The sequence below is a fragment of the Pleurodeles waltl genome, chromosome 9 (genome assembly GCF_031143425.1).
Source record: "Pleurodeles waltl isolate 20211129_DDA chromosome 9, aPleWal1.hap1.20221129, whole genome shotgun sequence".
In the NCBI taxonomy this organism is placed as follows: Eukaryota; Metazoa; Chordata; class Amphibia; order Caudata; family Salamandridae; genus Pleurodeles; species Pleurodeles waltl.
In genome coordinates, this window is record NC_090448.1 from 640,827,033 (window position 1) to 640,899,121 (window position 72,089).

Here is a 72,089-nt window from a genome sequence, read left to right on the forward strand (position 1 = left end):
TCACAATGGCACAGGCCACTACAGAGCTTCACCCTTCTGGAAACACCAGCACAGCACCCACCCAGTGGGCCCATCCCTCTGTCCCCAGCACAGGTCAATCAGCAGTGTGTCCACCACTACAGGGAACCCAGGCTAACCCACCACCCCAACAACACCAGGGACCTGGGGGCAGCGGCAGTGGGCACACGGTTCAGGGGACAGAGGCCCAGGAACACAGGGGAACTGGGAGGGCTGCTGTGCGACAGGGGAGGACAGGCCCAGAGAGCCCACTCTCCAAGAGGCCCTCTCCAACATCATGGGAGCCTACCACCATTCCCACGAGACAATGGCAAAGGTACTGGCCAAGTTTCAGGAGACCCAGCGGCTGCAGGAGGAACAGTATCTGGGCTTCAGGGAGGAACTCAAATCCATCAATTCCACGCTGGGCACCATTGTAGGGGTGCTGAAGGAACTCGTCAACACCAGGAGGGACACTGTGGCACAACAAGGGGCCCCTGACACTAGCCTGGATGATGAACTTCCCACCACCTCCGCCGGCGCTAGTGGACAGGAGGCACCGCCACAGGACCACGACACCAGCACCCCACCCCCTGCAGATGGAGAACCACCCCGCAAGCGGTCCCTGAGATCCAGGACAAAGACAGAGAACAATGCCAAGACCCCCGCCAAGAAATGAGACCACCCCGAATGTCATGCTTCTGTCCCACTTTGTCACCTTGTCCATACTTAAATGGCCCCAGCTCCACTTCCTATGCCCCTTTGGACAATGCACCTGTGAGACTAATAGACTGGACTCTGCCATGGACAATCCCCCACCATCACCCCTGACCATTTTACAACCCCTTCCACTATTTTGCACTTAAATAAACACCCTTAAATCACAAAACAATCTGGAGTCAGTCTGTGCTTTCGAAAATGTGTATAGCAATAAAAGTGGAAAAATGCTATTTCCAATGTAATGTCAACATACCTATGTCACACAGCTCTAGTCCATGCGGAAACAAAGCAGATGTCACTCAGTGGGACCCACATCTGTGAAATCATAAGGGAAAGTGACAACTCAGTGACCATACACTGGGTGAAAATGACAGACAGATGAGAGGTAGTAAAATTAAATCAGATGTAGCAGGCAGTGTTGTCTTCTTACCTGTGTCTCACTGGAAGTATTGCTGGATCACCGTGTTCCTGTTGTCTATGTCCTCTTCTTCTGCTTCCTCGTCTTCACTGTCCACAGGCTCCACAGCTGCCACAACACCTCCATCTGGACCATCCTCCTGCAGAAAAGGCACCTGTCGTCACAAAGCCAAGTTGTGAAGCATACAGCAGGACACGATGATCTGGCACACCTTCTTTGGTGAGTAGAATAGGGAACCACCTGTCATATGGAGGCACCGGAACCTGGCCTTCAGGAGGCCGAAGGTCCACTCTATAATCCTCCTAGTTCGCCCATGGGCCTCATTGTAGCGTTCCTCTGCCCTTGTCCTGGGATTCCTCACAGGGGTCAGTAGCCATGACAGGTTGGGGTAACCAGAGTCACCTGCAAATGGCGAGGGACAACTGTTAGACACACACTAACTCATAGGGACATCCCCAGACCCATACACCTAGTCACACTGTATTGAGTCCATGTCCTCACCTAATAGCCACACACTGTGCCTCTGGAGTTGCCCCATCACATAAGGGATGCTGCTATTTTGCAGAATATAAGCGTCATGCACTGAGCCAGGAAATTTGACATTCACATGGGAGATGTACTGGTCAGCCAAACACACCATCTGCACATTCATCGAATGGTAACTCTTTCGGTTTCTGTACACCTGTTCACTCCTGCGTGGGGGTACCAAGGCCACATGTGTCCCATCAATGGCACCTATGATGTTGGGGATATGTCCCAGGTCACATTTCACTGTAGGGAAATCCTCCATCTGAGGGAAAATGATGTAGCTCTTCATGTGTTTCAGCAGGGCAGACAACACTCTGGACAACACGTTGGAAAACATAGGCTGGGACATCCCTGATGCTATGGCCACTGTTGTTTGAAAAGACCCACTTGCTAGGAAATGGAGTACTGACAGCATCTGCACTTGAGGGGGGATTCCTGTGGGATGGCGGACAGATGACATCAGGTCTGGCTCCAACTGGGCACACAGTTCCAGGATTGTGGTACGATCAAGTCTGTAGGTGATGATCACATGTCGCTCCTCCATTGTCGACATGTCCACCAGCGGTCTGTACACCAGAGGATGCCGCCATCTCCTCACCTGCCCCAGCGGACGTGCTCTATGGAGGAGAACAGCGAGCAGAGAGTCAACCAACTCTGAGCTACGTAAACACAACTTAATCGGAAAATGTTTGCAAATCGACATATGCCTGTATTAGTGTTTAAGCAAGGCCTAGATATGTGTGACGCAGTCCAAAATAATGCCATGTGGGCCCCTGAAATGGCGGCTGCCTGACATGTAAAGTGGGACAAGGGGATATGAGGTAACTGCGCTGGCGTTGTACACAGTCGCGGTAGGCGGTCGAAGACCGCAGCACAATCCTGCATTGGTTAACATTGGACCCTAAGGGTCCCAGGAGCCAATGACGACGTACGCCGGCGGTGACGGTACGCACCGCCGCGGACGTGACTGCCATTTTTGTCTGTTCAATCACTTGATACCTGATCTTCGACAGGAGAGGACCTACACTGCAAGTGCTGCTGTGACCTCAGTCTGGAAGAGACAATGGCTCATGTGTCTGGGGAAAGGGCCTCTGCCTTCAGCACGGAGGAGTTGGAGAAACTAGTGGATGGGGTCCTACCCCAGTACACGCTACTCTACGGTCCTCCAGACAAACAGGTGAGTACACTGTGAGCATGCTGTATGGGAAATGCCTGTTTGGAGTGGTGTGGATGAAAGATAGGGGGGGAGAATGAGGCGTGCATGAAACAACGGTGAGTGCATGTGCGTCATGGCAAGGGTAGGGATGCAGGCCAATGACTGTGACGGTGCGGTCCTTTTCCCCTGTACTATTCCTGTAGGTCAGCGCCCATCAGAAGAAGGATATTTGGCGTGCCATCGCCAAGGAAGTCCAGACCCTGGGGGTCTACCACGGACGGAGCACCCACTGCCGAAAATGATGGGAGGACATTCGCCGCTGGAGCAAGAAGACAGCGACAGCCCAGCTGGGGATGGCCTCCCAACGTGGGAGGGGTGCCCATCGCACCATGATCCCCCTGATGTTCAGGATCCTGGCAGTGGTGTACCCGGAGTTGGATGGGCACTTGAGGGCATCACAGCAGCCACAAGGGGGTGAGTACACTCTCATTCAGCTGATTCTGTGCACATTGTAGGTGTCTGGGTGGTGGAGGTGGGCTGTGGGTGCCCCTAGGCCAGGAAGAGTTTAGTAGGCAAGGTCCCTTCTTAAGGCAGGCCCTGTGGCACCCCACCCCACCTGTGTACAGAGCCAACTACACCTAGTCAGGCTCCTGTGACATCCATGTGTGCAGCAATCGGGCATAGCCTTGTAACCCATGTCCCTGTGATTGATTAGGGAACTCCAAGTGCACGGCGTAGCGCAGGGGGCTTCTGTGCCTGTAGTGTCCACCAACTGTAGCGGTATTGCATGCACTCAACATGTCTTTCTTCTGTCTTCCCCCCCCCCCTTTTTGTGGTCTCCTTGTTCTTGTGTGCATTAGCATCATCAGGCGGAGGAGCAGTGCCACCGGAGCAGGAGGGAGCTGCATCCCACATGGCCCTGGAGGGTGACACAACGGAGTCTGAATTCACCAGTGGGACAGAGGGCGAGGGGAGCTCCACGGCGGGGACAGGAGCTGAGACCAGCGATACAGACTCCTCCTCTGATGGGAGCTCCCTTGCGGTGGTGGGCCCATCTGTGCCCCCCACATCTATAGGTACAGCTGCCACCCCCCCTACCAGCACTGCCCTCCCAGCAGCCCCTCAGCGTTTGCCCTGTGGCCGCTCACCCAGGAGGGTGGGCATCTCCTTCTACCCAGGCACCTCAGGCCCTGCCCGTCACCCCTGCTGCCCTCAGTGAGGAGGCCATTGACCTCCTCAGGTCCCTCACTGTTGGGCAGTCTACTATTTTGAATGCCATCCAGGTTGTAGAGAGGCAGTTGCAACAAACCAATGCATACCTGGAGAGCATTCATTCTGGTCAGGCAGCCCAACAGCGAGCTTTTCAGACTCTGGCCTCAGCACTGATGGCAGCCATTGTCCTTGTCTCTAGCCTCCCCCCTCCAACTTCCTCCACCCAGACCCAAACCCCTGTACCTCAGCCTATCCCAAGCACACCATCAGACCAGCATACACACACCTCAACACACAAGGGAAGCTCAGGCAAACATAGGCACCACACATCCCACAGGCACTCACGCAAGCATCATACACATGCAGACATACCAACAGCCACTGCCTCCACTGTGTCCCCCTCCTCCTCATCTTCCTCCTCCCTCCCTGTCTCGTCTCCACTCACACCTGCACGCACTACATCTTCATCCACTACCTTCATCACCAGCACACCCACCACCACACCCCGCTCACGTGCACTCACCACCCCCACTACCATTCACACATCCCCTGTGTCCTCTACCAGTGTGTCTGTGAGCCCACCTCCCAAGGTACACAAACGCAGCCACACACCCACCCAACAGCCATCCACCTCACGACAGCCTCCAGCCCATGCACCTTCACCCAAAGTCAGCAAACGTACACCTCCTACAACCACTACCTCTTCCTCCACTCCCAAACCCCCTCCATCTACCCGTCCCAGTGTGCCCAAAAAACTTTTCCTGTCCAACCTTGACCTCTTTCCCTCACCTCCCCCACCCCTTCAGTCTCCTAGGGCCCGCCTCTCCAGGTCCCAACCCAGCACCTCAGCCACAACACCTGCGGGAACAGTGGTGCCAGTAGTAACTGGCTTCTGGAGTGCGCCAGGCAGCAGGGCAGCCAGTGTGGCAAGGAGCCAGAGCACGGACAGTCCCCTTCCAAAAGCACAAAAAGTTGGCCAGTGCCCGGCAGGAGAGAGGAAAAAAATTTGCCACCAAAGCCGCTCCCAGGGGTACAGTTGGGAGTGTGGAGACAGCTGCGCCACCATCCAAGGTGGGGAAGGAGCACAGTAAAACCGCCAAGTCTGGGAAAACGTGCACGGCGGACAGGACTCCCACCAGCACCGCTGCCAAGGACACCGCCGCCACCAGCACTGCTGCCAAGAACACTGCCGTCACCAGCACCGCTGCCAAGGACAACGCCGCCACCAGCACTGCTGAACTGGACACCACCGCCACCAGCACCGCTGCCAAGCACACCGCCGCCCCCAGCACCGCTGCCAAGGACACCGCAGCCACCAGCACCTCTGAACAGGACACCGCTGCAACAAGCACCGCTGCCAAGGACACCGCCGCCACCAGCACCACTGAACAGGACACCGCCACCACCAGCACCGCTGAACAGGACACCGCCGCAACAAGCACTGCTGGCCAGTGAGCGCCAAAGATTCCGACGCTACTGAGGCCACCACGAGCAGGATGAAGCACTCTGGGCACAAAGCCCCCTCCAGAACCGGTGGAGAGATCCATCCACTACCTCAGTCCTTGGCAGGATGAAGCACTCTGGGCACAAAGCCCCCTCCAGAACCAGTGGAGACTGTTATCCACTTGAGAGACTGTGGCTTTGCACTCTATAGGATAAAGCAGTGGACAAACCACCCACTGTAGAGACTTGAGAGACTGTGGCTTTGTACTCCCCAGGATAAAGCAGTGGGCAAACCACCCACTGGAGAGACTTGAGAGAATGTGGCTTTGCACTCCCCAGGATAAAGCAGTGGAAAAACCACCCACTGTAGAGACATGAGAGACTGTGGCTTTGCACTCCCCTGGATAAAGCAGTGAGCATGGAACCCCCTCGTGGATCTGGCATTGTGCACTCATCCGGCTGAGGTGCCCCCCCTCCCCCCTGAGGTGCCTGTTTTATTTCTATCTGATGCCCCAGCAGTGTTCTCTCCTTCTTGTTCGGGTATTGAGTGTGGGCCTCGCCCATGCATTTTGGGCCCAGTGGTCAACGGACTATGATGGTGGAATCCCTTGGACTTGTATTCTTGGTGTATATATTTGTTTATAGTGTGAATATCTTTTGCAAAAAATATCTTTATATATGTATTTATGTTTGATTCACGTCTTTGAATGTATTTCAATCATTCAACTCATTTCCTTTTGTCCTTGCATTCTTCCAGGGGGGTTGGGGGGTGTAACTGTAATGTATTATGATGTATTAGTGTGTGTGTTGTCGTGGGGGAGGGTGGGGGTGTTGCATGTTGCGTGTCACTCTTTTTTCCCTCCCCCTCCCCTATGTCATAGGTGCAGTACTCACCGTGGTCGTCGCCGCCGGCGTTCGTGCTCCTGGTAGAGGAGCAGAAAGATAAAGGCTGGAAGAATCTGGAGCTCGGGTTCCATGGCATCCTGGTTCCTCATGGGGTGTTTAGAGGTGAGCGTTTTCCCTTCCAAGTCCTGTTCCCGCCATGTTTTTGTTTGTGGTGAATCAGCACCGGAAAAGGTGGCGGATTGGACTGTTGTAATTCTGTGGGCGGTACATTGTCCTCCGCCTGTCTGTTGGCAGTTACCGCCGCGGTGTTTGTTTGTACCGCCTTGGCGGTTGGAATGTAAAAGTGACTGTCTATGTTGGCGGTTTCCGCCACGGTCGTGATTCCAATTTTTTCCGCCGGCCTGTTCTCGGTTTTACCTCCGCTTTAACACCAACCGCCAGGGTTGTAATGACCACCTATGTCCTTATTTGAAGAAGGTTTGCCGAGTCGTGCTACACACGTTGACAAGAAAATGCAGAAGAAAGGAATCCAAGATGGCCGATGAGAAGTTCAAATTTTAAGTTGTAGTTCTAGTGTTGCACTGTTTTGTTGCTATGACACGCGCACACCGCTAGAGAGCTTCGCACTTCAACTATGACCTGACAGGAATCCAGATGTATTGAGAGAGCGCTTGTTGTGAGGTAAATGTTTTTTGAGGCAAACTTGGCTTCCCACGCTTTTCACGGACTATTCGAGTTAACCACAGATAATATTTAATTGTTTAGAAGCAAATACAGTGACAGAAGGTTTTCACGGTATATTAAAGAGTCTCTGGCTGGAATTGACTCTTATGAACATTCAAAGAATATAAAGATATTATCGACATCCAATTTGATAATCTCGTATCAATATTCAAAACAACCAGCGTTCAAAAAGTTACTGAAGAATGTTTACATGATGATTTGAAAGAGGCATACAGATTCTTATTACCAGAAAAGGTTAATATAAGACAGACAACAGGAAATACAATTTTCACGCATTATACTACCATATTTGACTCTTATCTAAATATATAGCAACTTCTCAAAATCATTTAGGAACGTGCAGACAAACAAACAAAATATATATCAGCACGAAGGTTGAGAAGCAAACTAATCTTCATATAAAACAGAGAACAACTTTTAAGAAACTCATTTTCTATTAATTCCTATTAATCCAATTTCCAACAGTAACAGAAAAAGAGAGAGGCAAATTCCTCAGGGAACTAAGGTTAAGAGAGTGTGGTATGATGGTCAGTGAAATTAATCATTAGTAAATCCTAAAGGATGATGTAGTTAAACAATGTGTCCCTAGTAATTGTAATTGTGATCTTTCAGGTGCTGTTATCCAGTTAAAACAAGAAGTGAGTGGCAGACTGAGTATATGAAGACACACCATCTCTGAGGCAGTCTCTCTAAATCCCATTCTTCTTTCCACCTCCAGGGTGCTCAAAACAGAGACTTTATTTTGTTGCGAGTAGTCTGGGTTGGGACTGAGAAATTATCTTCTGCTCCTGAGGGAATCGAATCAAGGTACTCTGACACAGTGTCTTACCTAATCATCATTGACAGAATGCATGGGCACAGGTGTTGTCATTGCACCTGAAATGTGTGACTAAGGGCCACATGTACGAAGAGAAGGTTTTGCGGTTCACACATTGTGAGACTTAGCAACTCGCAATTTGCACGTAGGATAATCTGATGTACAACACTGTCAATGACACTGTTTGCAAATCACAAATGGGGTAGCAAATGACCTACCTCATGCATTTTAATGAGGTAGGTCTCATTTTGCAAACCCCTTGAAATGGCGGCACTCACAGGGATGCTGGCCTGCTGTGCTCAGCAGACCACAATGTCTGTGGCTGCTTTCAAATAGAGATGTATTTTTATTTTAAAAATGCAGCCTTATTTCATCAAGGGTCAACAGAAAGCATGTCAAAAAACAATATTATAACTTTTATATATTTTTTTAAAGCAGACAGTGGTCCGTGGGACCACTGCCTGCTCTGAAACTAGTTTTGGGCATGCGTTCACAAAGGGGAAGGGATCCCATGGGGACCCCTCCCCTTTTGCGAATGGGTTAGCACCAACTTGAAACTGGTGGTAACTGCAATTATTTAGTGACAGCATTCGTGGTCACCAAACAATCAATCAGCGGACTGTGACTCACTAATAGGAAGGGAACGCCCCTTCCTAAATGCCACTAGCAAACCCTGTTTTGTGATTCGGCAATGTGATTGCAGAATGGCAAAATTGGGTATGTGCATTGGAATAGACATTTTTTCTTGACGTAAACAGACAAATTCTGAAAACTAGGTATTTTGTGACAATTAAAAATAGCTTGGTACATGTGGCCCTAAGTGATAGTCGTACATGACTCAACAAACCTCAGGACTGCATTGTTAATATGTATAGACATGTGGACTACATCTCAGTACTGGGACACTAACACTTTGTTCTGCTTGCATTCAATATGGCCACAAACATTGGAGGCAGCACGTCAAAACATCTGCTACTGTCATTCAGGAGCATTCTAATGTACACATTTGTCAATGTGATACTCACCAACAGGGCCACCGATCACCACACCCAGGTGGTCCAGCAGATCCTGCTCTCTGGCCACCAGGTCAGCCCAGGGATGCGTCAGCTGGTGCTCATTCCTGCTTGTGTGGTATACTCTTTTGAGGTGTTAGAGCACCTTGCCCCACCACAGCCGCCTTGCCTCTGTGTCACAAGCCCACCCATCTCCAGCATCAATGGAAGGAAGTGGCACACCAGCCACACAAAGCCGCCAAGCTCCAACTCCCCCATTTGGTTCAGCCTCACCCTTCCCGACATGTGCATGCACAACAAGGCAAAACTGAAAAAATGTAAAAAAGAAGGAAAATAAATGTAAAAAATAGGAAACTTACAGCCCAAACCTAAGAAACCCAAGTAGCCCAACTAAACTAACCCCCAGACAGACACCCAACAGTACAAATACAAGCTGAAAGATACTAAACTACACAAAAGCACATACACAGGTACAATAAATGGGACACCACAAGATACAAGAAACGCAATCCAGACACCAGCAACACCGAGACACAGACACAGTCAAGAAAAAGCACAGACTGTAAAGTGAAAGTGAAAGTACACCCACTGTACCATGCCTATAAACAGGAATTCCGATTACATCACTTCCTGTCCCCTTTGCGGCCCGTTTTCCGTCATGCATGTATTTTTTTGACGCATACGATGTTTGCGTGAATATTTTCTACACATAACCTACATGTGTGGCAAAATACCACGCATTACCAGTAGACTTCAATTTCAATGTATATCAGCATGCGTGTGGTGCGCAGGTTGAATTAACGCTAAAGGCCCATGTATGGTTAGTTACCATTTGCATTATTTTTTGACGCATTGCATCAAACTTTTTGACTCAAACTGTGATTGTGAGATTTTCAAATATTTAACATGCATGCACCCTGTATCAACATGAAGATAGGATGGTATGGCCTGCAGTATGTGGTATAGTTGGCCACATATGGTAGAGCATGCAACTGTGTGCTTTGGGTGTAAATGATCTGTAACAACAATATTTGTATTTCTGAAGGAACGGCATGCAATACATTGGACGTAATGCTCATGTATCAATGTGTTCCAAATGGGTATCTACATCTGATGGCAATCAGTGATCTACAACAGACATGATATCTGTTTGTAATATGTGTTGACTCATGCGATGTGTGTAGTTGATTGACTTTGGGAACATTACATTTCACACAACAAACAAAACTCAGGGATGATTGAGGATGGCTGATTAGTGCTATGTCGGATATGTTACCCCCTCATATGTCATTAATGTTTGGTTACGACTTCATGGTGTCTTGTGTGTGAAAACTACACATATGTCGGACATGTGTACATGTTTGGTACATACTGTGCTTTAGACACTGTGCCTTAATTCCACCCATAAAATGTTTGGTACACGTCAGTTTGACTCATAAGAATTACCTATGTTACTTATGTTGCTGTGGTGGACTTGTCGCCCTAGCTGCATGTGTTCACATATTTTCAGATGTGCATTCCAAAGAAGTGTCCGGTTCAAGTGTGAGGCCATGTGTGCCCTGTGTCAGGATTGGGCTCCATGGTGTTAGGGTTTCGGGCAGGTCTAGTCAGGACTCAATTAGGGGCACCTCTTGAGTTCACAGAGTATCTTGCACGAAAGTAGTGTACCAAAGCAGAAGAGCAGCTAAAGGCATACAAGGGGAAAGGCTAGCCATGGTAAGGCAGAGAAAACAGAAATATGAAGGCAGAGTAACCTTAGTGTGAATAAATATGGAACGGGCCAGTAATGGACAAACACGCAGGGCTTATCACTAGGATTGTACACAGGGTAGGGCTCAGAACTTTCTACAGCAACATGGAGCGTCAGTGCCTCTGTGCAGATTAATCTTACAGATAGTCACCATGCAAGCCCCATAGCAAGGAGGCAGCAGAAGCGCTTCTGTGTCTGGACCCTTAGGGCACAAACAAGGATTGTATTTACATACAAGAGACTAGCCCTTGTGGGTCTGGCTGGAGACACATAGGCAATTCCTGGAATACAGCCATAGCACACTATCACTGTTAGGCACTAATGACTACATGCAACACTAGACAAAGGATGGGGGCTGGATTTGCCTCCTGGAAATCAGGTGCCAACCCAAATACTAAGGAAAACACTTCTAGACAGGCGAGGACTGATAGAACACTTACCAGACACAATAACCCAAGAGGAAACAGAAAGCGAGGGAACCAACTAGGAGGCAAAGCCAGGCACAGGGAACAGGCTCAGGTTGATGCAAGGGCTGGAACAGGTCTGGGAAACAAAACGCAGTCTCTGGCAGAAACAAACATGAACAAGGCCGAGAAACAGGGACCAGACTCTGACTAGAACAAGCAGGAGCAGGACTGGGTAAACAGAGAGCAGTTTCAGGCTGAATCAGGACTATAACACAATCCAACAAGGGGTCTGGAGCACAAAGGAATCATACTGCAATGCACGACAAGGAGCTTCAGGGAATGGCAGTTTATAAGCAGTTACAGGCAGCAGCAAGGCCAGGGCAGAGTCACATGGCTGGGCTGCACAAGAGAGATCACAACTGTGTGCAGCTTCAGTCTCTCACAAGTCCTGGAGAAGAGAATCCAGTATAAAGGGACAGCCGGACTTTTCTAATAGGAAGCAATGGACTGAAGATTACAGGTCTTACCGAATACCAGGCAGTGCATTATGGGACCGGAAGTTCATGCAAACTAATGTAGTTCTTCTATAGCATGCCAAATGGAAAAGGGAAGCAAACAGGAGTCAGAAAGGGACTCTGGGTGAGTGTTAATTATGATGACCAGGGTACAGATAGTCTGTTTACAGCACCCCCTAGAGATGGGAGGGCAGAGACGTAACACATGGCAGTGGCAGGACCTATTTCCAGGGATGGACTGTGCAGGGCATGTGTTGTGAACATTGTTTGTCATACCTGGGACACTCATGCTATCCATTTTCAGAAATGATGCCCCCACTTGTCACACAAGCTCCTTGCAGAAATTGCAAATGTCACACTTACTAATGTCAGGGGTCTGTTCATGCATTCCTGTTTCCACTGATATTTCACATCGACTGCCTCAAGCATGGGGCGCTTATTTACATTATGGTTGGAGACGTCATAGTTGTGTGTCATGTGCTACAGTAGACCATGTTGGCACTGTGGATGTGTGTCATATGCTGTGGCCCATTGATTTTATCCTTCATATGTGAAATTCAAAAGATGAGTATTTGTTTATGTGTGTGTGATGTTTGCTGCACAATCATACGCATCACATGTGATGTTGCATCAGAAGTAGTCAGATTTGTCTTTGCAACATGTTCCCTGAGGTAATACTCACATTCCTAAGGAACATGTGATGGAGAAAGAAGAAACCAGAGCAGGAGTGTGTGATCAAGTAAGGTGTTTATTTACATATCTTAACAAGGTGTGTAGAGTGACTATTGGTTGAAAAAGAATTGTGCAATTAGCTGTCTGCGGCGCATTCCTGCAGCTGTGTTTTGCTGTTCCCCCTCATTTTCCCTGACACCATCGTCCTCCTCCTCAGGCAGTTCTTGCTCTGGCTTATATAGAGGGATGTTCCTCTTCACACAAATATTGTGCAGGATAGCACAGGTAAGTATGTTTTTGCAAACAATGTGTGGGGCATATAGGAGGCTGCCTCCTGTGATGTCCAGGCACCTGAATCTGGACTTCAGGATGCCAAAGGTCCTTTCAACAATGGTGTGTGTCCTTCGATGTACCTCATAATAGGCACGCTCTGCTGCTGTGCTTGGGTTGGGGAATTGGGTCATGATCTATGGTGGGATCCCATAGCCCTGATCAGCTGCAAAAAATAATAGGAGTGAGTATTTTGTTAGTGCTTGCAACAGGAATGTCATGTAGCACGGCAGTTGATATCTTGTGTCATCTGTGACTCATATGTGTTTGTGGTATTGTGTGAGATCATGGGCTTCTGCTAGGTTTTTTCTGCAGTGGGTTGTTTGGCTCACTGACTTGGGATCTATGATTTTGTTTCCAAACCTCTGGTCAGAATGTATGTACCATGCGTTGTGTAGTGTTCAACATGTTTTAATGTGCTTTCACTGGAGGGGACATGATACTTCCACGCACACAATAGATTCCGATGTGGTGGTAACATGGTTGCACTATATGGCCTTGACATCCCATCCAATTAGACATATGTCATTGCAGATGAAATGCAACAGTGAGGCCCTTTGATTTGGCTAGGTGACAATGCACAACACTTCTCCATAAGTTGGCAGCACTGAGGTGTTCAGTATTGACAATGCACAATTGTCCTATGTGTGCCTTGGTTCTAGGCAAACCTTTGTCGTTCCCTCTGCCAGTGGCTCATGTGCAAACGTGCACCTACACTACCAAACTTGCTCCAGGTAACCTGGCTAACTGCCTTGTGGGGGTGGATGTATTTGTGCAGGAAGGGCCATCTCCCTGTACATATGTTATTCTGATGGACAATTGGCTCTTTCAGTGTGTGCAGCAGTGTGCAGTTTGCATTAGTGGCACATCCATATGTGTTCATAGCACAGCCCACCTCCTTACTGCTACCTGGCAATGGCTCCCCAGGAGTGATGTATGATGGTGGGACTGCCTCAGTATTTCTGTGTCACCTACATGTGAGTCAGCATCATCATGCTATGTGTCTTATGGTGATAGACCTGCAGCAACACACATTGCACACCTCTTCCACGCTACATACTGCTTGGGAGGGTGTTGGATTGACTATGTGGGCTAATGTAATTGTAAATGATTCATCTTCCAAGTTGTACTTCCAGTGCAGGCCATGTCATTGTCACTGTGTGCTTTGACATTAGTCCCTTGTTGCTCTAGAGTGGCAGCTAATGTTTGTGGCAGCCGTCATTTGTCCATAGGTGTGTATCCCATTATGCCAGGGTGTACAACATAACTACCTGTGTCACACCTCAGTGTCATCCTGCCCACGTGTCAATGTAGTGGTGTATGTTTTGTGTGCCCTACAGGGTTGTTGTGCTGTGTGTATATTGCTAAGTTTATGGTTTACCGACAAGAAGGCCATTGCCATATTGTCTGTCTTGGAAGTGCTCATTGATCGTGCTGTTATGGAGTATGAAGGAATCATGGACACTCCGAGGATACTTGGCCAAGATGTTGGTGAACAATTCCTGGTGGTCAACTATGGTCTGCACATTGATGGAATGTGTGTGCTTTCTGTTCCGGAATAGATGCTCTGTTACTGCATTTTGTACGATCCGGACATAGGTACAGTCAATTGCACCGAACACATGTGGGAAGCCATGGATTTGGTAGAAGCCCTGTTTTATCTCCTGCTGCTTCTGCTGGGTGTTGAGGAAGCTGATGTGGCGGGTGTGACGGAGATTATGGCATCTAAGACGTTGGACAGGAAGGCCGAGAATGAGGGCTGTGATACCCCAGCGACCTGGGCAACCGTTGTCTGGAAGAAGCCACTTGCCAACATATGCAGGACAGCTAGCAACTTGGTCACCGGTGGTATATTGTGTGGTGTCTGCAGGCTAGCTGTTATTTGTGGGTCAATTTGGCGCAGCAGCTGTTGTATGGCTTCCCAGTTGAGTTGATACCTCCGGATGATGTCCTGTTCCCTGAGACCATAGAGGGTTGTACTGTTCCTGAAGACCCTCTCCTACCATCTGCGTTGCCTTTGTGGGCCACATTGGGGTGGTGGTGGCTGCTGCTGTTGGTCCTGTGCTCGGCATCGTCATGCAAGCTGCATCAGTAGCACCTCCATGTTCTCCTGTTGGGCTGTGATGTTGCTTGTGTGTGTTTTCCTTAAGTAGTGGTGTGTTTGTCTCATTTTAACGCCTTCCCTGACCCAGGTGTTAAATTTTGATGCAAATCGGGTTTACCCTCATTTTCGGGTCCATCTCCCACCCGTGCTTCCTTTTTGCACTGTTGGATTAATATGGCGCTAAGGTGTTTGAGTCATTTTTTGGACGGGAATGCTTACCTTGCATTTCATTGACGCCAGGCGGTTACACGCATCCTTAAAATGACGCAAACTCCATATTTTGGACGTTAGACGGGTCTAGCAGCAAAATATAAATATGGAGTTACGTTTGTGCTGGATTTACGTAAACAAATATGGCGCAAATCCAGCGCAAACAGAGTATAAATATGGGCCTTAGTTTTGGTCTGTCGTCGCCTGCAGATCTTTTTAAAGACATCATTCGACGTATCATACCGCCTGAAAGCATTCAATTATGGCGATTATATATTTTTAGGAGCTACACAGGAGCACAATAGAGCTCTCACACAAGTATGCCATTTACTCAGTAAAGCAGGACTGACTTTGAATGCAGACAAGCATGAGCAAAACAAGATAAAACTAAAATTATTTGGCCATATCTTTTCTGATGGGGGATCCTGCAAAAGTAGAAGACCTGTCAAATTCTGATTCCCCCCAAGATGATTCAATGGTTTCTTGGCATGGTCAGTTACAGTTCAAGGTACATAAAAGACTGCTATTGCTAGTGCTCCATTATTAGAGTTAACAAAGAAAAATGCTTCCTTTCAATGGTCACAAGAATGTTAGCAAAGTTTGAAGGGAATCAAGCACACCATTAAAAATGCTCCTAAAATGGCATACTTCAATTCAAAGCTTCATACAGAGGTGGTACTCAACGCTAGCCCGTTCTGGTTAGGCACTATCCTTGCACAGCACAATGGATGCCCAAATGCTCAATGGCATATTGTGGCCGATGGCAGTAGAAATGTGTCCCAAGAAGAACGTGCTTAGACACAACCTGAGAAAGAAAGTTCAGCTGTGGTATGGGCTTGTGAACCTTTCCATGTATTCCTTTAAAGAAAACGTTGAATGCTGGTAACTGACCATCAAGCTTTGCTAATCCTCTCTGGCAGTCTAAAAGCCAAGATGCTTTCTTGCATTGAATGATGAGGACTCCAACTGCAATAATACCATTATACAATGTGCATTGTCCAGGAAAGGAGCAGAATCCTGCTGACTACTTTATCAGAGTGCCTATACAAGGTTACAGTACTCCATTCAAGATGGCTGAAGCTTACATTAATTTCATTGTCATGTCAAGTACATCAGCTGCAATTTTGTTCACCCAGATTATAACTGCCACAAGCCATGATGGTGATCTGCTGAAGTTAAAAGGCAAAATTAGGCATCAATCATGGAACCTACGCAATCAACCTCTCACCAGTGATGGTGAATATCAAAAATACAAAAGTGTCAAGGATGAGTTCTTCATAACTCAGGAAGGAGTTATACTGTGAGGGTCGAGAATCCTGATTCTGGAGAGTCTGTGACAGAAAGTAATTGAAGTGGCTCACGAAGGACATTGTGGTAATATTGCCACAAAGCGAGCTCTCCAAGACCAAGGGGGATATTTATAGTCCCCTAGCACCACCTTGCGCCACATTAACGTCACTATTTACGATTTTAATGTGGCTCAACGAGGCCTAAATCTCAGCGTTGTATTTACAGGGTGGCGCAATGCATGCATTGCGCCCCCCTGCAACCCTTTGCGCTACATTATGCCTGGGCCAGCCATAATGTATGCAAAGGTGGCGTTCCTCCATTAGGGGAGCCGCAAAAATGGCGTAAGGAAATCCTTGCTCCATTTTTTTACGACACTTTTCACCTTCTCAATAGCAGGCGTTAAAAGGGGACTTCCATTCCTTAAAATGGAGCACTTGGTACTATGCAGGAGTAGCGCCAATATTGTGGCACTACTACTGCAGTGTACATCAATAGCGTTATGTGAAATGACGTTATTGCCCCTTACCATGCACCATGGTGTGCCATATTTTAAATACGGTGCACACATGGTGGCGGTAGGGGGGTGCTAAGGGGCGCAGGGAAAGTGGCGCTGCACTTGGTGCAGTGCCACTTTCCATAAATCTGCCCCCAAGTTTGGTTTCCATACTTATATGAAAGAATTGAAAAGGAACTCAAGGCCTGTCATATATGCAACTGCATTTCTACCAATGTTACTCAACATATTCTGCACATGTCAGAACTCCCTAAACATGCATGGGAGAGAATAGACATCGACCTCTTTGATCCACTTGATAATGAACTTCATCTAATGGTGATTGCAGATGATTACTCACGTTTCCCGTTGGTTGAAGATCTCTCATCTACAACTCATGACAAGTGATTGGAAAACTTGATGGCATCTTTGCGACATGTGGCATTCCAGCCATTGTGGAGTATGACAATGATCCAGCCTTTAACAATAAAGAATTTAAAGAATTCCTCGAGCATATGAACATACAGCACCATGAGATTACGCCTTTGTGGCCATAAGCTAATGGACTTATTGAGCAATTTTTGAGTATGTTAAAGAAAGCAGTGCAGCGTGGAACTCTTGGGAAGCTCAATTTGAAAACAGTATTCAATTTTACTTTACGACCTTATCATTCAACACTCCACTTGACCACAGGCAAAAGTCCTGTGACTTTGATGTTAGGGACAGCAGTGACAACCAAGTTACCTCAATGGACCAACAAGAGAGACCAAAGGGAGAACATGATTCTTACAAGGGACTTGGTTAAGAAGTATAAAATGAAAGCTTTTGCTGACAAAAGGTGACATGAAACGGACATCTAGTTTAGAAAAGGAGATTTGGTGATCACCCAAGTAATGTGCAAACGAAAATCTGATGCTACCTATGATGCTGAACCTTTCCAAGTAGTGTTTACCAAGGGACACATGGTGACTGCCCAGCGCCCTGGGAAGTCTGTTACCACAGACTCTTCTCATTGTAGGTCTGTGATTCATCAGTCTTCAGCTCATAATGGTGAAAGAAACACTGACCATAAAAATTATGTGACTGCTGCTGCCTCTTACCATCCTTGGGAATCTCTGACATTGAAGATGACAGCTTCCAGCTTCCAGCTTCCAGCTTCCAGTAACCAGATCGGGTTGTATGATCAAAGTGGCAAGAAGAGATCTAGTTTTACATATTTCTATATATATGTGTGTGTGTGTGTATGTCTACTGATTTTATAAAAAATTTAATTTTACAGAAGGGGAGATGTAGTGTCTTATGCTTTTTGTAACAGAACCTTTTTGACTCCGAACGGACTCCGTAGAAGTGTGACATAATCAGTAGAATAGAATGTAATGAAAGCTTGGTTTAGAATGTTGGAGTTGCAGGTGCACGCAGAGGAATCAAGACGTGATTTACAGCTCCATGTGTGGCATAGTGACTGGTGGATACCCAGGCTGGGGAGGAAGTTACACCTCTCTTGCTGGTTAAACAGCAGGTGTTGTCCCATTTTCTGCCACTACCAACTTGTTCACTGCCAGTATCTGCCACCCACGAGGAAACTAAAGACATCTAGTAAATTCTTCTGCATGTCTTCTACCTGCTCTGTCTTTTCCAATGTTTTTGGTTAAATACATAAAGAGGAGGAGAGTCAGGAGGGGTACTGGCCCTAACCCTTCCTCTCAAATGGGTGACTTGGAACTTTAGACTCTCATCCCTCCCACCGGATACTCATGATCGTATTTGTAAGATTCCTTGTACTAATTTAGGAAGAATGGCCAATATTCTGCATCTACTTTATTCTTGGCTTCTGTTAGTATTTTTCTTGAATTTTTCAAGTGTTCCAGATCAAAGGGTACCTTCCTCCAGAAAGGATTTCTTCCTATCGTTGTTAGTGAGTCCAACCCACTGTTTTTTTTCCATTTTCATGTGTTTTTCCACATTGGTTATACATTGTAAGGGCACGAGTCCTTTGTTTCTGGGGACTGGTCTTGTTTTGATTTATTTTCCCCAACCCGGTCACCATTTCTTCATTCAAAATCAAGAAAACATCGAGGTTCTGCTAGCCTTGTGATGCAGTTTTTCCCATGGAAGAGGTGGAGTAAAAGGAAAAAAGTGTGGGTGAAATTTATGATTCTTTTGTAACTATTTTTGCAGCAGGAAGTAGGGGAGTTACTTTCACACTTGCACGCTCGCTGACCCTCTTGCTTTCGAAATTCTACACTCACAGCCCAGGGAGTCTCAGAGAAGTACTGGTGCGGCTGCATCATCTCTCCTCTTTCATTTACACATTAATCCAGTAGTGTCTAGGTACTAGGCACGTCTGCCTATTTGACCTTTTCCACACCAATCTCTGCATGGTGGATTTCATTTGTACCTTTCCTCATACCCCTGACCCCCCACACTTACCCAAACCAGTTTACCTTGTCGTCACAACATCACCTACCCAGACGACAATCTCAAATTCCATCAGAAATAAACTACAGATGATCAAACTTCACACAATTCATAAGGATTTAAATATGCTAACGCAGTCTGACCTGATTGACGGATTGAGCACTTGGCTATTCATCCAGGACCCTTGAACAGTATCTTCCAGTCCCTGGTTTCCGACTTTAGCCAAGGAGAGTCGCTTCCTGTCCTAAGCACCAATCTGCAGAACAAATATGCTATCATGTCTACTTTAAGCATGAACAGTTTTATTAAAAAACAAAATTCAATGGTCTGTGATTCACACTATTGGGTGACAAGAGGTCCTCCTGCACATAATGTGCATACACATGAATGCACAAAGAATAAACTTACAGGTTTTTCCCACCCATAAGCGTCAATTTAAATAATGTGGCTGAAACGAAAACAATAGCAACATTGCAGGTACCGATAGAAACTGTGGACAAAGCCTATTCTATCTTCAAGACGATACAAAAATATAAACTTTCTGGCACTGAGCAACCTATGTAAGAATTCTTGCTTACTACTGTCAGGCATGAAAGTGAGGTTTTATACATCAGAAAGGGCACAGCTTAGTATCTATTAAGCAAAGACATATTTCATACCAGACGGATGATTACAATCATGAGGTCATCATCCCCATAATATGATCACTCCAGCACTGAACTCCACCATGATGCCATGGAGGTGGAGTTAGCCCCAGGCACTTTAGGTTGAAGCCCTTCTGTGCCTGGGCTACATATCAGCCAGGAACCTGTGTCATGTCGAATTAACCTTAAACATCTTGTCACAGTGTGGAGTGGGGTCAGTAAGTCTCATTGAGCTGCCTTCCAACTCTGTGATGAGTTTGGGAAGATTGGGATTAGAGGCTGCAAGCAAGAAGCCACACAACGAGTCTGCACAGTGTATCAACTGTGCTGCCCCACTGCACAATCCGGCTCTAAGCTCCTGTGCTCACTAATTAGTGCATTTGCGATTCTGAATGGAGTGCATACAAGAGACAAACGTACACCTGGATCCTGCAGGCACAGTACAGGAAGAGGATCACAGTATAGGAAGAGGAACCTAGTAGGTCACAATCAGCAAAAGAGTTCTGTGTGGAACTATCTAATCACAGATACAAATCTTGACATGGGGCTGGATGACTTTTATAACACCTGCCATGGTACACAGCGTGATCGGAGGAGCCAAGGATATTAGGTGTATCCTCATTAAATTTGTTATGTGCATAAAGAAGTAGAAATTGAGAGACAGGGAGAGATTACCAAAAACGCCTAAATGCTATAGGTTTTATATAATACAGAGACAGACACAGACTGACAAACCTGCTTTCCCATTGATACTAATTTGTTTGCTTTAAATTATACATTGGTAGGATATTTTACCTTACTGTGCAGCTCAGCTCTAAAGGAACGGTTAGATGAGCATTGTAATCACTCTGAGATAGAAGCATATTCCAGGAGTACGAGGGAGGGATCTTCTTGCCAATCTCTGAAGGGCTGGCTAACTTTTAAATGCTCAAAGGTGAATCAGAAGAGTTGTAGTGAATTGTGCACAGGACCCATAAGTTCCTCCCACTTTAGGTATATAAAGGTCTAATAAAATTACTGTTCGTGCAAACAGACCACATTTAAGGCTTCCGCTACAGGGATTCATGCTCATCCAGGAAGTCTGAGCTTAAAACTGGTAATGCAGCTAAGGTAGTTAATAAATGTAGTACAGAAATCAATATAGAATATATTGGTTGCAAGATTGAATCCTCATATAATTGATTAGAAAATTCATTTTCAAGTTGCAGAGCACAGCACATCACTTGTAAGTCACATATTCTTAATGGGTTTGTTGTAGAAATCTTGGTGTAAGAAGCAGATCATATGCTCCAATCGTCAAGGACTAAACAAGACACTCTTCAGGGCTTGCCCAAGATATCGGTGACTCCTTCCAGTAGTCACCATTCCTTCACTCGATCAAATGACGATAAATGACGATAAAGTGTTGGGCACTGCTCTAAAGAAATAGCAGTTCTTGGAAGAAAGAGCCTGATAGCATAAAAAAGCCTACTATGAACAGAAATTAGAATCTCTTGTGGAAGGGGGTTCAAGGAACAGGGAGAAAACTAAAAGGGTTTCTAAGAGCGTGGAACTGTGGAGGAACTGTGGAGGAACACAGATTGTGTTGCCATGCAATGTGTGTCACAAAATAGCCCCCTTTTAGAGGATAGAAGCAAGAAGAGGAAGCTGTGTTGTGTTAGCATGAGGTAATCCTTAAGAAACCTTGAGATTGTCCTTATTGGATTGGGACAGGGAGTGACTTCATCTGACCTCAGAAAATGATTCCATCAAAAACATTCTAGTAACTTCATGCTCCCTTTTGCTAGGAGTTGGTGCATCTCAAGCGTTTGGCCAGAGATTGACAAAATATTGTCGTCCAACCAGAGGCGAGTACCGCACAGTGGCTGGCTGGAAACATCAGCTGCAGTCTGCCACTGCCTGCAGAGAACAACACCTCTCTGCCTCATTACTCAGAGATGGATTGCAAACTGGTATGGTGGTCTCACTGCTTGCTGCAGCACAACACTATAGACCTCTTTCCTTGGAGCCCCTGGTTTTCCTGGAAAACTCTTGTACAATTCAGGAAGTAGGATGGATACTCAAGAAAGACGAAGGAACCTAGGATCTTTTACTGGTAGGGTGGCCTTTCTAGTTAACCAGATATTGTATCTGTTTTCAGAAATAACGTGAATCATAAATCTCTCTGACTTCCTACTCAGGGTCCATCTACTTCAACTGGAGGAGGAGTATTGATGAAACAAATCCAGAATATATGGTCTCAGTTGAGATACATGAAAGATTGGATGCACTTTCCATGAGGCAGGTAACTTTTACAGAAAAGCAACAGGAATGATCTGTTTAATGATACAAAAGAACAAACAATTGTGGGTTCAAATGTGTGAGTAGATTTCTAGTAGTAGGAACTTAAAACATAAGACTTTGTTCTCCACTTGGAAGGGAAGTGATGGTCTGCGGTGTAAATCTGCTCTTCTCTTACTTAATGCTTTGTTTAAACTGAAGTATATTTTCCTTTACCAATTTCACGATTTTAGAAGTTGTTTGATAACTGTGAGAAAACAGGGCTGATTGCAGAAGCCCCCTAACTTTTTGCCCCCATTTTCCACTTTTTGCTGGTGTTTTCCTGACTCTGATGGTGCCCTGGGTACTGCTAACCAGTCCCAGGGCCTGTGCTCTGTGTAAAATGGATATGCAAATTAGGCTAATTATAATTGGCTATAATTGCCTAAGTTAACATACCTATAAATCCCTAGTTTATGGTAGGGAATGTAGGTTTAGGGACCACAGCATAAGTAGTGCACCCATAGGTGCACTGCTGAGGTGCCCAGTGTCATTTTAAAGGCAGGCCTGCCTTGCTGGCTGCTTTTAAATTAAAGTTATATGCAAATTCGACTTTGGAATTAAAAGTAGTTCCAAAGTCTTAAACTACCTTATTTTTACATATAAGTCACCCCTAAGGTGTGCCCTATGTGCCCCTAGGGCTGGGTGCCATGTAACTATAAGCTGGGACTTTATAAAAGTAGTTTTATAAGCCCTGGTGAGGTAAAAACAGCCACATTTGTTTTTCCCTCATTGTAGTAAATGGCCTTCATAGGCCAGAATGGGGAGACTTTATTTTAATTTTTAAAGTCTCCTTAAATGATGCATACCAAGAGTTTGGTATCAAATTAATTGTTGTGATAAATCCCACACCTTCCAGTTGTGGGATTTAATATAACGTGTTCATGTAAAGAGTTTTAAACTTTACCTGAAAAGTTTCCAATTTCAGCCCTGCATTGTTTTTGCTGCTGTGCTCTGATTGGCCAGCCTCTAGCAGCTTGGCCAAGCTGCCTTGATGAGGTGTAAAGTTGCCTGGCTTCACACAAAGGAATGTGCCTGTGGGAGGGAATCTCCCCTCAGCAGATGGTGAGGCAGGAAGGGAGAGGGCTGCCAAACTGGTCTTCAAAGGCAGAGAAGGACATTTGGAGCAACCAGGAACACCCCCACATCCTGCAACCCCAGACAACTAGGTGCCCCCTTGATTAGATTAGGAGAGGGCAGGAGAGAGGTGTGTTTATGATTTTTAGCCACACCAGTGGGTGGGCTCAGCCAGATGTAACCTCCAAAAATCAGATTCAGCCATGATGGATTTTTAGAGAATGTTGCTTCCTGGGATTGATTTTTGCCACACCTCCCAGGAAGTGGTCATCACAGGGGGAAGGACCCTGCACCTGATTGGAGAACCAGGACCCCCCTGCTTTTCTCCCAGGAGCAAGGATAAAACTGGCAGACCTGCACCCACACCTCAGTTCCCTACCACATCCAACAAGGAAGAACAACAGAAGAAGAAGGACTGCCCTGCTGGACCCCTGGCCTGCACCTGGAACCTGCACTCAGAAGGACTGCACCAGCTGCACACTTGGGCTTCACCACAAGAAGGACTTTGCCTGGCTTCAACTGGTTCAAGGAGGGACTCCCTGTTTGCTACAGGTGAAAAATTGCTAACCAGAGTCCCCTGCACCAACTCCTGAAGAAAGCGACCAGCTGACCACTGTCCAGTGGCCAAAAAAGAGTTTGCGCCAGGTGCATTCTGGGAGTTGTAGTCCGTAACCCCCAAGTACCATCTCAGAACTTCTGGACCCTTGGGGTGAGCTGTGGACCTCAAAAGAACCTTAAAAGGACATCTGGGAGAAGCCCCAGAAGTTTGGACAACTTTTGAAAAAAAGCATCATAGAAGGACTGACCCGCCGCGGTAACTCTAGTCGGCTTGCCTCAACTGCGACCCAGCCTGATTTGCTGGTTCGTCCAGGTAAAGAAAAATCTCAGAAAAAGAGACTAAGGGGGTTATTACAACTTTGGAGGAGGTGTTAATCCGTCCCAAAAGTGACTGTAAAGTGACGGATATACCACCAGCCGTATTACGAGTCCATTATATCCTATGGAACTCGTAATACGGCTGCTGGTATATCCATCACTTTACCGTCACTTTTGGGACGGATTAACACCTCCTCCAAAGTTGTAATAACCCCCTAAGTCCGAAGGTAAAAAGTTGACCGGGACCTCCCAGCCAGCGTATCCGAGGAGGGCTCCATGGACGTCGGATCAAGATCCAGGTTTACCCCGGTCGAAGGATTTGCACCTCGAAAAAATGACTACGTCCGAATGTAAAAATCTCCACCGAGGATTCCAGCATCGCGTATCCGGAGAAGGGCTCCAGGAGGTCGGATTGGACTGGCAGGTTCGTCCCGCTGAAGAAAATCTTCGAAAAAAAGACTAAGGGGGTCATTCTGACCCTGGCGGTCAGTGGTAAAGCGGCGCCCAACCCGCCAACAGGCTGGCGGTCCAAAAAATTGAATTCTGACCCTGGCGGAAACCGCCAACACAGGCCGCTGCTTTAACACTCCGACCGCCACGGCGGCACAAACAAACAGCGCGGCGGTCACCGCCAACAGCCAGGCGGCAGACAATGTACCACCCACCCTATCACAACTCACCAATCCGCCACCTTTTCCGGAGCGGGAGCCCCGCCGATAAAAACACAGCGGAAACAGACATTTCCAATGGAAAACGCTCACCTCGACACACTCCACGCGGAATCGGGACAGCATGGAACCGGAACTCCACATCCTCCCAGCCATTGCCTTCCTGCTCTTCTTCCAGGATCACGAACGTCGCCGCAGACGACAACGGTGAGTACTGCACCTACGACACAGGGGAGGGGGGAGGAGGAAAGGTTACGGGCACACACATACGCCACACACCCACCCCCACCCTCACCCCCACCGAAATACCTACACACCAATGCAGATTAAAAAGTCAGAGTGACACCCCCAAACCCCCAAAACAAAAATGCAAAGACAAAAGGCAATGATTGTAAAAATAGAACTATATTATAGCAATAAGGTGCCTGGGGCGAAGGAGATGGCCGCCTTCCTGGCCGTGCGGGCACGGGCCGAAGGCCGAGGGGCTGCTGGGAGGGCGGAGCTGGTGCGCTGGGTGGCGGCTGTACCTGTAGTATCGGTGGGCACGGATGTTGCCGCCACCGCAAGGGAGCTCCCATCCGAGGACGTGTCGGTGTCACTGACGTCTGCACGGGTCCCCGTGGTGGAGCCCCCCTCGCCCTCCGTCTCACTGGTCATGTCGGAGTCCGTTGCATGGCCCTCCGGGGCCATGTGAGATGCAGCTCCCTCTTGCGCCGATGCCACTTCTCCTCTGCCTGATGATGCTAATGCACACATTCACAGAAAAACAAAGAAAATGGGGGTGGGGGGGGTGGAGAAATAAAGACAAGTTGAGTGCATGCATTGGGGACACCGTTGGCGGTGAGGACAGACACAGAAGCCCCCTGCACTACGCTGCGCACTTGGGGTACACTACTCATTCACTGGGACATGCCCTACAAGCCTATGGGCGACAACTGCCCACACAGAATACACAGGTCCATGAATAGCGTTACTAGGCACCCTACAGAGGTGGGGGGCGGGGGCACAGGACCATACCTCACGGAGGGGCCTAGCCTACAGAAATCGCCCTGGCCTAGGGATACCCACAGCCCTCCTCCCCCACCCAGGCACCTCTACTGCGTGCAAATATAGCTGAATGTGCTGGTACTCACCCCCTTGTGTCTGCTGTGATGTCCTCAAGCGCCCATCTAGATCGGGGTAGGCCACCGCCAGGATCCGGGACATCAGGGGGGTCAAGGTACGACTGGCACCCCTCCTAGGTTGGGAGGCCATCCCCAGCAGAGCCTCGGCGGTCTTCCTGCTCCCGCGGCGGATGTCATCCCACCTCTTGCGGCAGTGGGTGCCCCGTCTGTTGTGGACCCCCAGGGCCCGGACGTCCTTGGCGATGGCACGCCAAATATCGATCTTCTGATGGGCGCTGACCTATGTGACATGTACAGGGGGGGAAAAGAAACATCATCACTTTTCTGCATGCTCGATGTGAGTGGCCCCCCCTCCCCAAACTTGCCATGTGGCACATGCTCTCATCTGTCGTGCCATGCATTCGTAATTCGCTCCCCTCCCCTCCATCGTACATCCACCCCACTCATCACAGGCATTGCCCACTATGCATTGGCCCCCGTGTACTCACCTGTTGGTCTGGAGGACCGTAGAGTAGCGCATACTGGGGGAGGACCCCGTCCACGAGCTTCTCCAACTCTTCGGAACTGAAGGCGGGGGCCCTTTCCCCAGTCGCAGCAGCCATTGTCACTTCCAGACCGAGGTCACAGCAGCACTTGCAGTATAGGTCCTCTCCTGTGGATGCTCAGGTCTCGTGTGATTAAGCAGAGAGAAAATGGCGGTCACGCCTGCGGCGGTGCGTACCGCGGCAGTGCGTACCGCGACCGCCGGCGCACATCGTCATTGGCTCCTGAAACCCATAGGGTTCAATGTTAACCAATGCTGCTTTGCGCCACGGTCTTCGACCGCCTACCGCTACGGCGTGCCACGCCAGCGCAATGACCTCACTTCACATTGTCACACTTCACAGGTCAGGCAGCCGCCATTTCAAGGGCCCACATGGCTTAATTCCTACTGCGTCACACATGGCTAGGCCTTGCATCGACACTCATACAAGCCATTCAATCCAGAGAGATTCGTGTACTGTGCAGGCTGTGGGAACTTACCTGTGGGTTGATTGACTCTGTGCTCCATGTTGTCCTTCCTAGGCACCGTCCGCTGGGACTTGCGAGGAGACGGAGGAATGTTCCCGTGTACAGACCGCTGGTGGACCTGTCGACAATGGAAGAACGACATGTCATACTCACCTACAGACTCAACAGTGCCACTATACAGGAACTGTGTGCCCAGCTGGAGCCAGACCTGATGTCACCCATCCGCCAACTCACAGGGATTCCGCCTCTAGTGCAGGTGCTGTCAGTACTCCATTTTTTGGCTAGTGGATCATTTCAAACTACAGTGGCCATTTCATCTGGGATGTCTCAGCCTATGTTTTCAAGGGTATTGTCCAGAGTGTTGTCTGCCCTGATGAAATACATGCGGAGCTACATCATTTTCCCTGAGGTGGGTGACTTGCCTACAGTGAAGGGTGATTTCTATGCCCTTGGACACATTCCCAATATCATTGGTGCCATTGATGGTACCCATGTGGCTTTGGTCCCCCCAAAAGACAATGAACAGGTGTACAGGAACCGAAAAAGTTATCATTCGATGAATGTCCAGGTGGTCTGTTTGGCTGACCAGTACATCTCCCATTTAAATGCCAAGTTCCCAGGGTCAGTGCATGACGCATACGTCATGTGAACTAGCAGCATCCCTTATGTGATGGAACAGCTACAGAGACAGCGTGTGTGGCTAATTGGTGACTCTGGTTCCCCAACCTGCCTTGGCTATTGACCCCAGTGAGGAATCCCAGGACAAGGGCAGAGGAACGGTACAATGAGGCCCATGGGTGTACTAGGAGGGTGATCGAGCGGACCTTCGGCCTCCTGAAGGCCAGGTTTAGGTGCCTGCATATGACAGGTGGATCCCTAATGTACTCACCAAAGAAGGTGTGTCATATCATCGTGGCCTGCTGCATGCTTCACAACCTGGCTTTGCGACGCCAGGTGCCTTTCCTGCAGGAGGATGGTCCAGATGGTGGTGTTGTGGCCGCTGTGGAGCCTGCGGAGAGTGAAGAGGAGGAAGACGAAGAGGACGACACAGACAACAGGGACAGAGTGATACTGCAGTATTTCCAGTAACACACAGGTAAGAATCTACTCCTGCATTTTATTATATCTGTAACAGTACTGGCTCTCTACTGTCTGACCTTTCACCCCAATGTATGGTAACTTAGTTGTGAATTTGCCTTCCTATTTCAGTAATCTGGTCCCCACGGAGTGCCCTCTGGTTTATTTCCCCATGGACTACCGCTGTGTGACACTGGTATGTTGTCATCACAATGTAATTGGACATTTTTGGTTGGTTATATCGAATACATTTGGTTAAAAAAAAAAAAATAGCAGACTCCAGATGGCTTTTGTGCAATAATTGTGTTTATTGAAGTGCAAAAATTGGTGTATAGTTCAAAAAGGGTGATGGGTGATGGTGGAGGCATGTCCATGGCAGAGTCCAGACTCTCGTTCGCACAGGTGCATTGTCCATATGCCTGTGGAAGGTGGAGCAGGGGCAGTTCAAGGTTGGACAGGGTGAACAAGTGGGACAGTGGGATGACATCCGGGGGGATCCGTGCATGGCGGGGGTCTTGACATCCTACTCTGTCTTCTTCCTAGATCTCAGGCCTTTCTTGCGGGTGGTTCATGTTCTGCAGGGGGTGGGGTCCGGGTGGCCCGTTGCTGTTGTGTCGGGGCCTCCTGACCACTAGCGCCGGCGGAGGTGGTGGGCTGTTCTTCCTCCATGCTAGTGGCAGGGGCCCTTTGGGGGGCCACATGGTCCCGCAATGTGGTGACAATCTGGTTGAGTGCCACCACGATTGTACCCATTGCGGAACTGATGCTGCGCAGTTCTTCCCGGAACCCCATGAACCGGCCCTCCTGCATGGCCTGGATCTCCTGGAACCTGGCCAGGACCGTCGCCATCATCTCTTGGGAGTGGTGGTACGCTCCCATGATGGTGGTGAGGGCCTCTTGGACAGTGGGTTCCCTAGGCCTGTCCTCCCTCTGTCGCACAGCAGCCCTCCCAGTTCCCCTTTGTTCCTGGGCCTCTGTCCCCTGGACGGTGTGCCCACTACCACTGCCCCCAGGTCCCTGTTGTTGTTGGGGTGGTGGGTTGCCCTGGGTGCCCTGTAGTGGTAGACACACCGCTGCTTGACCTGTCCTGGAGACAGAGGCATGGGCCCGCTGGGTGGGTGCTGTGCTGGGGTTTCCAGAGGGGGGTAGGTCTGCTGTGGCCTGTGGCTGCCTGAGGGGAACCGACTGTCTAGAGGTCCCCGATGGTCCGGGCTGGTCATCAGGTTCTAGGTCGACAGAGCTGCTGTCATCACTGGGGGCCTGTTCTGGGGGTGGGATGGACATTTCTGGACCCTCCGGGCCGGTGTGTTGGCGTTCGGGCCCTGCAGGGGTAAAAGAGTATGGTTATTGCTTCTGTGTGTGCCATGGCGTGCGATTTGTGGGTGCCCTTGTCCCCCAGTGCTGGCATTCCCTTGTGGGAGGAGATGTGAGGGTGGTTTGGGGGGGATGGGTATGTGCAGTGGTCATGCTTAGGTGATGGGTGTCCATGGTTTGTGTTGGCATTCAGGGGTTGGTGTTGGTTTGGGTGGGTTTGTGCTGGTGAGACATTAGCAGGGAGGATATGTGCTGGGGGGTTGGGGGTGAGGGTGGGGGTGTGGGTTGGCATGCTGGTGGTTGGGGGGGGTGAAGTAGTTGAGATTAGACTTACCAGAGTCCATTCCTCCGCCTACTCCAGCGAGGCCCTCAGGATGCAGGATGTTCAAGACCTCTTGCTCCCATGCTGTGAATTCGGGTGGAGTGGGTGGGGGTCCGCCGCCAGTCTTCTGCACAGCGATGTTGTGTCTTGACACCATCGTCCGCACCTTCCCCCGTAGGTCGTTCCAGCGCTTTCGGATGTCTTCCTGATTTCTGGGATGCTGTCCCACAGGGTTGACCCTGTCGACGATCCTTTGCCATAGCTCCGCCTTCCTGGCTATTGTGGTGTGCTGCACCTGTGTGCCGAAGAGCTGGGGCTCTACCCAAATTATTTCCTCCACCATGACCCTGAGTTCTTGGTCCGAAAACCTGGGGTGTCTTTGGGGTGCCATGGGGTGGTGTGGATGAGGTGTGGGGTGGTGTTTGTGGTGATGAGTGTAGTGGTGTGTGGTGTTTTGTGCGTAGATGTAGTGTGGGGGATGATGTTGGGTTCCTGTGTGTGTTGTGGTTTGCGTTCCCTGTGCTCTCTCTCTGTGTATTGCGCCTTGTCTCTGAATTTCGATTTGTGGGGGTTTGTGGGTGACGTGGGTGTGTGTTTTATATCGTATTGATTGTGTGGGAGTGGTGTTTGTATGTGTATCAGGTGTGTGTATTTGTAATTGTCCAATGTGGCAGTGTTTTGTAGATGTGTGTGTATTTTGAGTGCAGCGGTGTGTACCGCCAATGGGATACCGCGGTTGAAAGACCTCCGCGTGGATTCATGGGTCGTAATGGCATGGGCGTATTTCTGTTGGCGTGACGGTGGAGGTTTGGTCATCTCCAGTTTATCGCTGACCGCTGATGTGGCGGCCTTCAGTGGAGGTCGGGTTTTTGGCGGTTTGGCAGTTGTGGGTCAGAATGACCCTGGCGGGTTACCGCGGCCGCGGCGGTGTTATGGCGGTCTTCTGACCAGCGGTAACTGCCTTTTACCGCCAGGGTCAGAATGACCCCCTAAGTGGGAAGGGAAATTTTTAACCGAGGCCTCCCGCAGCCTGTAGCCGAGCAGGGCTCCATCGCGGTTGGCCTTCAACTTTGACTTTGCCCCGGTCGAGGTGCAACCAGATGACCCGATTGGCGCTTTTTGTTCCTAGGCGCTAAAAAGATAATAATTCTTTCAAAAATCATATCTCCGGTTCCCCTTATCCGATTTTATTCGTTTTGGTGTCATTTTAAAGATAAAAATATAATCTATTTTTATAAATTGATTTTGGATTTTTTAAACTGTTTCCTGTGTTTTATTTAATTACTGTTTTGTGATATTTGAATGCTTTACACTCTGTCTCCTAAGTTAAGCCTTGACGCTCGTTGCCAAGCTACCAAGGGTTGAGCTGGGGTTAATTTACTGAGACCTAACTGGACCTTAGTGGAGGTTAGTGGCCTATTGCTAAGTGTAGGTACCTACCTGCCCTTACCAATGGTCCATTTTCCAACAATAACGCTTGAGGTTTCTGGAACTATTGGTGACAAATGAAGTTTTTGAGGAAGCTATTGAGTATGACACTCTGAGTGAGTGGCGTTATAAGCAAATTAATCAAAAGGCAAGAATTCTAACCAATTACTTTGGGTGGCATTGGAGAACATCATACTCTAGGTTCTGATTGACCCTTTGGTTGTTCATAAGCCTCTAAAGGCACTATTGACCCTCTATCTAATATTATCACATTTGATCATCCACCTATACAAAAAAGGCCATAAATAAATTTCATAGCCATTTCAGGAGCAGATGGAATGGACTAAAAGGTTGAGAAATTTAGGCCCTGATTTATACTTTTTGACGCAAACCTGCGCTAATGCAGGTTTGCGTCAAAAAGTATACCGCCGGCTAGCGCTATTCCTGGATGCCATATTTAAGCTATGACACTAGCCAGTGGCGAGGCCCAGTTAGCGTCAAAATTATTGACGGTAACCGGATGGGGGAGGCGTAGGGGAAACTGGAGGTTGTGCATGAAAGAGTGGCGCTAGTCAGGTCAGAGTAGAACAAAGTACTCTAACCTGATTATCGTTATTATTTCCATGCATAACCCCCATGGACATGACTCCTGTCTAAGTAAAGACTGAAGTCATCCCCCCCAGCCCAACGCCCATGCGCAGGGGACTTAAGTCTCTAACCTGATTAGAGCCATTATTCCCACGCACAACCCCCATGGACATGACTCCTGTCTAAGTAAAGACTGAAGTCATGCCCCCCAGCCCAATGAACTTAAGTCCCCTAGGCATGGCCATTTGGCACAGTGCCATGTAGGGGGGCCCAAGTTAGGCCCCCCTATGGCACTTTGCAAAAAAAAAAAAATGCTTACCTAGACTTACCTGATATGGGTCCCCCCATCCTTAGGTGTCCTCCAGATGAGGGTGAGAGTGGGTGGGGGTGTCCCTGGGGGCAGGGAAGGATACCTGTGGGCTGTTTCTATGGTCTCTGACCATGGAAAAAGGCCCACAGGTCCCCTAACGTCTGCCCTGACCCAGGCGTTAAATAATGGTGCTAAGATTATTTAAGGCCCTCCTCCTTCTCCCGCGTGTTATTTTTACACAGAAGGATAAATAAGGTGTTAGGGCCTTTGAGCCTCAAGCACAAGTAACGGAGGGTCTTTTGGCCCTGATTTATACTTTTTCACGCAAAACTGTGCTAACGAAGTTTTGCGTGAAAGAGTATGCCACTGGCTAGTACCGTCCCAAGATGCCAGCCAGGCGTCATATTTATGGCTTGACGGTAGCCAGCGATAAGGCCCAGCTAGCATCATAAAACACATCTTTGGACCAAGCCATATGCAAATCAGTGTTGACCCTGTTTCTCATGGGAACAGTCCAGCCCAAACTGCCAAGCCAGGTCCTCCCTGGACGAGAAACAAGCATTCTAGGACCGGTTCAGGGTATCACCCTTCATCAGCTAGGTTAGCTTAAACCCAGTGGCTCAGTGAGCACGGGGCCTACGCCTGGGCATACCCTTCTCACTTGGGGTGACAAAAGCAAAAAGAACCAGACTAGCGTCATCCTTTGACGCACAACCCCCATGGGCATGACTCCTGTCTTTACATGACTCCTGTCTTGTTAAAAAGACAGGAGTCATGCCCACCACTCCAATGGCCATGCCCAGGGGTCATATGGGCCCAGTGCCATGTGGGGGGGGCAAGTTAGGCCCCCCATGGCACTTCTTAAACAAATATATATACTTACCTGTACTTACCTTACTCGCCAGAGGATGGGATCCCCTCATCCTCTGGCGTCCCTCTGGTGTGGGTGACGGTGTCCCTGGGGCTAGGGCAGGGCACCTGTGGGCCCATTCCATGGTCTCTGACCATGGAAATAGGCCCACATGTCCCCTAATGCCTGACCTGACCCAGGCGTTATTTAAGGCCCCCTTCTCCCGCGCTTGATTTTAGCACGGGGGATAGATATGGCCCTAAGGCCATATAATCATTTTTTGCCCGGGAACGCCTACCTTGCATCTCATTGACGCCATGTAGTTTCCCGCAGGCAAAAAATGACTTTAACTCCAAAACTTTGCTGGTAAATGGGTCTAGCGCCAAGATTTAAATTTGGAGTTTGGTTTGCGACGAATTTGCATTAACAAAATGACGCAATTGCGGTGCAAATGGGGTATAAATACTCCCCTTAGAGTCTAAGGGTCATATGTATGAAGCACCGCATTAGCAATTGCCAAATAGTGATTTTTATAAAATCGCTATTTGGAAATTACTAAATACCATGTAACATAGGATTCGCGAAATGCTTTGTGAATACCTACAATTTGCAATAACAAATAGCGATTATCAAACAGTGATTCGGTAAAATAGCAAATCGCTATTTGGTAATCGCAGATTGTGATTTCTGCATTCTGGAGCAGCTTGATGACCTCACAATCAGGAAGTGGGCCAGTACATGCTGTTTTCATACGTCTGAGCCACAGGAGGAGGCAGACTCTGTGAGCTGAGCACTAGGGATCCAATATGGAGTGTCACCCAGGACCAAAACACACCATGGCCGCTGAGGGGATGCAAAGGATGCTGCAGGCAGAAAAAGGAAACTTAAGTTCATTGAGCAGGAACTAGAGGTGCTCACCGAAGAGGTAGCAATGAGCCATGACAAGCTCTTTGGGAAAACTCACTCCATCTCCCAGAGAGTGAGAAGTGAAAAATATGGACTGACATCTAGGCAAAGATCAGCATGGTGGGTGTGGTGAAGCACTCCATTGAGGAGATATGCAAGCACTGATACGATTTATGTACATGTGCGATGGAGAGTGTAGCAACCAGGCTTATGGAGGTAAGGAGCACTGGTGAAGGACCATCCATCCAGGCCCTATCCACCCCTTGGAGGACATGGTGGAGGCAACTCTTCAGCCTCAAACGATCGCTGGGGTCACTGACATAGACACCTCAGCCACACCAGGCACCAGCAAAAGTAAGGACAACAATTATTTGAATTACCATCTGTGCAGGCAAAATTGTCCCCTTGAGGAAATCAAGGATAACACTCACTGATAAAAATAGTCCATGACACACATTCCATTCAACCCAACAATGTCTTATGGGAGTGGTAGTCCATACTCAAACAGTGAACCAAGATCAAACGTTGCAGCATTGTGCATCCCCACACAGATAGATAAGACAAATGACAAGCAGAAACACTATGTCAGGGAAACTATTTACTTCAAAATTAAACTTTGAACAAAGACATGCAAAAGTAATTTGTAATTGAAATACTGCTCATTTATGTTGCAGATGTCCCTGCACCATATGCAGCAGAAACCGAAACTGGGGGGAAAGAGGAAAGCCAGCCACGATCTGAGGTCGAAAACATTGTGTCCATTTCACCCACAACACCTGCACAACCCAGACACAGGGCAACAGTGGACCCACTTCCTGACTTCAACCTGGAGTCGGAAGACCTGACAGAAGACGTGCATACACCACCTTCAGAGGATAGAAACACCCACAGATGTCAGTCCCTTTTCCAGCACCAATACACCCCCCTCAGGAGACGTAGAGCAGATGTCAGACAGAGCTCAGAGGAAGGCGAGGGACCATCTGTGTTTGGAGGTCTGGTGTATCAATGTTGAAGGTGCAGCGCCTACAATGTAAGCACATGAAATCAATGAGTCACATGTGCCAGCTAAATGCAACAATGTTGGAAGGACAGAAAGCAATACCAGACAACCTAAGTGAGATGATGAATGCCATTAAGGAACCCTGCACAGTAATGCAGCAGCATCATGTCGCTCACTGTAGGCACCATCACCAACTGATGGAAGATTGGATGGGTTTAGCAGATCTGTCCATCGCCTCACAAATGCAACTGCTTTACTGTCACAACATGCAGTGGGCACGCAAGTGGAGATGAGACATTGCAGTGAAGACGTGGCACAGGGATTGGTGTTGGTTACCAATGCATTGGAGAACATACAGATAGCTCGAATCACTGGTAAAAGCGACATAGGTGGTGGGGACAGTGAGGAGCTCTCTAGCCTCATTAGTGTGACTGCCCCTGTGATGGAGTATGAGCTTCTCACTTCCAGACACAGTGCGGTCTCAGAAGCCTCAACAAGAGATGCCGCTGAGCCCACGTCACGTTCCTGTGGAGTGCATGGATGCAAAAAGTAATGGGGACATGTTCTAGGGCTTGTTGTTTTGTGACATTGCATTACTTATATCATGTTTATAGTGAAGCATTTGATTTAAGAACAGACAGTTCTTTTGGGCTCCCTATGTTGTATGCCTACATATTTGACCTGAAGTTAAGACAATTAATGTGATACCTGCAGCAATAAGTAACAATATGTGGCCTCTCCATTTCTTACATCAAAAATAATTGTGCTTAATTTCTGCATGTCTTTGTCTGCCTTCTGCTGCTCTTGATCCATCTGCTGGATAATGGGGTGGTAATGGGTCGTCATCCTCATGAGACTCTGTATCTGACAGTTCCAGGGGTATGCCTCCCAATGTTGTGATGTTTTGCAACAAAGCACATGTAGCCACAATCTTGCAGCAGGTCTCAGGACTGTATTGTAGTGCCCAGCTGCTTTTGTGCAGGTACCAAAAGCGACTATTCAGCAGGCCAAAGGTCCTCTCAATCATACTTTGTGTCCTCCTATGTGCAGCATTGTAACACAGTTCACTTGGTGTAGCTGGATTGAGGTATGGTGTGAGGATGAAGGACCGCACTGCATATGCAGTCTCCTACAATGACAGGAGTGAATACTGAGTCATAGTCATCTCTAACCTCATCTGTACACTATGCTACATTGTTCTGTGATTATTTACAAAGTAGGTATCCTTCTCCAAACTCTCCATCAATTAGCCGTGTGTTGATTCCAGTATGCCCGAATATATAGGCGTCATGTGTTCTACCATGAATCTGGCCACTAGGGGGCATATTTAAGAAAAGTGGTGCTGCACACATTGCAGCACTTTTCTTGTGTCCCTTGCGTCAGATTTTTTTACACTAGTAAGGTGCTTTGCAGGATTAGCGTCAACAATTCTGTCGCTAATCCTGCAAAGCACCCAGAGGTTTCGTGTAACCAATGGAAGCCTCCTTTTAACACCTGCTCTGAGCAGGCGTTAAAAGTGCAGAAAAAATGGTGCAAAAAAATCTCTTAGATTTCCTTGCTCCATTGTTTTGGACCCTCTAACGAGGGTATGCCCCCTCTGCATACATTATGCCTGGCACAGGCATAATGTAGTGCAAAGGGTTACAAAGTGGCGCAATGCATGCATTGCTTCACTTTGTGAATATGGTGCAGCGTTTTTGGCCTTCTAATACCACAATAGCGTCATACAAATGACACTAATGTGGCATTAGAATGGCACTAGGGGCTCTTAAATATGCCCCTAAATCTGTGATGATGTGTGAGGCATTGAAGATGATCTTTTTGTTCATGGAATAGCTACATTTCCAATTTCTGTATAGATTTTCATTGGCTGATGGTGGATAGATTGCAACATGTGTCCCGTCAAGGCAGCCAATGACATGTGGGAATTGGGCTACCTGCTAGAATTTAAATTTTGTGCGCTGCAAGTCCTGTGGGGTGTTGGGGAATTTGATGTGCTCATTTATTTTGGTTAACATTACATTCAGAAATGCATGGAAGAAGCAGGAGAGCGCTCTTTGGGGCACACCTCCACCTGCTACTATTACCCCATGATGGCTTCCTGAGACTAAGAGGTGCAGGGAACATAACACCTGCACAAGAGTGGGTATTGCTTTGGTTCTGTGTGTCACTGCAATTGTCGTTGCAAATCTGCAATAAGGTCTAATACCATGGTAGAATTTAACCTATACTTGTCATAAATCTCCTCCTCTATTTGGTCAAACAATGTTTTGCGCTCTCGGAAAATGTGCTTCTGTCTCCTCCTCCCTCTCCATAAACCTACCAGAATCTTCATCTTTCTCGCCATGATGTTGAGTGTAGCCATTGTTGAAAAGAGCTGATGCACTCTGGGCCTCTTTATATATGTTGCACCTGATTACCACCTGATTGAGTTGGTGGTAAATTGCACATGCGAAACCCCTGTTTTGCGACAACTCGTAATTTGCAGATGGTTCATACATTGTATTTGGGATTACATATTTGCTAATCGCAAATTGCGATTCACAAGATCGAGTCGCAATTTTAGGGATTTCCTCAAATTGGCCTATGAGTGCCTTTCATACATTGTGAAAGGCGGTTTTGCATTGGCAAATGGCCTATTTTTGCGATTCGCACCGTTTGCGAATGCAAAATCTTTTGATACATCTGGCCCTTAATCTGTTAAATTCTTGAATAAAAGGCATCTGCTACAATGTTTCAGCATCCTTAAATACACGTCAGTAAGAAGTCAATTTGTGGAAAAAAATAAGCACAACAAGCCTATAGGTGATACTTGATTTGCATATTTTGAAGAGATTGGAGATTCCGGTAGTCAGTTTTTATTTCAGAAGGTTCACTGGTTCCCATCTAAAGATGTCTCTCTTCCTCACAAATGTTTCACTCTTATGACTATTTTTTAACCTTGGCCTCCACCTCTCATCTGGTCCAATAAATTGTTTACCCGTTGTAGGCTTTGAGAGCCAATTTTTATCACCTTTTTTGATCTCCTTTCTTGCTTACTCACTTTTGGGGTCACGGCATCATCATTTAAAAGATCTCTGGCAAAGAGCCCCCCCATTCGGGGTGGTACCCGTCAGACATTACAGTGCCGGTCTGACGAGGAGCAACTCCGATGATGAAGCATGACATCCTTCTGGATGTGTGAGGTTTCTTGCTCCTAAATTTTAGGACCCCCGCCACAGTATCCTTTCTCTCCTTCTATTTGGAACAGTGTATCTCATATTTTGACATATCTACCGGGAGGATATACACTGGACCATAACTCCTCCCTATCCCTCTATTTATTGGTCTCTTCCTCACAAGTCTTCTTCATGGCTAAAAAGTTTCTAGGACTGAATTATTTTTTCACAGGGATTAAGGAGAAGCGAGAAACAGAATACCAGATGTTCTAGATTGGCATCAAAAAGAAAGTTCCTATTACCCTTTTCAAAGTAACAGTTTCTACTATGACATTTCAAGTAGGATTGGGGTGTTCAAGTTTTGGGGCTTGAATTCTTGAAAGGCACTTTACGGTTACAGACTAAAAAAAATACTTGGGAAGACTCTACAAGGTTTTTAGAGATAAAACTACTCCAATGTGCAATATCTTTCACACATGGTTAATAGAAAATTGCTAGGCCCAGAAAACAGGGGTCTCTTTTGGGTAGCTAGCAAGGGCTATCCAGGAAAGCAGAGACTTTCCTTGCATTCTTAGGTAATCCTTTTGCCAAGATTAAATATCCCAGATTATACTCATTATCTTCTTTATTAAAATTCACACTCTCAGGGTTCAATGTGAGTAGATTTTGTTGCAATCTGAAAAGTACAAAAGAGACATACTCTTGATCGTCCAAGTAAATTACCACAAATTGGTGAAGGATGTCCTAAAATACTGAATGGACCTTCGGAACACAGCAGGAGCATTAGAAAGGTTGTAGGGCATAACTTAGCAGTTTAAGTGGCCACAGGGTGTTTGAGAGGCTGTCTTCCACTCGTCTTCTTTACACCATAACAGATGATATGTCCCTGGGAGCTTGTCTGGCATCTTCTAGGAAATCTTTAACCAGGGAAATATCTTAAGTCTCTTGACATCTTTGGCACGAAAAACAATGAATAGAAGTCAATTTTGCAATGAAACCTTTCTGTCGATTTTCTTCAATATATCGTATTACCTATTTTATTTTGTTCATATAAAGAAAACCCTTTGCCTTATGATAGAGTTCCTGGTGTAGATGGACTAGAACAGTCAACTTCCTGTGAGGAGGAAGCATCAACTCAATTGGTTTAATGAAGACATCAATTAACTGCTTGGTGTGGTCTGGTATTAAAGAAAGGCAAGTAACAGTAGAGGGATATTTTTTGGAACTTGTAGGCTGTTCAAGTAGACACTAATATCCTTCAGCAAACAACAGTAGAACTTGGAAGACAGGAAGACTGCAAGAGGAGGCTAGTGAAAATAAAGGTTATGCCTTATCAAACAAGGTAACTCCTGGAGACTAACAAAATTACGAGAGGAAATCAAATGATAAGGTTTTGTTATGCAATTCTATTGCCATACACAAGGGAAAAGTTATGTTGGTGACCAATCCAGATGATGAAAGTGAGCCTTTTACTGTCTGGACTTGTTCGGGAACAACTTTCCCCAGCACGGGTATATTCAATTTATTGGCCCAAGCTTCATTCATATGGAATCCAGAGGCTCCACAATATAGGAGTTCAAACTTTTAGTTCAAGACCTCAAGATTTTACAAATGAATATCTTGGAGTTGGCTTCCCTGGTATTAGTTGACTCAGCAATCATTTTCCAACGCAAGATAATGGCACTGGTTGTACCAAACTGCATTGGCTCATCCTGATGATCAGTAGAAGTCTCCGGCAGACTTCAGATAATTTAGGTATTCTGGTACGAGGGTTCTGACTGACTGTAAATGACCTTGCCTTTCATTTCTCCACCCTTCTTTCTAAAAAACAATGCTCAATTAGAAGGACTGACTCAATCAGTTGCTCAAAGGTTTGTTTTAGGTAATTTAAAATAATAAGAGTCAGCTTTTGTTGTATCATGCCCAGAAAAGTATTTGAATTTATCACTGTAATACTTCGGACTCCCCACCCGTGGTGTTGAACAATGTTCCCATTGTGTGTAGTTAAAAAGAGGCCTATATCTAGTTGCACGGTGCAGATAGTGATGTCCCCAATTATTATAGCAGAACATTTCACCATAATTCATTGTAAAATCATATACATCATCACTTCCAAAAGCGGAGTAGTCCTTCATTTCAGTTAGCATGGAATCCACTGTTTGGACATCCCAATCATCAGAGACAACATTAGGTGTAATAACATCAGACATAGAAATTTTGAACACGTATGGTATTTGAATTATCTCTGTAGGCCCGTATATATCGAATGGAACTTTGTCCCAAACAATCCCATCAGAAATTGGAATAGCTGTAATATTGACAGGGGACAAATCACGTCGGACCTTATGTGATGAATGATGCGGTGTTAAAATTACATCAACAGGCTCCACTGAGGAGCGATCAGCAAGATAGTGACCATTAATTAGTAAAAAGAAAACAGTCACAAAACCAATCCATAAAAACAATGCAATAAATGTCAAACAGAACCAGAGATAGTTCCATGGACTTATCAAATAGTTCTTTTTAAGCCATTGATAGAACTTGCTACCTCTGGAAAGTTTGTCAGTCTCAGCTGAGGATGAATCTGAAGAAAAATCATCAATGTCCACAAAATAGCCAGAGGAAGTCTCCGCAAACACAGGACTCATCGAATTCCCATCCACTGTTCTTGGAGGTTCATGATAGATGACGTTACCAGTCGTGGAAGTGTTTGTGTAAAATACAGCCAAATCATGTAGCGGTGTGTTCTCCGAAGGTGTTACAGGAACCAACAAAAGTTCATTTTCTGCCCTCCCCATGGTCGAGGAAGTGTCTGGAACAGCAGCTGACATAGTTGTATAGTCAGTAGTAGCGATGGTCATCCTACTATGTAGAGGGATGTCCTGTTGGGTAGTGAGAGGGGATCGGGAACCACCCAAGGGACCTCCTGGTCTACTGTGAAGAATCGGCCACATGGTGTAATTTGATGTCATCAATGGAGATGAATCTGTTTGATTTGGAACCAGACAATGGCGGAAGGATGACAGTCCTGGTGCCTTTTATCCCCAAGACCGGTACAGGTGCTCTGTATGCTGGACCAAATTCTTTTCTCACAGCGATCTTCTCACGAACCAGATCCCCAACGTTAGGAATCCAGCCAGTCGAAGTTTTCGCCAAATCCCTTATTCCCAAGGTGGCAGCGCTTGCAGATGATTTATCATCACGGAATTGTTGAAGCTCCTGTAAAACAGCGAGACGTTCTTTTATGTCAAATGGTGTTTCTACTGCCACCATACCAGGGGCATCAAGATCGGGAACATACATAGTTGTCCCAAAGAGAACCTCATATGGAGACTTGCCCCTCAAGGACCGTCTTGGCAGATTATTCAGTGCTCTCTGGACCCCATATAGGTGATGTAACCAACCACGGCCTGAACCTAATACTCGAGCTGTTAAGGACTGCTTTAGATCACGATTCCGCCTCTCCACAACCGAATTTCCCTCGGGATGGTATGGTGAGGAGTAATGGAGTTCAACACCCATCGTCCTCATGGTGTCCCTGAAAGCCTTAGAGGCAAATGCAGGGCCCTGGTCCGAATGGAATGCTGCAACCGCATATGTACCGATAAAGATCAGCAAATCTTTTATAACAGTCCGGGCGTCAGCCGACCGCTGTGGCCATACCCACAGGAATCTAGAACAGGAATCTACAGCCACTAAAATGTATTTGTATGCACCATCAGGTTGCAAAGGACCACAATGGTCCAGGTACACACAATGGAGTGGTTTGTCTGACACTAAGAGAGATGTCTGCGGAGGGCGTCTGATAGTCGAGCCCTTAATCTGCTAACAAATGTCACAGCAAAGGACATACTGTGTAGTCCATCTGCATAGACCAGGCCACCAGTACCGTTGTTGTAGAATGGTGATAGTGGCCTGTATACCAGCATGTGCAGAAGCGACACCCTCATGTGCAGCTGTAATCAATTCCAATCTCTGATCTTCATTTGGGATTACTCGATCACCAACATCTGGAATTGTTGCAAAAGCAACATTCTGTGCACTGATATGATATGTATAGTTCGTAGTGTATCCTTTCGGAAGGGGCTTGCCTGCAGCCGAGGCTTTAACGGCAAGCAGTATTTCATTATCCAACCTCGTCCGAGAACGAGTCCCTGCAGCCACAGAAGCCGTAGCCACTGAAGCTTTGGCTGCTTCGTCAGCCAATGTATTACCGGCAACATGTATTCCTACACGTTGGTGCCCCAATGTATGAACTACATGGACACATGGCAGCTTATCCTTAAGATCAGTCACCCTTCCCCACAATATTTTGTGTTTAATGGTGTTCCCTTTAGAATCTCTAAACCCGTTCAGTATCCAATGATTGAGGTATTCATTGTATGACTGGACGCAGTAATACGAATCACAGACAATCAAAGTCTGTGTTCCTGGCTCTGAATGTTCGAGCGCTAGAAGAAGAGCCTTAAGCTTGGCCAACTGGGCTGTGCAGTCCCCTAAGGTCTGAGTGTACGTGTTATGAGAATGAAAAACTCCGTCTTCCATTACCCCGCACACGGCTGCGCAAGCTGCCGAGTATTGATGTTTAGTACCCACAGCCGGTTGTGCCGATCCATCAGTGTAAATTATGGTATCATAACTGTCTATTGGCACTATGTGTAAGGGAGCGGGGTACTCCTGTTCATACTGGAGAAACTCTTGTGTCTGAAGTCTTGGGTCAAACACATAATCAACATCAGTGGCGCTCAGAGATGTTGCCCATTGAATCCAGCGTGGATGCAATGCCTTAGCGTTAGGAACGCTCGCTTTAGTGACAGCCTCTAAGGCCGGAACCGGGGAGACAACAACAATGCGTTTCCCCTGGGCAAGCGGTCTCTCCTTTATGACGGCAATCTGAACTTCCGTCAGAATTTTTTCAGTAGGAGCAAAACGTTTCTCTGCATTGGAGTACAAATGTGATTTGTGTGCTATTGGCACCGTGTCACCCTCATTAAAGGTGACATAGGTAAATCCTAGGGCACCAGCTATTATTCTGATGACCAAATTTGTTTAGTTGTCCCGTGTGTACAAGTGTCTAGCTTCTAGCATGTCTCATTGTATGTCCCTTAGGATGTGTGTGTGTTCAATTGTCCATCGCCTGCCAGAATAATTGGGCTGAATTAAGTCATATAGTGGTTTTACGCATTCAGCATAATCTGGAATATATGTTCTGCCAAAATTAAAGAAACCCAGTAATGACTGTAATTTCTTAAGCGTGTTCGGAGGCTGTAGCTGAGCACACTTCTCTAGGAAGTGTGGGGCCAAGCTCTTCCCCTCGTTTGATAGTTCATATCTTAGGAACAATACACTAAGAAAGGCTATCTTGCTTTTCTTAAAATTAAATTTATATCCGAAGGCGGCAAATCCCAAAATTATCCGATCGACCCTGGCAAGATGAATGTCAAGGGTGTCATCAGTGAGATAGATATCATCCACATATGATAATGCCTCGGAATCAAGCTCCATTAATATTGATGTGACACGGGCCGAAAACAGTCCTGGGCTGTTTTTATAGCCTTGTGGTAAACGACAAAAGCGTTTCTGAGAACCATAGGAAAACGCACTTAGGTCTCTACTTTCATGTGCTAAATTCTGGCAGAAAAAACCATTAGATATATCCAATGTAGTTTGGTATTTTTTACGCACTATATTATTAATTAGTGCATGACTATTCAAGTGCCTATAATCAACCACTATTCTATATGAATGATCAGGTTTCGCAACGGGAAATAGCGGATTATTCATTGCCGATGTACAGGGCTCAATTACTCCCTGGTACTCAAGTTGTGACAGTATCTCCGTCACTGGAGCTTTTGCCTCATGTTTAACAGGGTATTGTGGCTGCGGGTGTGGTGTAGACCGAACGGGAATAACATGGCAAGGAGAGTCCTTGTCCCATCCTACATGATTACGGTATAATGCAGGTGCCTGTGCTAAAGCCCATTCAGCAGCATAGGCTTGTTTGTCTGCCTCCGGAACAAGATCGGAGAAAGAAGGCAAAATGACATCTTCCCCATGTGGGAGCATGCGGACATGTTCAGGTGGCCAGTCTCTCTTGGCCAACAGGATATCACTAGTAAGTTCATCCCAGAATATTACACTAATAATGCGTTCCACGTCTCCCTCTATCTGAATTGTTAAATCAAAAACCCGATCGGGTGGAAGTACGCGGCCATCCGCCGTTTCAACTGCGATGTAATCGCTAGTTGCTGTCGCATCCAGATGATCTTTCAGATTCTGCCGACATATTGTGACCTCTGCCGCGCTGTCCAACAGAGTCACTGCCCACTTCTTGTTCCTCAACAGTGTTCTCAATACTACTGGCATTTTTAATGGTCAGTGCTGCCACTTTCTTCTTTTTAAATTGTGGCTTTTGCTGAGGAGTCTTTTCTTCTTTTTTAATGGTAGACTGTGGCGAGTCTTTCTTTTCTTTCACGTATTCCGGACGTCGATCTTGACGGCCCCCTCTCTCGCTACGTCTATCCGGTGCGTCCTGAAAGGAACGAGAAGGACGTGAATCAGTATATCTGTCTGGAATTCTAATGTTATCCCTATTTCTGAGATTATATCTCCTTTCGGAGTACTCCGGATGAGGAGAATCAGCTCTTTTGTTTCTCCTATCCTTGAAATCTTTTTGTTTTTCCCAGCGCTTCTTAGAGCCCTCTTGTGCCTGCTTCGTACCTTCCTTATGGGTGGTACTTGGTATGTCCAATTTTTTAGGTTTGGCTCCCAGCCCATCCCGTCCTATACTAGTATAGGTATCAGAGATTATTTTGGGTAGCTGTCTCTCTTGTTCCTGGTGTGGAGTTTCCCAGAGACGCTGGCGTATCGCCAGTGCTACTGCTTCCCCTTTAATATTACTCAATATTATCGAGGAGACGGCGTCAAAATTACGCATCAATTTCATCCCTAGATCTAGGGCTGGTGCAGCCCCATGCTCATTTTGTATTTGTTTCAATACTTCCGGCAAATTGGCCAGTGTAGGGGTACCATGCGTGGTAGTATAAACGGCAGCGAAGACTGTACCCCAAGTGGCACATTCATCAACCGAGGGAACCATCCCGAATGGCAAGCACATAGTGAGCAATCTATGTTTCTCCTGTGGCCCCGTACGGGGGAACACAGCTTCCAGCTGATTTGTTTTCTGAGCAATCCAGAACGGTATTTTTTCTCGATCCGAGGGCACTTTACCCATAATGGTATGCACCGTTTGTGGATTTATCCCAGTAGCCAATTGATATCCACCAGCTACTGGCGGTGCTGGACGCGCTGGTGTAGTGTTCAATGTTCGCATTACGAACTGGACCAATCGTCTATATAATGCCACTAATTCATTATATAATATCCTTAAATCTACAAGCGGCATAGTCTGTATGCCTGGGTGAGGTGTATATGTGGCAAACATGGGCCACGTAGGCCCTTCATTACTTAAAGGACCTAGCCTCACCCGCCGCAGTATATGTGGTAGGGCGCCTTCAAACCAGTTTTGATGCTCCTGATATGTGAGCGATATTTCATGATACTGGTATGCTTCGTACCTTACGGTTACGTCCGCAATGTCATAAGTGTGAAATGTGTGCGTTCGTTGGTCAGCCTCAGGAAAGGCAACCCAACAATAAAACTTTTCCGTTTGGTATGCTTCAGTTGCTTCTATAATCAAAGTAACTTCCCCGCCCTCTTCTGTAAGGCCATGCGCTAATAAATGTTGTGTAAGTGCATGTCTAGCATTTGCAGGAATGTCTATGGTATTAGCCATAGTTGTTTAGAGAAACGGAACACCAAAATAGGGGAAGTTTTTCCTTTTGTGAGTTCGAGCTCGAACAACCTACAGCCTAAGCAGGTGTTACCTGTTTGGCTGAGGAGGATTCTCCCAAAGACCACAGACGTCTCCGTATAATGGTACTGAGTGTACCTGTTGTCTGTGAGACAGTGATAGTGAGGGTATCCGTAAATTAGTGCCTAAACACCATCGTTGGTGGCGCCATGTCGTAGTTTGGACTCTTGCTCTGAGCAAGACTGCTGGTCTCAGGATGACAGTACTTTAGTTCGTAGGTGACTAAGGGGGTCATTCTAACCCTGGCGGTAAAAACCGCCAGGGCGAATGACCGCGGTAGCACCGCCAACAGGCTGGCGGTGCACCGCTGGGCATTCTGACCGCGGCGGTTCAGCCACGGCCAGAAACGGAAAGTCGGCGGTGTACCGCCGACTTTCCGCTGCCCTTGAGAATCCTCCATGGCGGCGGAGCGCGCTCCTCCGCCATGGGGATTCTGACACCCCCTACCGCCATCCTGTTCCTGGCGGGTCTCCCGCCAGGAACAGGATGGCGGTAGGGGGTGCCGCGGGGCCCCTGGGGGCCCCTGCAGTGCCCATGCCAATGGCATGGGCACTGCAGGGGCCCCCATAAGAGGGCCCCAAAAAGAATTTCAGTGTCTGCCTAGCAGACACTGAAATTCGCGACGGGTGCTACTGCACCCGTCGCACTCCAGCAACTCCGCCGGCTCCATTCGGAGCCGGCTTCATCGTTGCTGGGTCTTTCCCGCTGTGCTGGCGGGCGGCCTTTTGGCGGTCGCCCGCCAGCACAGCGGGAAAGCCAGAATGGCCGCCACGGTCTTGTGACCGCGGTGCGGTCATTTGGCGGTAACCGCATGGCGGGCGGTGACCGCCGCCCGCCGCGGTTAGAATCACCGCCTAAGTCTCTTCCTACAACTATTTGTAACTGTTGTCCAAACCTTACCGGCTTACTAGCAGTACCTCACCGAAAACACAATAGTAAAAGGTGATTTGTAGCAGTCGCTTACGCATGGACTCAAAATACAATATCTCAGGGTTGTCGTGGTTAAACGGAGATTACCCTTTTCTCACAGATTTATAATGTCTCATACAAACAAAGGCAATAACACAGATGCAGTAAAGTTATAATAGTTTTTATTCAACATAACTGCAATTTGTGATAAGTTGCATGAACTGCAATGATTTGGATAATGAATATACCAAGCAACAGTATTGTAAAGAGGAGAGTCATTGTTATAAAGACCCCCACCATTATGCAATATAAGATAAAAAATATATGTATATGTAAAAGATGGAATAAGCCCTAATACCCTAAGGAGAGTAGGTCTAACCTCCTACCTAAGAAGGAAGAGCTGGGTTCGTTAAACCTAATCTGCCAAAACCGTGTCCAAGAGAGGAGCCCCCAACCCTCGTTACCTTGGAATGAGGTCTCCATCTCAGACTCCGCAGGGACACGAAGACTGGATCAGTGTCAAGATGACTGCAGCATCGGTATCAGCGATGGTGTCGATGCCCTCTGGTCGGAATCCCTCTGATTATCTGTCTAAAAGTGTGTTGTATTTATACAGATCTACAAGGTCCCCTGACATAAGTGTTATTCATAACAATAGATAACAGGCATGCTTGGGACTGCAATTAATATCAACAATCCCTCGAAAGTATAGAGAGGGAAAATCCCTAAGTGTGAATGCCTACTGTATGTTTGTCTTTCGTGCTTGATCTTGACGCCTTGGCGCAATGACACTGATAATAGAACCCATAACAAGTGGCCTAACTATAAACAAGGCCGCCATTTTAAAGGAAAATAAATAATTAAATGGACTATGACAGAGCAAGCTAAGTAGGTTAAAAGTCACTGGGTGACGGGGGCACAAGTTTACAAGCCTACGGCTAAGCTAACTCCTGTTATCCCGCTAAAACAAACTAGGATTCACTACACAACCTAACCAATAACGGGCAGTATGGCAAGAGTGGGGAAAAAATTCTAATTATGTTTATCCATTGCTCGCAGTGCCACTGATTTCAGATTGCTCAATTTTAATACATTTAATCAATAACACATTTACCATTAAATCAGCTGGGTCCAGAGACTGGATGATAGCCTGTCGACAGGAGTTAATTCCCAGTTCGTTTCTTTTACTCCGAAGCAGAAATCTATGCTCCTTTGGTAAAGCTGGGCACAGACAAACCACATGATCAATAGTTTTGTCCACATTGCTACAGCCTCTACATGTCACGCCTTCCCCAGGAGATAACTGCCATTGGGGTAGATGTTTAAAAAAAAAACAATCACCCATCCTTAAGGCCATAAAGGGCTCTTTCAACCGAAACCCATAAGAACAGGAAGAAAGCTAGAAGGCGTACCTGCCTTAAAAGATTTAATTACTGACCAGGCATGCTTCTTTTGAGCAGGAGGGAGCGATTTGAGTGATATGAATACAGTTGACTGAACCTTTTTACATCTAGTTTGAACAAGCAATGGGGGGATTACTTGCCCAAAGATCATCAGCACCCAGTCGCCATTTGCATTCAACCAAAAATTGGAAGTAAGATCCCTTTGATTTTGACTCACTGAGTTCTTGCCACAAGACTGCCTCCAAACAACCATCCGTGACCCGACGCAGCTTATGACAGAGCTTCAAAAATTCCCTGGCACCAACTGCCACCAGATCCGGAAGCCCAAATTCCAACTGTACCTGCGCGGGTGAAGCAAGGCGTGGGACATGAAAGACTCTCTTGTAAATTTTATTGACCAGCCTATTTAATAGGCAAGAGCCTTTGCCCGATTAAATTTCTTGACCGTAGGCCAGTAAAGGGATAATCTTTGCTCTCATAACTTCCATTAGGGGAAGAAGGGTCGGCCCCTTTAAAACTTTGGATAAAGGCCACCTGCAATGCCCCAGCTTTGAGTTCAATCTCCTTCTGATGTTTAACAAAACTGCCCCTGGAATTGAAGTGCATCCCTAAATATTTATAATACTGGGTGGAAACGAGTTTACAGTTTTTATAATACCAACTAGAGCCCGAATGTTTTTTCCTTCCAAAGAAGACCACTTTGGTTTTAAGCAGATTAACTTCCAGTTGATTCACGGAAGTATAAGATGCAAGTTGGTTAAGCAGCCGTTGAAGGCCAGTCTTAGTGTAACTGAATAATGCAAGATCATCAGCGTAAAGCAGATGGCTGAGCCTTAGGCCACCAATCGTAGGGGGATGAGAATTAACAGCATTAAGAGACGTTGACATGTCTGCGATGAACAGATTAAAAAGAAGGGGAGAAAGCACACATCCCTGTTTCACACCACGAGTGGTAGAGATTTTTCTAGAAAGAGAGCGCCCATTAGAGAGCTTAATACGGACCCAGGTATTTGTATGTAGTTCTTTAATAGCACCCAGGAGCACTGGAGGGATGCCCCAGTTTTGTAGTTTAGCCCACAGGGCACTCCGGGGGATTCGGTCGAATGCCGCCTTGAAATCAACAAAAACAACAATTCAACGTCAAGCCTGACAGAATCGCCCTGTCGATCAGAATAGAAAGTGCTAATAAATTTGTCGAAGTGTCTGAGCCAGCAGAAACCCCTGTTTGGACAATAGGAATTAAAGCCTTTGATTCAGCCCAGGCACAAAGATCTTGCAACAAAAGACTAGCATAGAACTTGGCCTCTATGTCAAGCAGGGCTATTATGCTAAAATTGGCGGGGTCTGACCTTGAACCACTTTTATATAGAGGATGAAGGATGGCACCACTCCAGGACTCAGGAATTATTGAAGTCAGTAGGCAGTGCTCAAACAGATGGGCAAGATGATTGGGGATCCTGTTTGAACAGTGCCTGTGGAAGACCGTTGGGACCGGGGGCTCCAGATTGCTTAGCCCTCGAGATGATGTGAGGGAGACATAGTTTAAAGAACTTCTTCACTCCCTGTGAGGGAGTTGAAGACCCAATAAGCAAGGGACATGTCTTTGACAAAGCAGGAGTAGGACTGTAAGCCCCTCAACCAACAGTTTCCCATCCTGCTCGCTTGCGTAAAAGTGGGTAGTCAAGTAACACGTCCAAACTCCTTCTGAAATATTGTCAGTGCCAGTGCCCCTTAGATTGCTATTTAGATTGTTGATAAGGGACAAAAATTTCATAGAATTTGGATCTTTACTTGCACTTAAAGGTTTAACCCAAAACTGATTAAGATAGGTCTGATGGTCATCATAAACAGCCTTCCTGTAATCCTTCCTCAGTTGTTTGTATTTAATAAATAGACACTCAGAATCATGGCTTTACCTATTTGCTAGTCTGTTGCACGCTTTCTTTAGGTTCCTGGTTTACCTAAAGATGACAAAAGACTAGGGTGGAACGCAATTACGCGCAGGTTGATGAAACCTTGACCATAGAAGGCAAGAAAGTTTAACCCATAACTTAATTGGGGACACAAAACCCAATCTCTCAGAGTCAAAGAAGTTCATACATTCAGTCAATACTATGCCGCCAACAGAAGAATTCCATTTTATGCACTTTAGTGACTCGGAGCAGACACCACCACCCACCGCCCGCATAACATCATGAATGAAAATGTAGATTTGATGGATACAATTTGTGGACAATGGTCACTCTCGCTCCAGGAAGAAATCAAAAACTTTTCGATGAAGGGAAACAGTTCCATATTGCAAATGGTATAGTCTAGATAGGAGTGGGATCAACCATCTGATCTTGTCCACCGGAGGGGGGGGCATTGTCGCGTAAATGGCCGTTCAGAACTTTAAAGCCCATGCTGTTGAGGTGCATTACTGTGTACTCTCCAAACGGGCAATGCAGACAATCCTAAGGCCTCAATTGTTCGGGAATTAACCAGCGATTACAGAGATCGGGACTGTCAAGAGCCTCCATTGTATCCTGAAACAGCTTTGTATTAAAGTCACCAGTTATGAGATAATTGACACATGGATATTCCCTGAATAAATCGCCCACAATCTGCATCAATCGAGACAACCTGCTCCTTTTTTCCTTTGTTCCAGGAGCAATGTAAATGTCAATTTCTATGAGAGTTTGCTGCGCAGTCTCGTTCCTGATGACAATCCTGTGGATCCAGTTATCATCCCAGACCAGTGTCAGAATGCTCCCATTTAGCTTGACAATGACATAGGTAGCCAATCCTCCCTTGGCACGGCCATAAATGCTCATTCTATGGGCAGGTTTCCATATTTCTGAATACCCTGGCAGCGGACAGATGTTCTCAGCCCAAGTTTCCTGAAGGGTGATTACATCATAACTGTTCAAAAATGATAAGAGATCAGCTGAAGCGCACTTGTGCACAACCCCGTTGATGTTCCATGAGCATAGGGACAGACATCCACGTGTTGACACAGGACTACCCAACCGTAGGGGTCAAAAGGGACGCCCATGCAAAAGGATAGAGGGCAGCCAATCCCAATTGGATGCCCCCTGGAAACCAGAACCGGTACAAGGGGTGCCACTGAAAGTAGAAGTGCCACCTAGAGCAATTTTTAAAATTTAAAAGGGCTTCAGTGCTGTGGGAGCTATTGAACATTGGGATTCTGATAGTAACGCAGGATGACCAGACTCCTTATAGGGAATAATCGTAATACCCCACGAGTGAAATAGGTCTCTCTTAGAAAAAATAGACTGAGCTAGTGAGGCAGAAAATAGCGAACCAGAGTGGATTCCCTTAATTCCAGAAATTCAATAGACGCAATATCCTTAGAACTGATGTTATTAAGATCCGAGATGGCATTAAAAAGTCTTATAATGTTCCAGATATTTAGTATGTCATGAGGGCCCCTGAAGTGATATTCTGGGATGAACACAAGTTTGAAGGTTATGCACTCCGGTGGGGTCGTTGAGGGACGCAGGGGGAATGAAGGATGTAACTGTTCCGCTGCATTGAATGAGCCCACAGAGTACCACGAGGTTAGAAAATCGGCAGGAACGGACCGGAAGCTTGATGGCAAAATTACAGGAAGCATCTTTTGTTGTCAGAGGGCAGCTTGAGGGAATTGGGAGAACCAGGAACCAGAACATCACCATCAGTATTTACATAAACAGTTTTAGATTCAAACAGTGTGGCGGCGGAGTGGACAGGCACTCCACCACCCCAGTGTGGAGCTACCGAGTCCAACACACTGCCTGAGTTACCTTCCTCAGCCAAGATCAGAGGGTTCTTGGAGAAGAGTTCAGTTTCCTGCACAGTAATACCAACCGAAGGGTCCTTAGCAAATTCATTTGGTGGGGGGAGAAGGCCAGCCAGTGAGGTCAACAAGGGATTGGGCGGTGAAGTCGCCCTGGGGACCACCTGCAACTCTAAGAGCTGCTGCACCTCAGGATGAATCGAGTGTTGAGCATCAGTTGGAGATCCTTGACGAGGTTGACTGCGCCTTTTGTTCCATTATTTGTAGAATCTTTTTTTATCCCTCTTGCTCAGCGGATGTTGGGCCGCGGAATCAGCTCCTAAAGGTGTTGGATGTGTTAAAAAAGGTTGTGTAGGGATGTAGGGGGAATGGGAAAAGGCAGGCACCGTGGACTCAAGTTTAAGTGGAGGAGAGGTCTTGGGAACACAATTGGCCAAAATGACATCTCCGAAACTCCAGTGGCAACCAGCCGAGAGGGGTTGATAGAGGTTGCACTCTTGACTGGAAAGAAGTAATTGTCCAATGTTTTTGGTTTAATAAGTTCCTGAGCCTAATCAGAGTGGGAGTTTGAATTCAGCAAGGGCACTGGGGGCTCAGAAGCTGAGGATAGCCTCTTGATTTCACATAGAAACAAACTTTAAAAAGTGGGCACGGATGAAAGACTTTCAATAATTGGAGAGCAGCACAAAGTTAGAACTTATCTGGGCTCTAGTGATTAGCTGGTAAGGTTTTCTATTTTTCGGTCAATACCAGCTACATAGGAGGCCAGTGTATTCAGCAAATAGACTTAGACGTCCAGCTTATCAGAGTAATAGTTCAGAGCCAGCACAGTGGATTGGAGACTTTGAAAACGCTGTGGCCAGGTTACTGTGATCATAGAGGAAGGCAAAGGGTTGGATTCCCTGTCACCAAGGAATCAGATTGAAGACAGGAAAGGTCAAGGAGCGATTGGTCGTTGAGTTCGCCCTTGATAAACTCAGTTTGAGAGCTGGAATCACCAGCCCCGCTGGAAGACCTTGTTGGTAACATCAGATAAATACGGCTGGTTGGACTGCGGGTCCATTGTGCTGCCGGGGGACTGGATAGCGGGGAAATGCTGCAATCCTGTGGGGCATCATGGCAGCTCGCAGTCAGCCCATCCTGCCGGTGGAGAGCAGCTGAAGAGGCAGCTAGAGAAGTCACCCACTCTCCAACATTGAAGGAATGGTCACTGGAAATAATAATTGGTGAAAGTTTGTGTTTTGACAAGGGCACGGCCGGCTGGCCCTCATAGGATGGAGAATGTCTCACTTCATCCTGAGATGCTGGCTGGGAAAGGGCAGATAAAGGTGGATGATGAACTAGTGCCGCTGTTGTCAAATAACCACAAGCCATGGGTGGAGCATCAGTGACTGCAGAGTCCGTGGGGACACCCCAGCCTGGAGCCGGCTCGATCTCCCCACCGTTTGCCAAAAGTTCCAGTTTGGGTTTTTTCTTAAAGTAGCCCGAAGAGAAGACTCACAGAGTTTCGGGGAGCATGGATACAGCGTATGAACAACGGAGAGTTGAGACTTCAAAGTTGCTGAATTGGGCAGATGAGCAGCCAATGGGGAGGAGGCCGCTGTAATTACAGTAGGCGAAAGAGGATGGATCCGCTTTTCGGGGGCCGATGGTGAATGCAGGGTAACTGCCCACGTCGTCCCTGCGGTGGCATTTCTTACACTTTTGAGGATTGGGGTGTTCCTAGCTTACCTAACCAGACCTCATTGTGAGACAAGCTCCAAAAGTCCTTCCTCCAAATCTGGGGAAGCTCAGGGCAGGAAGTAATGTAACTCAGCGTAAGTAATTTCTTAAGAGGACGCTTTGCTGCTCTTATTATGGGATATCTGTGCTCCACTTGAAATCTTGCAGGCTTGAAATGAAGAAAAGGAGAAGTGCACCTACTCACAGACTCACTCAGAGATCATGTACTCACTCACAGACTCAGAGACTCACACATTCACTCACACACCTACTTAGACACTCATGCACCCACTCAAGATCCACTGAGACCTTCACGCACCTACTCAAAACCCGTCTCAGACATTCAAGCACTGGCTTACAGACCCACTCAGGAATACGCACCCACTCACAGACCCATTCAGAGACTCACACACCCACTCACAGACACTCTCACACCCACTTTCACACCCAGTGATTGTCTCTCGCACCTACTCTCACACCCAGACACTTCCACACCCACACAGAACCTCTCACACCCACTCTCACACCCACTCAAACTAACAAACACCCTCTCACACCTATTTTCACACCCTGAAAGACAGGCCCTGCTGCCAACATCCCCTCGCACACGGCCGAAGGCCGTGCATGCTCGGTGAGGGGCTGCGTGGTTATAGGGGGTTGGCTGCAGGGCCAGGCCTGTAGCCAGACCCTGCGGCCAACCTCCATCCCGCATGGCCAAAGGCTGTGCGTGGCTGTGGTTGGATTAATATATAGTATTTAAAATTACATCACGTTAAAAAAAACAGCAAAATTCACTGAAAAAAAACAAAGGTTTCAGGGACGTTATAGTTAGAAAACAATATAAAAAAAACATAGAAATTCAATTAATAAAAGAGAGGTTTCAGGGACATCATAGTTAGGTTCTGAATTTACCCAAAACCATAAAAAATCTGCAGTTATAGTTAGAGTTATTTCAAGTAATTATAACCCGCACCCTAAGGTAACTATAACTCGCGCCCTCGCAATGCACTGCTAATTACTCCAGATATTACAGCACTCATGACAACTTTTATAATATCAATAAAATGTCAATGAAACAGCAGTCAATTTATTGAAGGAAAAACTGTGCATGGCAAGGGCACGAATCATAGCTACCTTAGGGAGCGATTTACAGTTATTTCAAATAACTCTATAACTGCTGAATTTCTATGGTTTTGTGCAAGTAAATTTAGAACCTAACTAACATGTCCCTGTAACCCTTTAACTATATATATATATATATACCTACTGGCAGTCACCAGTAGGTAGTCATAGTTAGAACATAGGCCCTCATTACAACATTGGCGGTAAAAGGCGCTTACCGCCATGCAGAAGACCGCCAATACACCGCCGCGGCCGCGGTAGACCGCCACAGCTATTATGAAACACATCACGGAATCCGCCGAAATTCAGACACCCACACAATACCGCCACACCAAAGGTCAGTGATAAACTGGCGGAAACAAATCCTCCACCTCCAAGCCAACAGAAACACACCCATGCCATTACAACCCACGAATCCACGCGGGGGTCTTACAACCGCGGTATTCCATTGGCGGTACACACCGCCGCGCTCAAAATACACACACATTTATAATACACCGCCACATTGGACAATTACAAATACACACACCTGATACACATACACACACCACTCCCACACATCCAATACAATATAAAACACACACCCACATCACCCACAAACCCCTACAACCTGAATTTCTGAGAGAAGGCGAGAGAGAGAGAGCAGAGAATAGACAACCCCATCACACAGAGGCACACAACACCATCACCCACACAACATCCAAGCACAAAACACCACATACCACTACACTCACCACACTCATCACCACATACACCACCCCACACATCACCCACACCACCCCATGGCACGCCAAAGACACCCCCGCTTCTCCGAGGAAAAGCTCAGGGTCATGGTGGAGGAAATCCTCCGGGTAGAGCCACAGCTATTTGGCTCACAGGTACAGCACACATCAATAGCCAAGAAGATAGAGCTATGGCAAAGAATAGTGGACAGGGTCAACGCAGTGGGACAGCACCCAAGAAATAGGGAGGACATCAGGAAGAGGTGGAACGACCTACGGGGGAAGGTGCGTTCAACGGTCTCCAGGCACCACATCGCGGTGCAGCGGACTGGCAGCGGACCCCCAACTCCTCCCCCACAACTAACAACATGGGAGGAGCAAGTCTTGACCATCTTGCATCCTGAGGGCCTCGGAGGAGTCGTTGGAGGAACGGACACTGGTAAGTCAAATCTTAACTATCACATCCCCCACCCTACCTGCATGCTATCACGCACCCCCACCCTCACACCCTCCCCTATCACCCAAACTCCTCACTAATCTACCCATGACACCAACCACCCATCCCAACCCCAAGACCTGCATGACACAACTAAGCATGGACACCCATCACTGAAGCATGCCCACTGCACATACCCAGAACACCCCCCCAACCATCAGCACACAAGCCCCCACACAGGAATGCCTGCACTGGGGTTCACGCACACCCAACCATTGCACACCATGAAACACACACATGCAATAATCATGTTCTTATACCCCCGCAGGAACCCGAAGGAACGTCACCACACCAGAGGGTCCAGACAACACCACTCCACCCCCAGAAGAGGCCTACAGTGACGATAGCAGCTCTACCCTCCTGGATCTTGATGACCAGCCCGGACCATCGTGGGCCTCAGGACATTCGGTTCCCCTTGCCCAGCCAGAGCCCAACACCGAACTTCCACCCTCTGGTAACACCAGCACAGCACAGACCCTGCGTCTGCAGCAGGAGCAGTATTTGGGGTTCAGGGAGGAGCTCAGGACCATCGGCTCCGCCTTGGGCACCATCTTAGGGGTGCTGACGGACATTCAAAAGACCTTGAGGGACACTGTGGCACTCCAAGGGGCCCCTGACACTAGCCACGACGATGAACTGCCCACCACCTCCGCCTGCGCTAGTGGACAGGACGCCCCGCCACAGGAGCACCACACCAGCACCCCATCCCCTGCAGATGGACAACCACCACGCAAGCGGTCTCTGAGATCCAGGAACAGGACAGAGCAAGATGGCAAGACCCCCGCCAGGAAATAAGACCACCCTGATTGTCCCCCCACTGTCCCACTTTGTTACCCTGTCCAAATCGGAACTGCCCCAGCTCCACTTCCAATGGCCAGATGTGCAATGTACCTGTGAGACTAATAGACTGGACTCTGCCATGGACATTCCTCCACCATCACCCATCCCCATCCATTACAACCCCCCTTCATTTTTTAGCACTTAATAAACACCCTTGAAACACTAAAAAAACTGGAGTCAGTCTATGATTTGGAACTTTGTATTATCAATTACAGTGTCATAATGGGTTACCCATTGGAAGGCTAACATACCAATGTCACACATCACAAGCCCTTCAAGGATGCAAGCAGTTGACATGTAGGTTACCACATTTGTGAAACTGAAATGGAAGGGGACAACTCAGTTAACAAATAGTGAGTGAAATGTCAGTACAGGTTAGAGGTAGACGTGTGAAAGTTAATGTAATGTTAAACCTGAAAAGGTACTCACCTGTGTTTCACTGGAAATATTGCTGTATGACTGACTCCCTGTTGTCGTTTTCTTCTTCCTCAGCTTCATCCTCATCACTGTCCACAGGCTCCATAGGCTCCACAGCTGCTACAACACCGTCATCTGGATCAGGGGGTATTCCAGTCGGATGGCAGATTGGTGACATCAGGTCTCGCTCCAACTGGGTACATAGTTCCTGGATTGTGGCACAGTCAAACCTGTAGGTGACGATTAAATGTCTCTCTTCCATTGTCAACAGGTACACCAGCGGTCGATACACCGGAGGATTCCGCCATCTTCTCATATGTCCCAGCTGACGGTGCTTTAGAAGGACAACAGCGAAGAAACAGTCACTATTCCTCCTTGTATGTACCCACAGTTACACACAAGACTACACCAGACAATAAACCCTTCCTGTATGTGTGTTGAGTATAGGCCTAGCTATGTGTGACGCAGTAGTAAATGAAGCCATGTGGGCCCCTGAAATGGCGGCTGCCTGACCTCTAAACTGGGACAATGGGATTGTGGGGTAACTGCACTGGCGTTGCACACCGTCGCGGTAGGCAGTCGTAGACCGCGGCGCAATGCTGCATTGGTTAACATTGGACCCTATGGGTCCCAGGAGCCAATGAACAGGTGCACCGGCGGTGATGATGCGCCCCGCCGCGGACATCACCGCCGCGGACGTCACTGCCATTTTCTATCTGTTGAATCACTAGATACCTGACCTTCCACAGGAGAGGGCCTACACTGCTAGTGCTGCTGTGACCTCGGTCTGGAAGTGACGATGGCTGCTGCGTCTGGGGAAAGGGCCCCTGCCTTCACTGCACAGGAGTTGGAGAAACTTGTGGATGGGGTCCTCCCCCAGTACATGCTACTCTACGGTCCTCCAGACCAACAGGTTAGTACAGAGGGAGTACGTTGTATGGGCTAGGCCTGGGTGGAGAGGGCTGGGTGGAAGAGGGAAGGGGCCAGAGTTCATACTACAGTAAAGCATGGGAATAAATGGGCCACATGGTCAGAGTAGGGAGGGGGCCACTCACAACGACGGTGCAGTTGGTAATGACTGTTCCTCTTCCCTTGTGCATGTCATGTAGGTCAGCGCCCACCAGAAGAAGGACATTTGGCGTGCCATCGCCAAGGAGGTCCGGACCCTGGGGGCCCACCAGAGACGGGGCACCCACTGCCGGAAGAGATGGGAGGACATTCGCTGCTGCAGCAAGAAGACTGCGGAGGCTCAGCTGGGGATGGCCTCCCAACGTGGGAGGGGTGCCCGTCGCACCATGACCCCCCTGATGTCCTGGATCCTGGCGGTGGCCTATCTGGAGTTGGATGGGCGCTTAAGGACATCACAGCAGACACAAGGGGGTGAGTACAACCTCATTCTGCGGACTTTGCGTGCAGTGGAGGGGTCTGGGTGGGGGAGGTGGGCTGATGGTGTCCCTAGGCCAGGGCGATTTCGGTAGGCAAGGCCCCTCCGTAATGTAGGCCATGTGGCACTCTACCCCACCTCAGCAGAGTGCCAAGTTGAGGTATAGTTGCCCCTGTGGCATCCATGTGTGCAGATGTCCACCATTGCCATGTAGGCCATATCCCAGAAATTGCATGTGCGGAGCCCAGGAGCACGGCGTTATGCAGGGGGCTGCTGCGTCTGTCTTGTCCGCCAACGGTAGCGGTATGCCATGCACTAAAACTCTCTTTCTTCTGTCTCCCCTCCCCCTTTTCCTGCTCTCCCTGTCCTTTTGTACATCAGCATCATCAGGCGGAGGTACAGTGGCACCAGAGCACGAGGGAGCTGCATCCCACATGGCCATGGAGGGACACACCACAGACTCTGAATGCACCAGTGGGACGGAGGGCGAGGGGAGCTTCACGTCGGCCACCGGATCACCAACCAGCGACACGGACTCGTCTGCCGATGGGAGCTCCCCTTTGGTGGCGGCACCATCTGTGCGCCCCACTTCTACAGGTACAGCCGCCACCTCCCCTACCAGCACCGCCCTCCCAGCAGCCCCTCAGCATACGCCTGCGCCCGCTCACCCGGAGGGTGGGCATCACCTTCGCCCCAGGCACCTCAGGCCCTGCCCCAGTCACCCCTGCTGCCCTCAGTGAGGAGGCCATTGACCTCCTCAGGTCACTCACTGTTGGGCAGTCTACCATTGTGAATGCCATCCAGGGTGTAGAACGAGAGTTGCAACACGGTAATGCATTCCTGGAGGGCATTCATTCTGGTCAGGCTGTCCTTCAGCGAACCCTGCAATCTCTGGCCTCAGCACTGATGGCAGCCATTGTCCCTGTGTCTAGCCTCCCCCCTCCAACTTCCTCCACCCAGACCCAATCCCCTGCACCCCAGCCCATCCCAAGCACACCTACAGACCAGCATGCACACAAGTCAACACACACAAGTAGCTCAAGCAAACATAGGCACCACACACACCACAGGCACTCACACAAGCATCACACCCATACAGACACAGCAACATCCACTGTCTCCACTGTGTCCCCCTCCTCCTCTTCTCCCTCCTCCCTCCCAGTCTCGTCTACACACACACCTGCATGCACCACATCTACAGGCACTAGGACTCGCACCAGGACACCCAGCACCACAAGCCGCTCACCTGCACTTACCACCTCCACTGCCATTTACACGTCCCCTGTGTCCTCTCCCAGTGTGTCTGTGACGCCCCCTCCCAAAGTACCCAAACGCCGGCAATCACTCACCCAACATCCATCCACCTCACGACAGCCTCCAGTACCTGCACCTGCACCCAAAACACCTAAAGTGACACCTCCTACAACCACCTCCTCTTCCTCCACTCCCAGACCAGAAACTGTCCCTATGTCAAATTGACCTTTTTGCCCCCACCCCCCTCCAATTCATCAGTCCCGTCGTAGCGCCTCAGCCAAAAAGCCTCCAGTACCAGTGGTGCGTGTTCCAGGTTTTTGGAGAGCACCGTCCACCAGGACAGGCAGTAGGACCCGGAGCCAAGGCACTGGCAGCCCACCCCCTGTAAAGGCTCTGAAATTGGAGAGTGGACGACGGGACAGTGTCAAGACTCCTGGTGGGACAACAAGTGAAATGGGATCGAAGGCGATTGGTGAGTCAGCTGTAACTCCAAAAAAGGTGGGGAAGGTCCACAGGAAGTCTCCCCAGCCTGTTGTGAGTGTCACGGCGGAGAAGTGCGCCATCATTTCCGGCGGTCCAGACACAACCGCCTGCACCGTCGTCACTGGTCCAGAGACCACCGCCAGAGTCACAGCCCAGGAGGGCCCAAGTATCGTTACTGGTCCAGAAACCACCGCCGGAGTCACAGTCCAGGAGGGACCAAGTATCGTTACTGGTCCACAAACCACAGCCGGAGTCACAGCCCAGGAGGGCACTAGTATCGTTACTGGTCCAGAAACCACCGCCGGAGTCACAGCCCAGGAGGGCACAAGTATCGTTACTGGTCAGGAGACCACCGCCGGAGTCACAGCCCAGGAGGGCACAAGTATCGTTACTGGTCAGGAGACCACCGCCGGAGTCACAGCCCAGGAGGGCACAAGTATCATTACTGGTCCAGAAACCACCGCCGGAGACACAGCCCAGGAGGGCCCAAGTATCGTTGCTGGTCCAGAAACCACCGCCGGAGTCACAGCCCAGGAAGGGACAGGATGCCACAGCCCCGCTGGCCAATGATGGAACGTCATGCCACACACCAATGTCCAGTGTTGAGATCGTCAAGCCACACACCAATGTCCAGTGTGGAGATCGTAATGCCACACACCAATGTCCAGTGTGGAGATCGTCATGCCACACACCAATGTCCAGTATGGAGATCGTCATGCCACACCCCAATGTCCAGTGTGGAGATCGTCATGCCACACACCAATGTCAGTATCAGAACCGCCATGTCAAAGCACCGCTGAACAGTCCAGAACCGCCATGTCAAAGCACCGCTGAACAGGGCAAAGACCGCCATGTCAAAGCACCGCTGAACAGGGCAAAGACTGCCATGGCAAAGCTCCGCTGAACAGGGCAAAGACCGCCATGTCAAAGCACCGCTGAACAGGGCAAAGACCGCCATGGCAAAGCACCGCTGAACAGGGCAAAGACCGCCATGGCAAAGCACCGCTGAACAGTCCTGAACCGCCATGTCAAAGCACCGCTGAACAGGGCAAAGACCGCCATGTCAAAGCACCGCTAAACAGTCCTGAACTGCCGTGGCAAAGCACCGCTGAACAGTCCTGAACCACCATGGCAAAGCACCGCTGAACAGGGCAAAGACCGCCATGTCAAAGCACCGCTGAACGGGGCAAAGACCGCCATGGCAAAGCACTGCTGAGCAGTCTTGAACCACCATGGCAAAGCACCGCTGAACAGTCCTGAACCGCCATGGCAAAGCACCGCTGAACAGGGCAAAGACCACCATGTCAAAGCACCGCTAAACAGGGCAAAGACCGCCATGGCAAAGCACCGCTGAACAGTCCTAAACCGCCATGGCAAAGCACCGCTGAACAGTCCTGAACCGCCATGGCAAAGCACCGCTGAACAGTCCTGAACCGCCATGGTAAAGCACAGCTGAACAGTCCTGAACCGCCATGGCAAAGCACCACTGAACAGGGCAAAGACTGCCATGGCAAAGCACTGCTGAACAGCGCATGCACCGTGTAGGAATGAATGGACCGCCACATCAGGCATCCTTATCCCATGTGCAGCTGGGACAGTGACAGGACAGGAACTTTCACGGGGAGACTCATCCAGTCTGGGCACCAGCCCCCCTCCAGAACCAGTGGAGACCTGCATCTACTTGAGAGACTGTGGCTTTGCACTCCCCAGGATGGCACAGTGGGCACACCACCCACTGTAAAGACTTGTGAGACTGTGGCTTTGCACTCCCCAGGATGGCACAGTGGGCAAACCACCCACTGTAAAGACTTGTGAGACTGTGGCTTTGCACTCTCCAGGATGGCACAGTGGGCAAACCACCCACTGTAAAGACTTGTGAGACTGTGGCTTTGCACTCCCCAGGATACATCAATGGGCATGGAGCCCCGTCGTGGATGTGGCTTTGCAGTCACCTGGCTGAGGTGCCCCCCCTTCCCTTCCCCTGAGGTGCCTGTAGTGTTTCTATCTGATGCCCCAGCAGTGTTCTCTCGGATTTTGGTCAGGTATCTATTGTGGGCCTCGCCCATGCTTTTTTGGACTGTTGGTGCACGGACATTGTTGTGTACATATCTGCACTACTTCTCGGATTGTATGTGTAAATAAGAGTGATTTAGAGATATATATCTGTATATTTTTGTATGACATGTATATTGGCACATTACAATGTTTGGCTGAAATCTGCATTGTCATTTTATTCTTCCGGGGGGATTGTGGGTTGTTAATGTGATTTTTGTGACTGCATTGGTGTGTATGTTGTAATATGCGAGGGTGGGGGTGTTTGGTGGGTGTCCCCCTAACTTTTGCCTCCACCGTGTCGTAGATGCAGTACTCACCTGTATCTTCTGTGCCTACATAGCTGTTGGCCGTAAAGGAGCAGAAAGACAAGGGCAGGGAGTATTTGGAGTTCCGGGTCCATGGAGTCCTCGTTCCTCGTGGGATGTGTTCAGGTGAGCGTTTTCCCATAGCAAAAGCTGTTTCCGCCGTGTTTTTATCCACGGTGAATCCGCCCTGGAAAAGGTGGCGGATTGGCGGGTTGTAATAGTGTGGGCAGTACATTGTCTTCCGCCTGTCTGTTGGCGGTAACCGCCGCGCTGCTTGTCTGTACCGCCGTGGCGGCCGGTGTGTTAAAGTGGCTGTCTTTGTTGGCGGTTTCCGCCAGGGTCATAATTCCCTTTTTTTGTCCGTCGGCCTGTTTGCGGTATTACCGCACCTTTTACACCGTTCGCCAGGGTTGTAATGACCACCATAGTTTCCATAGGAAACACATTTTTTGTTTGTCCAATAACTGTGGGGCGTTTACCAAATCCAAGAATTTTTCAAAACTAGTTTGCCACTCACAATAGCTGCTGTCTTGAAAGTTTTGGGGGGATTCGTCAAGTGTGGGCTGAGACAAAGGGGAGTCCCAAAATACGTTTTACCCTTGCAATTACCCATAGGGATTTTGAACACAACTACAACCCGAACCACAGGACTAAATTATACCAAATTTGGCAGAAAGGTAGCTCTTGGTCTAGAAAGCGCCCTTTTTGTGATTTGGTGTAAATTCACTCAGTGGATTTGAGATACTAAAGGAAAAATGCATCTCCATAGCTGGACAGCTGGTGTTCACCTGTGCTCTGACTGGCCAAATTAAAGGAGACCTGTCAATCCTGATTGGTTGATAACAACTTGAATATCATGTTTTGGCAGCCATTACAAGACTCGAAGACTTGGTCACTGTGTCTTGAAAATGAATTAAAATATGTAAATGGGCAGAGTGAGCACATTTAGGCTCAAATGGGCATATATGGACCCCACCTTTATTGTCTGGCCACAACATGCTGTGGCAACACTTACAGGACTCTGAGGCATGGTCCTCATTGAAATGCATTGTAGTGAGTGGTAGGTTTTGAGGGTCACAAAAGGAGAACGTATAAAAGGGTGATAACAGATTTTACTTACAATATAAGCCCTTTGTTGATGGTACCATACTCATTTTAGGTATTGGGGTGTGTTCTAATGTGCTTTTACCCCATATAAAAGCTTTCTGCTGGGATTCACGAAAACTGGTTTCTCATGATTTTCTCCTAGAGGTTATGGAAGGTGCTCCAGATGCTAAAATGACAGCATATTTTCTGTTAATTCACAATGTATTACTCAGCCATGTGAGGATGAAGTCTGACATTCTCAGTAAAACGCACACGTGTTCTCCTGCAGCCTCCCAGAGTGGTCTATAGAACAAGTTGAGCACTAACAGTCTTATTTATGACAAAAGTGTGGCACACCTGAAGCCATCTTAATCGAATTACACTGGAAAAAACTTACAACATTTAGGTGGTCAGAGACCGCAGGGGTAATGTGGCGTCCGTACCGCCAACAGGCTGGCGGTACAGAGGCCCTTATTACGACTGCGGCGGTAGCGCCGCGGTCGCACCGCCGGGGCCGGCGGTTTCCCGCCGTTTTAGCCCCGGCTGTGATAATCCGCCAGGGCAGCGCTGCAAGCAGCGCTGCCTTGGGGATTATGACACCCCTACCGCCAGCCTGTTTCTGGCGGTTTGCACCGCCAGGAAGAGGCTGGCGGTAAGGGGTGTCCTGGGGCCCCTGGGGGCCCCTGCACTGCCCATGCCACTGGCATGGGCAGTGCAGGGGCCCCCTAATAGGGCCCCGGACAGCTTTTCACTGTCTGCATAGCAGACAGTGAAAAGTGCGACAGGTGCAACTGCACCTGTCGCACGGCCGCAACACCGCCGGCTCCATTAGGAGCCGGCTCCTATGTTGTGGCCTCATCCCCGCTGGGCCGGCGGGCGCAAACTTGGCGCAGCGGGGATGTCGTAATGGGGGCCGCGCGAGTGTGGCCGCACGGCGGTTACCGCTTGGCGGGCGGCTAAGGTCGTAATGACCCCCTTAATTTAGAAAGGAACAAATTGAGGGGTTCATTTTGTCATAGGAATTATGGATAGTGCTGCAGAAAGAAAAATGAGGACACATTTTAAGTGAGTTCTCAAATATCTTCCTCTTATATGTCATTAAAATATTCTGACGTGCAGACTGAAACATGCACTTTCAACACCAACAGCAGACTGCCAGCTGACTCCCTGGTAACCAGCAGTTTTACCACAGTGTACTAATGAGCAACTAAAGTGCTAACATTCTGATTTTATGCCAAAAGTGTGGCACATCTGAACGCCATCTTGATGGAATCGAAGTGGAAAATTGAAAGCATTTTCTACTGAGGATACTGCAGTAAATGAGGTAATTAAGGAGCTTCATAACAAATAAGTCTCCAAGATTGATACTTGAGAAAAAAGCCCTAATGTAGCACAAATATCACCCAAATGTAGCCTAAGAATAGCTCAATGACAGATGTGGGCAAAATACTTGGGGCCTAATTTATACTTTTTTAGAGCCGCATTTGTGTAATTTTTTAAAGCAGAAGCGGCACAAACTTACAAAATATAATTGCATTTTGTAATCTTGCGCTGCTTTTGTGTAGAAAAATGACGTAAATGCGGCGCTAAAAAGTATAAATCAGGTCCTTCGTTTTTTTGCAGTTTTATACAGCATCGACTTGACCTGAAGGTATTTGAGTGCTTCACATGAACATCAGTTACATTACACAAGGAAGAGGCTGGCGGTAAGGGGTGTCCTGGGGCCCCTGGGGGCCCCTGCACTGCCCATGCCACTGGCATGGGCAGTGCAGGGGCCCCCTAACAGGGCCCCGGCCAGCTTTTCACTGTCTGCATAGCAGACAGTGAAAACGCGACGGGTGCAATTGCACCCGTCGCACGGCCGCAACACCGCCGGCTCCATTAGGAGCCGGCTCCTATGTTGCGGCCTCATGCCCGCTGGGCCGGCGGGCGCAAACTTGGCGCAGCGGGGATGTCGTAATGGGGGCCGCGGGAGTGTGGCCGCACGGCGGTTACCGCTTGGCGGGCAGCTAAGGTCGTAATGACCCCCTTAATTTAGAAAGGAACAAATTGAGGGGTTCATTTTGTCATAGGAATTATGGATAGTGCTGCAGAAAGAAAAATGAGGACACATTTTAAGTGAGTTCTCAAATATCTTCCTCTTATATATCATTAAAATATTCTGACGTGCAGACTGAAACATGCACTTTCAACACCAACAGCAGACTGCCAGCTGACTCCCTGGTAACCAGCAGTTTTACCACAGTGTACTAATGAGCAACTAAAGTGCTAACATTCTGATTTTATGCCAAAAGTGTGGCACATCTGAACGCCATCTTGATGGAATCGAAGTGGAAAATTGAAAGCATTTTCTACTGAGGATACTGCAGTAAATGAGGTAATTAAGGAGCTTCATAACAAATAAGTCTCCAAGATTGATACTTGAGAAAAAAAGCCCTAATGTAGCACAAATATCACCCAAATGTAGCCTAAGAATAGCTCAATGACATATGTGGGCAAAATACTTGGGCCTAATTTATACTTTTTTAGAGCTGCATTTGTGTAATTTTTTAAAGCAGAAGCGGCACAAACTTGCAAAATATAATTGCATTTTGTAATCTTGCGCCGCTTTTGTGTAGAAAAATGACGTAAATGCGGCGCTAAAAAGTATAAATCAGGTCCTTTGTTTTTTTGCAGTTTTATACAGCATCGACTTGACCTGAAGGTATTCCAGTGCTTCACATGAACATCAGTTACATTACACATGGCACATTCATTTTGGTTTTACACATTGGGAGATTAACTCATTTGCCCAAAATCAGAGGATGCCGATCTAACGCCGAAACTCGAATCTCGTTCCCCAGTTGCAAAGTTTGCAACTCTGCCCGTAATGCCACATTCTCTCCCCCAGTGGAACACATAATCAAGTGAGCAACTGAATAAAAAAAATCAAGATAGCAAATAATTTAAAAGTGCTTTGTCGCTATTTAAGAACTCAAAAAATATGTCCGCATTTTAGGTTTTTAGAGCACTAACCATAATGTATAATGAAATAAGACCCTTTCATTTTTATAATTTCTAAAGGAAATGCTTAAGGTATTATAGTTTTGATTACATGAAGATGACGTCAGGAGTGCCACACTTTTGTAATAAATATAAAATGTTAGCATTCTAGTTGTCATTAGAAAACTGTTGGGAGGCACAGGTCAGGAGCATGGAATCGGATGACTAAGGGCAGGGAGGAGGGTGCAGAGGCAACAAGTTGACCACGCTAGGCTGGGGAGGGGCAGTGGTAGCACAACAGAACATGGAAGATAGGGGAAAGGGAGGCAGGGGCAACAAACCAACCATGCAGGACTGGCAAGAGAGACTGTGGCACTATAACAGACTACTGAGTGCAAAAGGAAGAGGCAGTGACTGTACAACCATAAATGCCAGTGGGCCTGATTCAACCAGGAGACTCCCAATGTTTTTAAGCCCAAAAAGGCTTTATTTTATCTGTCTCCTGATTAAAACCTCCTCTTCAATAGGGAAAATCAATTTCCAGTTTTCTTTTTAAAAATCTCCCTCTTACCAAGTTCAAAATGTTGGCAAGTATTGTATATTGTATCACGGATAGCAGGAGGAATGGGGTAGGGACATGGACTATGATAACAGATGGCTGCAGAGAGAGATCAGCAAGGGCACCATACTGACCTTACAGGGCAGGCGTCAGGGGTTGCAGCAGCACATAGGGGCATGGAACTCGGACAGGCAGGGCGGAGCAGCAGGCAGCAGCCATATGACTATGACTATTCTTGACAGGTAGGAGAGACAGTGACAGCTCAGAAAACTCAGAGTAGATCGCACAGGCAGTGGCAGGTCCATGGAACATGGTGGGCTAAAAGGAGGGAGCTGGGGCATGCACACAGACATTAGAAGGCAGGGAAAGGAGGATAGGGGCAGCAATCTAGCACGGAGGCTAAGCAGGAGGGCAATGATGGGGCATAGAATTTGGTAATGGAGGGCAGGAGGAATGGGCAGGGGCATCAAGCTAAATGGAGGGCAGTGGCAGCACACCAGACCATTCAGGGCAGAAGAGAGGGGCTGGTGCGTGGACTCAGACAATAGAGGATAGGGAGGAGGTAGATGGGGCAGCAAGCTAACTGTTCAGGGCAGGAGGGAAGGGCAGTGGCAGAACAGGGCTGTAATGAGCAAGCAGGGGGACAGGCTTGGACAATGAATGCAAGGAGGAGGGGGGCATGAGCAGCAAGCAGTGGTGTGGGCAGCACAATGCTCCCCAACATAGTGCATTGTGATGGGCCTCTTACTTAACTTTAAAAAACCCTAGAAATTCACTGAAAAACAAAAGGTTACAGGGAATTCATAGTTGTGAAATCAAATTTTAAAGAACACCTTAGAAATTCACTAAACAAACAAAGGTTACAGGGATGTTACAGATAGGTTCCAATTTTTCACACACACAACCATAGAAATTCAGCTGTTTCTGTTAGAGGTATTTCAGGTAACTATAACTCTGGCCCTACGGTAACTATAACTCAAGCCCTTGCCATGCACTGACAATTACCGTAGATATTCCATCACTTCTGACATCTTCCATGACATCATTGATAATACCACTGAACCATTTGCAGTAAAATTATAGATGAGAAAACTCAGCATGGCGAGGGCCAAAGTTATAGTTACCTTAGGGGACAAGTTACAGTTACTTGAAATAACTCTATAACAGCTGATTTTCTAAGGTTTTGTGTGTGTACAATCTGAACCTAACTATAACGTCCCTGTAACCTTTGTTTTTTTAAAATATATGTGTGTGTGTGTGTGTGTATACACACATACACACATATATAGTTATGTAGAATTCGATATAGATTTATATTCAATGAAAAAAAACAAAGGTTAAACCTTAGTTATAGTTAGGAAAGCTTATTTGTCCATTTACAAACCAAGTTTAAACTACACAAGCTTTAAAAATTATTTTATTTACAATGTATCCACCAGCTTGAAATTATTATAAGTAGCAGATCTTGTTATATACTTTTCAGCTTGCTAACTAGACAACACTAACTAAGACTAGCCAAACTACCATGCATTGTGTTGTGACAAATAATGACATTTGAGAAGTTTGTAAGTGTTGCTATGAATGCTATGATTTCACATGCAATAAGTGATGTAGTATGCAAGGGTATAACCAGTGCATGGAAAAGGCATGAGTTATAGTTAATGTAGTGTGGTGAGTGAAGTGACAAGACTGTGTTCAGCGGTGCACAACTCATAGTAATTTAAAGGTGGTGTGTAAATTATGAATTGAAGGTATAATTATAACTCTACAATTTTTTATGTTTCTGCATCTTAAGTTGGGTTTGTAGAGAAAGAATCCATATTTCTAACTATAAATAAGCCTTACCCTTTGTTTTTTTCATTGTATGTTAAGGGTTTTTATTTTTTTATAAAATGTGTTTCAAATTGCAGTGTGGAGTGTCATTGATTGGAGTGTCATACAGTGGAGTATAGAGCAGTCAAGTGAAGGAGAGTGTCATACAGTCTAGTGACATACAGCAGAGTATTGTAGAGTGGAATAGAGTAGAGCAGAGTGGAGTGACGTACCGTACAGTGGAGTAAAGTGCTATGCAGTGCAGTGGTGTATTGTGTCACATCATGGAATAGAATATTGGAGAGGGAGCGGCGTGTTTAACAGTTTAGTGGAGTGTCAAACAATAGAGCTGAGTTTTGTACAGTGGAATGTTGTCAACTGGAGTGTCAAGAAATGGAGAGTGCTGGAGCGGAGTGTCATTGAGTAGAGTGTCATAGAGTGGCACACAGTGTGTAGAAGAGTGTTGTTGAGTGTAGATGCATACAGCTGAATTCAGTGGAGTAGAGTGTCATATAGTTCAGTGCTGCTGTGTGTAGTGTTGTGCATTGGAGTGGCGGAGAGTCTTTTACAGTGTAGTGTTGTACACTGGAGTATAATTTGGGAGAACACAGTGCGCGGTAGAGTGGTGAGTTATAGTTAGTGTTATCTGGTTAGCAAGCTGAAAAGAGTGTGTTTGTACAGGGTACATAAGTTTTCCCAAATATAACTAAGCTTTACCCTTTGTTTTTTTCATTGAATTTTAATGTTTTTAAAAAAATGTTTTATCAAACGTGTTTCAAAGCGAAATAGAGTGTCATAGAGCAGAGTATCTTCAAGTGGAGTGTCGTAGAGTACAATGGAGGACAGTGTAGTAAAGTGGAGTGCAGAGTGGTGTGATTAATCATAGAGAGAGGTTGAGTGACGTGGCGTCGAGTGTCATACAGTGTAGTACAGTGCCATAGAGTGGAGGGACATAGAGTAGAGTGTCATAGAGTATAGTACAGTGTTATGTAGTGAAGTTGCATACAGAGTAGAATGTTGGACAGATAGGCGAATTAGAGCACAGTATAGTACAATGGTGTAGAACGGGATATGGTGGAGTACAGTGGAGTACAGTGGAGTGGAGTACACTGGAGTGGGGTAGTATAGAGTGGAGTAGTGTCAAAGACTGGAGTGGCGTGTTGTACACTATAGTGGTTTGGACAGCAACAGAGTGGAGTGGAGTGGCGTAGCATACAGTTGAGTAAAGTGTCATAAATTGGAGTACAGTGTAGTACAGTAGAGTGTACTAGGGTGTTGTAGAGTATTGGTAAGTGATTTAGACTGCAGTAGCAGTACAGTGGCATATAGTGTAGCCGATGTTTGTAGAGTGGACTAGTTTACAGTGCAGTGCAGTGTTGTAGAGTGTGGTATAGTGGATTGGCATACAGTATTATAGAGTACAATGGCACTGAATGGCGTAGAGTGTACTGACATACAGCGGAGTAGTGGAGTAGAGTGGAGTAAAGTGGGGTGCGGTCGCATACAAAGAGTTGCACACAGTATCGTTTAGTGGACTAGAGTATCATATAGTAGAATGGAGTAGACTGTTGTACAGTGGCATACAGTAGGTTACAATGTTATATAGTAAAGTGAAGGGGTATAGATATGAGCAAAGTGTAGGAAAGGGGCATACAGTGTAGTAGAGTGCTGTAGAGTGGAGCTGCACAGAGTACAGTAGTGTGTGAAACAGTAGAGCTGTGTAGAGTAGATTGTTGTATAGTAGCATAGAGTAAGATAGTGTGAGGTAAAGTCTTGCACTGTGGAGTAGAGTAAGGTAGTGTGGAATGAAGTACAAACAAGTGTATTGGTGTGTCGTCAAGTAGAATGGCATGAAGTGGAGTGTACTGTCTTAGCCTACGTAGAAAAACTGTTGTAAATTGGAGTAGGGTCTCGTACATTAGGGTGGAGTGCTGTGTAGTATGGAAAAGTGTTGCATAGTGGAATAAAGTGTTGTACATTGGAGTGTACGAGCACAGAGTGGAGTTTAGAGTTGGACAGTGGAGTGTACACGACAGAGTGGAGTAGAATGTCGTACACTGTTGGAAACTGTCGTAGAGTGGAGTAGAGTGTTGTACAATCAAGTGTATGGGCATAGAGGTTAGTGTAAATTTAAACAGTGGGCTGTAAGATGATAGAGTGGAGTAGAGTCTAGTAGAGTTTTGTAGAGTGGAAGAGAGTGCACTGGAGTGGCATATCGTGGAGTAGCATACACTGGAGTGGCATAAAGTGGAATAGCATAGAGTGGAGTAGCATAGACTGGAGTGGCATGCAGTGGAGTGGCATAGAGTGTAATAGTATATATTGTAGTAGCATACAGTGGAGTGACATAGAGTGGAATAGCGTTGAGTGGAGTGCTGTACAGTAGATTGGCATAGAGTGGAGTAGGGTACAGTGGAATAGTGTGGAGTGGAATGGAATGGCATACATTGAAGTGGAGTAGTGCAGAGTTGAGGAAACTTATAAATTGGAGTGGCATCTCATATAATATAGAGGAATGCTGTGTCGTACACTGTTGGAAACTATTGCAGAGTGGAGTAGAGTGATTTACAATCAAGTGTATGGGCATAGAGTTGAGTGCAAATTTTAACAGTGAAATGTACAAGGATAGAATGAAGTAGAGTCTAGTAGAGTGGCAAGGACTATAGTAGCAGATTGTAGAGTGGAAGAGAGTACAGTGGAGTGGCATATAATGGAGTAGCATACACTGTAGTGGTATAAAGTGGAATAGCATAGACTGGAGTGGCATACAGTGGAGTGGCACAGTATAATGGCATTTAGGGCCTGATTACAACTTTGGTGGACGGTGTTAATCCGTCCCAAATGTGACGGATATACCATCTACCGTATTACGAGTCCATTATATCCTATGGAACTCGTAATACGGTAGGTGGTAAATCCGTCACATTTGGGACGGATTAACACCGTCCTCCAAAGTTGTAATCAGGCCCTTAGTGTAATAGCATACAGAGGAGTGGCGAAAAGTGTAATAGAGTATAATGTAGTATCATACAGTGGAGTAGCATACAGTGAAGTAGTTTAGACTGGAATGCTATATTGTGAGGTGAGGTAGACTGTCACAGCATACAGTGCACTGGCGTACAGTAGAGTGGG